The sequence below is a fragment of the Malus sylvestris genome, chromosome 1 (genome assembly GCF_916048215.2).
Source record: "Malus sylvestris chromosome 1, drMalSylv7.2, whole genome shotgun sequence".
NCBI lineage: Eukaryota > Viridiplantae > Streptophyta > Magnoliopsida > Rosales > Rosaceae > Malus > Malus sylvestris.
This window is the reverse complement of record NC_062260.1, coordinates 30064266-30119811: the sequence shown is the minus strand read 5'-3', so window position 1 is coordinate 30119811 and position 55546 is coordinate 30064266. Positions and strand designations below refer to the sequence as shown.

The 55546-nt window shown below is 38.9% G+C and overlaps 7 protein-coding genes across 18 annotated transcripts in view; 3 read left to right on the top strand and 4 right to left on the bottom strand.

Annotated features, from left to right (window-relative positions):
* Nucleotides 1-1568, bottom strand: part of LOC126616995 (maltose excess protein 1-like, chloroplastic) — a 2908-nt gene extending 1340 nt beyond the window's left edge. Inside the window, exons 1-4 of the mRNA XM_050285262.1 lie at nt 1218-1568; nt 641-817; nt 189-479; nt 1-79 (exon numbers count right to left, since the gene is read on the bottom strand). The exon at nt 1-79 is cut by the window's left edge and continues 11 nt beyond it. Coding sequence (XP_050141219.1) covers nt 1-79; nt 189-479; nt 641-817; nt 1218-1514 — 844 coding nt within the window. The 5' untranslated portion in view covers nt 1515-1568. The remainder of the gene's footprint in view (nt 80-188; nt 480-640; nt 818-1217) is intronic.
* Nucleotides 1569-4554: 2986 nt separating this feature from the next.
* Nucleotides 4555-8855, bottom strand: LOC126633521 (RNA polymerase sigma factor sigA-like). Of its 2 annotated transcripts, XR_007627084.1 has the most exons (11): nt 8657-8855; nt 7365-8186; nt 6761-6959; nt 6555-6647; nt 6321-6449; nt 6093-6146; nt 5931-6008; nt 5674-5810; nt 5416-5471; nt 5205-5317; nt 5042-5105 (listed from the first exon to the last, which is right to left on the bottom strand). XR_007627084.1 is itself a non-coding variant. In XM_050304144.1 (10 exons), exons 2-10 carry the CDS (start codon nt 8069-8071, stop codon nt 4997-4999), a joined length of 1545 nt encoding a protein of 514 aa, XP_050160101.1. In that variant the 5' UTR covers nt 8072-8186; nt 8657-8854; the 3' UTR covers nt 4555-4996. The 2 variants fall into 2 exon arrangements, 1 of the variants encoding a protein (XP_050160101.1); XM_050304144.1 differs by lacking the exon at nt 5416-5471 and having other exon boundaries at nt 4555-5105; nt 5748-5810; nt 8657-8854.
* A 13153-nt stretch (nt 8856-22008) lies between these two features.
* Nucleotides 22009-31450, bottom strand: LOC126620705 (dual specificity protein kinase YAK1 homolog). 6 transcript variants are annotated; one of them, XM_050288961.1, is made up of 19 exons: nt 31303-31450; nt 30655-31195; nt 29789-29988; nt 29312-29465; nt 29129-29238; nt 28923-28992; nt 28736-28818; nt 28569-28653; nt 28440-28480; nt 28223-28345; nt 26275-26425; nt 25961-26075; nt 25759-25841; nt 25591-25665; nt 25001-25075; nt 24081-24901; nt 23328-23480; nt 22519-22814; nt 22009-22344 (listed from the first exon to the last, which is right to left on the bottom strand). In XM_050288961.1, the coding sequence occupies exons 2-19, from the start codon at nt 30799-30801 to the stop codon at nt 22268-22270; spliced, it is 2859 nt and encodes a 952-aa protein (XP_050144918.1). In that variant the 5' UTR covers nt 30802-31195; nt 31303-31450; the 3' UTR covers nt 22009-22267. The 6 variants fall into 6 exon arrangements, with proteins under 6 accessions (XP_050144918.1, XP_050144928.1, XP_050144907.1 ...); XM_050288971.1 differs by having other exon boundaries at nt 31285-31424; XM_050288950.1 differs by having other exon boundaries at nt 30655-30858; nt 30989-31410.
* A 6041-nt stretch (nt 31451-37491) lies between these two features.
* LOC126615550 (uncharacterized) lies at nt 37492-38990 on the top strand. The gene is made up of 4 exons (XM_050283384.1): nt 37492-38122; nt 38204-38282; nt 38523-38607; nt 38937-38990. Exons 1-4 carry the CDS (start codon nt 37492-37494, stop codon nt 38988-38990), a joined length of 849 nt encoding a protein of 282 aa, XP_050139341.1.
* A 1800-nt stretch (nt 38991-40790) lies between these two features.
* LOC126621442 (uncharacterized) lies at nt 40791-44523 on the top strand. Its single transcript, XM_050289959.1, has 2 exons — nt 40791-41437; nt 43444-44523. The coding sequence occupies exons 1-2, from the start codon at nt 40944-40946 to the stop codon at nt 44078-44080; spliced, it is 1131 nt and encodes a 376-aa protein (XP_050145916.1). The 5' UTR covers nt 40791-40943; the 3' UTR covers nt 44081-44523.
* A 281-nt stretch (nt 44524-44804) lies between these two features.
* LOC126621458 (uncharacterized) lies at nt 44805-47775 on the bottom strand. 6 transcript variants are annotated; one of them, XM_050289991.1, is made up of 4 exons: nt 47585-47775; nt 46292-46492; nt 46102-46209; nt 44805-45419 (listed from the first exon to the last, which is right to left on the bottom strand). In XM_050289991.1, the coding sequence occupies exons 1-4, from the start codon at nt 47595-47597 to the stop codon at nt 44884-44886; spliced, it is 858 nt and encodes a 285-aa protein (XP_050145948.1). In that variant the 5' UTR covers nt 47598-47775; the 3' UTR covers nt 44805-44883. The 6 variants fall into 6 exon arrangements, with proteins under 6 accessions (XP_050145948.1, XP_050145924.1, XP_050145935.1 ...); XM_050289967.1 differs by having other exon boundaries at nt 44805-45626; nt 47585-47774; XM_050289978.1 differs by having other exon boundaries at nt 46286-46492; nt 47585-47773.
* A 5294-nt stretch (nt 47776-53069) lies between these two features.
* On the top strand, nt 53070-55277 carry LOC126615543 (uncharacterized). Its single transcript, XM_050283372.1, has 2 exons — nt 53070-55002; nt 55150-55277. The coding sequence occupies exons 1-2, from the start codon at nt 53070-53072 to the stop codon at nt 55275-55277; spliced, it is 2061 nt and encodes a 686-aa protein (XP_050139329.1).
* Nucleotides 55278-55546: the final 269 nt, after the last annotated feature.

Genomic DNA, 55546 nt, shown 5'->3' with positions numbered 1-55546 from the left:
CCACCACAGCTACAACAAAAGCCAATGCCCCAGGCAAAATACTGTTGGGTATATATGGAACAAACGTAGACCACATAATCTATAATCATAATTGTTGACAAAAGATATTAAAATTGAGCAATTGTTCGACGCTCTGCTTACCAATATGAAAAATGATGTGAGTTTTAAGAGAGAGAGAGAGAGATCACTTGGGGAAGAACTGATAGCCCACCAACAGTAATAAAGTCCTCCCAGAAGCGCCAGAGTCCAGCATTAAGCCAACCAAAGTAATTCAAGAAATTCAAAACAAGGCCAGTTGCAACAACAATGGAGGTAATGACAAAGTAAGGTAGAGGCATTGCATCTGCCATGGAAAGCTGAGCAAAAACCACATATAAGGAAATTACACCCAGTGTCTGCACCACAATGGCCTCATTCTCCCTCTTCTTTGCAAAATATGAAAGCAGGGAAAGGTTTCCAAGCAAACCAGTAAACATTCCCTGCATTTACAACATTCCTCCCTTGCTTATGCTACTAATGTTGATTATTTTCTAATATAACGAGAAAATATTCATGTTCTAAGCAGTAAGCAGCCTCCTCAATCCTCATGAATAAAGTAATAAGGTGGTGGCACATTGGCGATAGTGTATTGCCAACTTACCATCCATGGGACTGCCAAAAGGGCAGCTTTATTTCCTGCCAGAAGATTTTGGGCATTGAGGTAGATTTGAGGCATTTGCAGTAAGAGAAATGGGATATTTGATGCGCCCGAGAACTTTGCTGTCCACGAATTCCATTGCTCGAAACCAGTTTTGCTGCTCGTGGATTTCACTGATCCCTTTTCCAGAGAATGGGGGAAACAATTTCAATTTTGAGCAATCAGAATGTATGAATATTAATGTTTGAGTATGACCCAAATCAAAGGGCTTTCAATTTTGAGCAATCAGAATGTATGAATACCACAATTTAAATTTTGAGCAATCAGAATGTATGAATATTAATGTTTGGGTTTGACCCAAATCAAAGGGCTCAGAGTCACATAGTATATGATATTTATCAGTTAAGACCAAAATAATAACAATTATTATTGGAGTTTCAAATCTATGAACTTCATGTCGTGTCAGAGAGAATCAAACAGATTTACACACAACGGGTAAATTGTTATCATAAGATATGCTACATATGAGGAGATGAAGAGAGAGAGAGAGAGAGAGAAAATATAGCACAGGTAGTAGTACCTGGTGAAGAGGGTGAGGGACGTCGGAGTCAAGAGCGCTGAGAGTTGAGTGGCGCCGCAAACGCAAAGGAATGGGATGGTAAAAGTTGAACAATAAGCATTGGCCTTGGCCCGCGGAAGAGACGGTGAGAGCGTTGGTGTTGGTGTTGTGTTGGATTGACGAGGACGAGGACGAGGCGGGAAAGGATTTCAGATGATGATGTTGTTGCAGTCGAGGATGAGGAGGCGGACCAGGGATGTAGGAGGAGTACGGCACCACCACTAGGCTTTCGGCCATTGATATTTGATTTGATTTCATTACACTTTCCAACACTCACTCACTGGATCTTGTGGAATTTGGGAAGTTTGGAATTGGATGCTTATTAAGTTGCAGTGTGGGGATTTGTGCGCATCTCCAGACGACACGTGGAAAGTGATATTTGCTTGCTTAACCTCATAAACTCATAACTTTACAATATTGTCAAATCCAATGTCCATGTGATATTTCCATGTGTGTGAGAACGAGCAAGCGCAAAACGCAAGTTTTAAGCAGGCAGGAGCCAGATCCGAGAAACTTTTGCAGATCCAAATTTTTCTGAAATACTTCAAAGAGATGGTTTATCAGTTGATCTTAAGCTATTTTGAGCCTTCAATGTGAAGGGTATCCCACTTAACTTTGTTCGGAGGGACACTTTATGTAACTATTCGTCCCCAAAGTTTACAGTTTTATAAAATTTAAAGTGTGAATTTACAAAAATACCCTTCGAGGTGAAAAACGTTGACTTTTGTTGACCACCCCGTCGTGTCACGTAAGATCTGTTTTCTTGGCATATTCTCATAGTACTCGTCACTACGAATGCGTGGGCACAAACGGAACGTAATTTGGAGTTATTAACGGTCGAAGTTGAGGGTAAAATGATCATTTGACCAGAAATCTGGAAGGCTCCAGATTTTGTTGGAGCATTAATCTGGTGCCACGTGTGTGGCTGTGATGGAAAGAAGATGAGAGAAATGAGGGGGAGCTACCCAATCGGAGAAGAAAAAGGGAGAGTGAACCAATGGGAGAGGAGAGAAATGAGGGAAGGGAGGAACCAACCAACCTGAACCTCCCTTCGACTCGAGCGACCCGACCTGGTGGGAACCATGGAATTCAATGCTTCCTCCGGCCAAATTCCGGCTAATTACACCGCAACACCACCTAAGAAACACTCCACGACCCTCCCTCTACCAATTCCACCCCAAACTCGAAGAAATTAGGCTTGGATTCTTGAATAACCACATAGGTGGGTGTGGTGGTTCCATGGTGGCGATCCATCAATCCTAAAGCTAACTGCGTCAACCACCATCACCAATAGACTTCCCCTTAACCCCAGAAGCAAGGCCCAAGCATTGGATGAGGCGTCAAAGTTCGTTTAGGCATCGAATTGAGAACACCCATTTCAAGGGTTTTCGGAGAATCAATGGTGATTTGAGGTGTTTCCCATCTAAATTCGACTTCGGCCCAGGTATGAAAGTTGTTCCTCTCATTGAGATCTACATTTCTGTAAAATTTAGGAATTTTTGGAGTTGTTGAATTTTCCGGCTAGTTAAGACTGCCAGCCGCCGAGTGCAACGGTGCGTGGCCTTCCGGGTCACCGCCTCATGGTGACTCGTGCGGCAGCGCATAAGGGAAAACCCAAGGTCCTTCCTTAGGTTTTTCGACGTTCCGAATTTGAATTTTCCGTCCGTTTTCCCAAATTATATCGTTTATGTATAGTTTTACTAAATGGTCTCAAATTGTGGTTAGGTGCAATGATGGGAAGTGACTCCATCCTCCCTAGCTCGAGTGGTTCCCGGGCAACAAAATATCTGTGAGTGGACCCCTTCTAAACTTGCATGTTTTTATAAAATATTAGGCTTGCATACATTGCAAATTTCATGAAATGAGCATGTTTTCTATTATGTTTTATGGATTCTATAATCATGTTTTTTGAAGAATTTATGATTTATATAAATTGCTTTTACAAAATATTTAGAAGTTATCGAACTACGTTTTATGAAAGGTTATGAATTATTGGGTTTTTGTATATGAAATTTTATGGATTACGAATACGATTTATTTTACAGATTTATAAATATGTGCTATTTTGGATTGATTGAGATGAGGTTTTGAGCTTTTGAGCTCCGGATTTGATATGAGGTTTTCGAGATATGTTTTTGGTACTTATTTAGTGGGCTATCATACAACACATCTACAAAACATAGGTATGTATATGTCTATGGCCATATGACACAATTAAGGATATCTATGTCTATGTTTATTCTCCAGCGTAACCCGAAGTCATACAGTTTCACCTTCAGGTGATGGAACCTACCATGTTTCTTCACTGGCATAACTCAGTGTCGTATAACTTCACCTTTAAGTGACGGACATGTACTGCCTTCAAGTGAATGAGGAGTTGATGATATACCCCCAGCTTCACTAGCCCGGGGCTAGTGTCGATGTGTGATGTATAAGTTTCTTCTCCGACGTAACCTGGAGTTGTATAGCCTACCATGTTTCTTCACTAGCATAACCCAGCGTCGTACAGTTTCGCCTTCGGGTGATGGGCATGTATTGCCTTCGGGCGACTATGAAACCCCTAAAGAGTACAATATTGATGAGATTTATGGGTTTGCCTTCAGGCAGCAATAGCACCATCATCGAGCATTGTTTTACACGTACATGTTTTATAAATGTTTTTCAATGCATGCTAGAGTTTTCAGGAAACCTATTATGTAGTATTATATGTGTTTTCAAAACAGGGGGTTAGTATGTTCATAAATAAAATGGTTTTCTTATTATTAGTACTATTATTATAAATTTTGGTCCACCCACAGTTTTGGCTTCGCGCCCCCTCAAGATTTAGATTCAAGGTACACGATCCCGGCATCAGGACATTTCTACTTAGGCATCTTCGAGCCTCCTCTGCGTACGTCTTATTCCTCGGTTTGTACATTTCTGTAATAATTCTTTCATATTATTCTTAATTAGTTGTATGTTTTGAACACGGTTTTGCATTAGTAGACTTCCCTCAAATCCCATATTTTAATTTGCATGCATGTTTAAAATGGCTACGTCACCCTCGAGTGTCGACCAACACATGTCTATCTAGATATTTGGGGATAACGGGGTTAGGATGTGTCACTTTACCGCCTCAACTTTGATTTGCGACACTTAACCATCTAAAAGTCTGAATTAAACTTTTGTTTTTGTCGCAAAATACCACCTACCGTCAATACGTTAGAATCATCATTGTCAAATAACAAAACCAAGTGAGGGAGAAATAGGACTGTATAGTTCAATATGTAAATCACAAAACCATATCGAAGCCAGAGAGTTACTTCGCAATTCAGACTTGTCATCAGCATTTGTTTGTACATATGAAGTTGTATCTTGTATGTGAAAGAGCAGCCCTCAATCAAGGCCCCGGGGAAAATTACCCAAGTAAAGAAACATGAATCCTCGTATACCTAACTGGGATAGTAATAGTTTTTTCTCGAAATATAATATAATACGTACATACGACAAAATTCTAGGCTCCAAACATCTGAAGAGCTCTTACCTGGTGAAGTGAGAGAACTTGCTTTCTTAATCATATCTCTCTCTCTCTCTCTCTCTCTCTCTATATATATATATATATATATAAAAGATACACACATACACACACACTGTGTCTCAACCTGAAAACAACTTGGAAGGTAAACTTTGTCTCGTAATTCCTCTTCTGTTCTGTATCTATACATTCATTCATTCTCGACTCTCAAATACATGAGACCAAATTAATGCTTAACTAGCAAGGCCTCCATCTCGTTTTTCCTCGCACCATGTTTCAGTTTCTCAAGAGCAACAAGTCCAACTTGCCTAACTCTTTCTCTGGACAATCCTATACTGCAGAGTTCACATAATCACATGGTCAAATTAACAAGATGCAAAAGACGTCCAAGAGTAAGGTAGTTTGATGGATGTTAGGCCCTTATTTGGACTCACCGTTTGCTAATGTTCTCCCATGTAAGACATTCATTATCCAGACCATAGTAAAGCCTTATGATCTCTCTCTCCCGATCCCCGAGCATCATATTTATGAGCTTGTTTACTTCATCCTGCAATATATACAGAGTAAGAAGTAACTTTTTAGACATAGTATCACTAGTTTTCAAAGGAATGAAGACCAGCTTTAACGATTTTTTTAAGATCGTACCATTTGGTTTTTCTTTAAGGAACTTCTATTATTTTTTTATCTGGATAGAGATGCTTTAAGGAACTTCTATTATATTTTTAACAGGTCGCACTTGGTGCGATGGCAAGTGCCTTCGCCCATGAGCGGTAGGTCTCGGGTTCGAGACTTGGGAGCAGCCTCTTCATAAATGGGGGTAAGGTTAGCCGACATTCGCCTCTCCCAGACCCTGCGTAAAGCGGGAGCCTTGTGCACTGGGTACGACCTTTTTTAGAGATGCTTGAACTATCTCCTTCTGATACAAGTCCCACTTTTTCTAGGTTGTTTTAGATTGTTTCTTGTATTCTTCTTCTTACCTTGAGTGCCAACGCATCCACCCCATTCCACGGGACATTCTCAAGGCGATTATCTGCAATGTACTGTAAAAAGAAAAGTAGTAAGGGAGAAGGTCAATTACAAGACAGAAAACTGGCAAGCAAGGAATGGAAAATTTACTGAACTGGAATGGCAGAAATTGAGGTGGTGTAATCGACACTTACACTATGATGAGTTTCTCCTGGAAGTCCATTCAAAGAGGGGAATGCATCCCTATCAAGTGAAAAAACCTTACCGATTGCCTACAGATCAAGAAACTGCACGGTCAGCATGGAGATAACAACATGAGAATGCAATAAAAACAGAATACCACAAGCACTTGGTACCTCTGTAGCATTCCTAACTTTCTTTCTGGACATATTCAGACTTTCTGCGATTCTCTGATATTGAAATGTAATACAAGAAGCACATATCAACCAAGAGAGCAGAGTGATAAATCAACATTGTCACTGTAAGTAAAAACATTTGAAACTTATGGTTGCTGGCATCAGCATGTTCACAGATTTTTTGTGAGCAAAGCAATTGCTTTCTGAAGATAATAACAAAAGACTTACATCAATTGATGGAGTTATTCCTTTCTCTTCCAGTCTAATTTTTGCATTTCTGATTAAACCTAACCTCTCGTGCAAATGTGTCGGCAGTCTCAAGGTTTTCGAATTTTCAACGAGTGCTCTTGACACACCCTGAGAATATAAGGAAAAAGTAACCAGCGTAAGTTTAGCCGATCCGTCAATTTTGCATGTCGACAGTAAGTTATTTACCATTTCAAGGGGAAATATTGGCATTACCTGACGTATCCACCAGTAAACATAAGTAGAAATTTTGAACCCCTTTGAAGAATCAAATTTCTCAATTCCGCGCAATAGTCCGATTAACCCACCCTACATGAGAGACAGTGAACTTCTCATATGAGATTCCAATAAAATTCTGTCTTACTGTTGTTTGGGTCTATATATTGGGGTCTCATATATGAAGTAAGAAGAGAAAAAATAACCTGGATTAGGTCAGCCATTTCAGCACCCATATTATCATATTTTTGAGCAATGGACATGACCAGACGAACATTGCTCATTGCCAGCTTCTCTCTTGCCAAAGAACATTCGATCAACTTTGACAGTAATTCAGTACGGGAAATCCTCAATGAAGTTGCAAGTTGTTTATCAGAGGGCTCACATCCCAGTCGCTCCTTCAGTCTGGAGATCCAAATGCAAGGATTAGGATTAGCAACAACCAGATAGCAACGAACTTTTTCGTTCAGAAGGAACCAGTCTCCATAAAGGTCAACTTACTCGAAAGAATAATTTAATTAAAACAGTAAGAAAAAGATATACTCCAACCCCACTCAATTACCTCTTACACCCACACTCCTCACCCAGTAAAAAGTAGAACTACCGGCTCATTGTGAAGAAGCCTAACTTGGCAAGTTGAAAAGGGTTTTGTAAACAACATACTTTCTACGTTATATCTAGTTTTTAACCAATAAATCAATGTTTCAGCACTTGTCCTGCAGTCACTCTGAATGTCTTGTCATGGACATTGACCCACTTAATTTAGTACTTATGATTCATAGAATATGGAAAGTTATTAAGTGTTATAACCTTGATTTATGCTCCTCGACAGAGAGGCCAATTTTAATTTTCTTTGACAGGCGTACAACCTCAGTGTGAGTCAGCAAATCCTCACTAAGAACACCCTTCACATAACCCTTTAAACGATTCTGAAGCAGCTCTGGACTCATGACTGGCCTCAACGGCTTATTGGTGCTAGGTTGCGTTAGACAACGATTTGCACTGAAAGCATTCCTCCTAGTACTCATTCTCCTGTGGCGAGCAGATACCCCAGAACAAGTGACTGGTATCCTCTTGTTCGTTGCTGTTTTTATTGTTGAATCCATAAATACCTTTTTCTCGAAAGAAAGATTCCACTGCTTTTCGAGCATAGACTTCTGTAGCAAAAGAAGTGTGTCCACTGAATATTCAAGATCAGAGCTTTCCTCCTCCAAGTCGTTGAAGCTGTGAAACCATTGCTGTGCGGTTGAGGAAGGACCAAAGGCAGCATCTACATGTTCTTTGAGAGCCCTACTGGAGCGGTCGGGTCGATTGGAAGACGGAAATCTAGAACTGGTGTAGTTGGAATTAGACTTTCTGGCAGTGACAAGATTCTTTGTCGAAGAGAAATGGCAATGTAAGAATGCGTGGTCATTGAGATGAAAGAGTTTTTCTGTGATATCTGAATTATAAGAGGAAGAGGAATTCAAGAGCATCTTCCCCGTAGCAAGGCCAACAATAGCAGCTATGGCCATCATATGCCTTTTCCTTGTGTGTAAACAATTACCATAACAGTAACAATTGCTGTCTTATTTTATGAATATGTATGTATCTCTATATATCAAGAGCAGATTGATTAAGTTGTTGTAGGATCTGCCACAAATCAATTAGTAAGACTTGCATTAGTAAACGAAGAACTACTAGTATGACTATGAGTAATATCAAGTACGAAGTTGAAGGCAATGATTGAACAAACAAACAGAAGAATACATGAATCATTCACGTAGATTAGAATAGAAAAGAAAAGGGACAAGCCAAAAGCGACGGATTGGATGAAAGCACAAGAGCGAGAAAGTATGTATGTATATGTGGAACTGAACTAAAATTGCAATTCCCCAATCCAGTCCAATACCCATGATGCTATGATGAGGCCATGGATAGAAAGTTGAAACAGAAAGAAAATAAACAAAATTATTGCAAGCCATGAGTTGAAACTTGCAAGCTATCAACCATGCGATGAACACATGCATATATACATATACATATATCTATGATAATTCTATCAATCTCAAATGGGAAAGAACAGGGATTTGAACCAGAAGAAGAGTGCACAAGTAGCGTACCTGACAGACTGAATCTCTCTCTCTCTCTCAGCTGAAAAACAAGAAGACACTTAATGAGCGAATGGCGACGGTGAACCCAAAGTTGTTGAGCAGCGCAACCAATAAACAACTAAGTATACAAGGCAAACTCTTTCCTTCTTGCCTTCCGCTATAAAAAAATACAAATGAAATCAATGGTTTTTTATTTTTCATTTTTCCGCCTTTATTTTTCTTTCTATAGTGTTTTATATATGTCATAATTAAAATTAGAAAAAGTCGATTTATTGTTAAAAGATATGGTACGGAGGGACGCTATTGGTTGGAACAGATTGAGTGCAGCTTCCGGTGGTCAGCGACCTGCCATTATATTATATTTTTCTCTTCTTTTGTTTTTTTTTTTGTCTGTTCCTGTGAATGAAGGGATTATCAGGCGTTCCTTCCAAGAGCCACAACAAACCAACCTAAATGCATATGTGGAAATATGAGAATGCTAAGGATGCTCTTTTAAGGTAAGATTATTCACCACTTTATATTTTTAGTACATTATTGTATAATGTTGGTATAGAAATTGTGCCAAAAGCGTAGAGAGTTCATCCCACTTTTGAGAGGGACTCCTTAACATTTCTTGTGGAGATATAGATATAGATCACCACCTCACACGTCACCACTTAACTAACTATGATTTATGTTGGACGCACATACATTGATGATAGTGCCCTATAATTATCATTCTAGGGTGCATTTTCCAGACCACCTCAAGTAATGGTAATACTCAGCACCTATTTATTATAATTTAATAAGTTTAATTTTTGAGATTTGTATCTCTCCACTATACAAATCTCGATATTTAAACTTATCCAATGATGATAAATAGAGCAAAAAATATTCCTATAATTTTACATGTTCTGTTACCAGAAATTTCAACTCGAACAAAGGGAAAAAGATTGTCCCGCACCATGAGAGATTACATATGATTACTATCATCAATTAAAAGCTATATTATTACATCAGGAGGTTCCTCGAACCAAGCTACCGGAGCATCAAGGGCTAAACCCAATCTAGTCAACCTATGTACCACCTTGTTCGTCGAGCGTCGGCCAAATGTAACCTTGCACTGAGAAAAATCATTTAAAATTTGTCTAATATTTGTAATAATGTGCCCAAAAGGAGATGAATCGTTTAGGCCTTCATGTTGAAGTGTTGTGCTCACCATCAGAGCATCCCCTTCAACTTCCACGTGTGTAGTCTGTTGGTGTTGTGAAAAAATCAATGCTTCCCTTGCTGCCATAATCTCTACCAACAATGGAGAACCAACTCCCTCAACTCTCATTGCTACTACAACCATGAATTCCCCTTTGTCGTTCCATATCACTACCCTTACTCCTCCAATCTCTAATTGTTCATCCCATGCCGCATCAAAATTACTTTTAATCCACTCATTTTCTGGACACTTCCGTGGCTGCCCAGTGACCACATTGGTGTTCTTCCTCGACCCATGCCATTTATGGAATTCATGTAGCCATGTCTGCAATTTACAGTGCATTTCCAAAAGCTCCAGAGCCTTTCCATTCCACAACATTGCATTACATTATGTCCATATGCACCAAATTAAAACCATTACCAAGTCAAAACTCTCACTTGACATCAAACCTACAATGGCAGCTATCCATTCCATCAAGCTTTTTCGTCTATCCCCTTGGTTTCTAATACCCAACGGACTAGAAAACCACACCACCATTGCACGGGGATAGAACCTCATCACGTGATCAATCATTTCCACATCCCCGTCACAACAAACATGTTGTCGGTATATTTAATTTATTTTTCCTCAAGTTGTCCCTTGTCGGTAATGCATTCATGCAACATCTCCTCACATAGATTTTTACCTTCCCCGGTACATGAGCTCTCCATATCACTTTCCACAAAAATTTGACCTCAGCAACCATTAGATTCATTCCCATTTACTTCCCCATAATACCGTGCCAAATGGTATGCACTCCTCATTGTAAACTTTCCATTTGACTCCATATTCCATATTAAGATATCATCCATATTGAACATGATAAGAGAGATGTGTTTGATTAGTGCTACCTCTTCCTCAACAAATAGGTTATGTATTGTGTTTGTACCATACTTAGGGCCTCTGTATTTAGACATTGTATAAATAATCGGGGGACTCAAATGTAATTATGTAATAAATGGAGGGGCAAATATGTAATAAGTGAGGAGCCCTTATTCTATAAAAGGGTCTCCTCACCCTCATAAACCTCAAGCTCTCATCCTCACAAACAAAGAGCTCTCTCAAACTCTCTCTTTCTCTGAGGGACTCCCCCCCAACCTTGTAACCCATACATACAGTCAGAGAGAAATACAATCAACATCAGTGTGGACGTAGCCCAAACACTGGGTTGAACCACGATACATCTTATGTTCTTTACTTTCTTGCAGATTCACGGTCGGATTTACGTTGTTCCAAGACCCCTCCGATTTTGTACATCAACATTTGGCGCCGTTTGTGGGAATCGATACGAAAAGTTGTGTCGGTTCTTTTTCATTTTTTCACCTCCACTGTGAATCTGCACAACCCAAGAAACCAAAACCCCTCTCTCGGTGGCCAAATTCTCCAAGCAGCCCAGACACCCAAACTCTCCACAATGCTATATTCCCATTTCTTTCCTTTTCATAGACCTCACCGTATAACACAAGGTTAGCTGCTACCACGTCCCCAGCCGTTGGATCTTTCTACCTCCGACGCCAATCACCTACGGTGACCATGCCTCGCTTCAGGATGGCCGTCTGATGCGTCGCCGTTTCCCTCACTCCGCTGTTAACGAAGTTACACACCAACAGTGCCACTCCCCTGCCCCTCCTGCACTGCGTGGCAAACTCCATGGCCTCCGACATGCGTGTTAGGCTCGCCGTGGATGGCGACAGCGACTTCAAGATGATACTCAGCTACCTTAATTAGGCGGCAGATCTGACCCGGCCGTGGACGGCGACAGTGCCACTCTCCCCTCTCTCTCTTTCTCTCTGGTACTTCCAACTCCGGAAACATCATCATCGCCAACTAAGTCATGTTGTAGGAGCTGATAATCGATTTCGGCGACCCTATGCATCGTGCTCTGGACTCCAACAATCTCAGAGACGCCCTCAAGTATTCTGCTCAGATGCTCTCGGAGCTCCGAACCTCCAAGCTATCCCCGCACAAGTACTACGAACTCTATATGCAGGTGTTTGACGAATTGAGGAAATTGGAAATGTTCTTCAAAGAGGAGGCTCGACACGGTGGCTCCATTATCAATCTCTATGAGCTCGTCCAGCACGCAGGCAACATATTACCTAGATTCACACAGGCAACATATTCTACATGTCAGGCACGAGATACAGGACCGGTTGAGGGTCCACATAACTGACGCGCACAAACAGAGGTGGAGATTCCGTACAAACTCCTCCCCAGAGAGCAGCCGCCGTCGCTGAAACAAATCATCGCGCCGTCAGGGAAGACGAAGAACCTCATCCAGCACTCAAAGTACTTCGGTTCCGAGCTCATCTTCAGCTATATCCCTGACCCTTTTGGGTTCGCCATCAAGGGGAGTTCGACGGGCAGGTCATCTTCAATTCAAGCTTCAAATCAAAAGACCCATATGGCGAATTGGAGTTTAAAGACCAGTACTTCGAGTTTTCCACCAGTTTATTGAAAGACGCCGCTCTGTACGGCCCTGGGGGAGAACACGCTACCGCACGAGATCAAGCTCTACCCGAACGATCCCTACACCCTCTTCACCACCGACATCTCGGCGGTCAACCTCAACACTGATTTATATGGCTGTTTTGGCTCTCCCAACGAACATTTGTTAATCAGCAAGCCCATTTCATACAGCGGCGGAGGGAATAATATGCAAGTGGTAAACTACTATAGACACCCACTTACTCGAAGAAAGAAGTTGTGCAGTGCAGGTATAGCCAAGTAATTAAAGAGCATATCATCATCCTCGGTTAATCTTACTGTCACTGCCATTGTCATCGGCCTAGTCATCTTCACCCCTACCATTATCATCTCCAATCCCATATAGGTCCCCCTCGACGCCATCCTTATCCTCACGGTCGGCTTCTTCGTGTCTATGTGCGGGTTTGGCGCCACGGCCATGGAATCAATCATGATGTTAGGAAAAGAAAAAGAAAAAGTAAAGGGAGGAAGAGTCACAACTTATTATATGTGCTCATAAAATGGAGCAAGGCCAGTGAGGGATGAATCAGAGAGGGGTGAGTTTCTATTGGAGCGGGGAGAAAGAGAAAAGAAGAAAGCAAAAGCAAAGCAGAAAAAAAAAAAACAAAGTAAAAGCAGAAAGCAAAAGAAGATAAAAAGAGGCAGACATAATTACGATGGTGATGGCATGCAGAAAAGGGAATTATGAGCGTAACCCATTGAGCAGAGGGTCGGATTTATTTTTGAATGATGTGATTTATTTTCTTATCTTTCAGAGACATTTGTATAACTCCATCAGAGGGTAATCAAAATCAAAAAAAAATGGCAAGCCTAAAATAATGGGCTGGAATGTTATGTGGAAGGCGAATGCCCATATGCCCAAAGAGCCAGGCCCTATGACTTCAAATTTATTCGACACCATGCCGCTATTATCACCAACCAGGTGATCAAAAGTACATCCAGTACTCCAAATTTATTCGGCACCCTGCCACTATTATCACTAACCAGGTGATTAAAGTACGTTCAGTACTCCAAAATTATTCGGCGCCCTGCCACTATTATCACCAACCAGGTGATCAAAAGTACGTCTAGTACTACAAAAAATTATTCGGCAGCCTGCCGCTATTATGACCAACCAAGTGATCAAAAGTACGCCCAGTACTCCAAAATTATTCGGCAGCCTGCCGCTATTATCACCCACTAGGTGATCAAAAGTACGTTCAGTACTCCAAGATTATACATGAGCATCACTCATGTCAATCATACATAAACATTCATGAGCATCACTCATGCCAACCATACATAAACATTCATGACCATCATTCATGTCAACATTCATAAGCATCACTCATATCAACATCCATGAGCATCACTCATGTCAATCAACATAAACATTCATGAGCATCACTCATGTCAATCAGCTTCAAAAGCTTCATTTACAAAGCTCCAACTTCGAGAGCTCCAGCTTCAAAAGCTTCATTTACAAAGCTCCAGCTTCAAAGCTTCACTTTAAAAGCTTCACTTACAAAGCTTCAATGCATGGTATACAAAGACCGCCTCTGAACAACCGCCACTTCGGCCCATACATGGATTCAATTTGAAGTCTCCAGCCAACAGACTCAATTAACTGAAGACTCAAGGGACTACACTATGTACCATATATTGGGCTTCTGCAACTGGGCCTCATGAAAAATACTGGGGGGACTCTAGCCCATCACTTATGTATTGAGGAGCGGGCCCTTATTTTATAAAAGGGACTCCCTCACCATCATTAGAGAGCATCGCCACCAGCTAAGCAATCGCATCGCCGCAAGCATCACTTCTAACCCATCACTTATGTATTGAGTAGCAAGCCCTTATTTTATAAAAGGGACTCCCTCACCATCATTAGAGAGCTTCGCCGCCAGTTGAGCAACCGCATCGCCACGAGCATCACTCATAACCCATCACTTATGTATTGAGGAGCAATCCCTTATTCTATAAAATGGACTCCCTCACCATCATTAGAGAGCATCTCCGCCTACTAAGCAACTGCCTCGCCACGAGCATCAACTCTAGCCCATCATTTATGTATTAAAGAGCGAGCCCTTATTCTATAAAAGAGACTTCATCACCTTCAACACCACAAGCTGAGCCAACCAAGGCAACATAAGCCACAAGCCGAGCAGCCTCGCAACATGTGCTACTTCTAGTTGAGCATCATTTCACATTGAGCACCGCCTCATATCGAGTATTCAATTCTAGATAACATCTAATTATTTTGGCCCACACATGGACTGAATTTCAAGTCTCCAGTCAAAAGACTCTCTTAACTAAAAACTTGGGGGACTACTGTTTGTACCATACTTAAGGCCTCTGTATTTAGATCTCGTATAAATACTCGAGGGGTTCAAATGTAATTATGTAATAAATGGAAGGGCAAATATGTAATAAGTGATGAGCCCTTATTCTATAAAAGGGCATCTTCACCCTCACAAACCTCAAGCTCTCATCCTCACAAACAGAAAGCTCTCTCAAACTCTCTCTTTCTCTGAGGGACTCCCCCTCACCCTTGTAACCCATACATACAGTTAGAGAGAAATACAATCAACATCAGTGTGGACGTAGCCTAAACATTGGGGTGAACCACAATACATCTTGTGTTCTTTACTTTCTTGCAGATTCACGGTCGGATTTACGTTATTCCAAGACCCCTCCTGTTTTGTGCATCAACATATTGCTTCCATGTTTCACGACTGACTTCCATCCTCAGTAGTCAACCTGTTAACTTTCGCATTGTGATCCATTCCCATTGGTATAGGACTAAGGACTTTAAAAAAATTATATCTAGGCAGCCAACTATCTCCGCATATGCAATTTTTTTAACCATTTCCAACCATCCACCGTGCACCCCTACGGATTACAGTACAGGCGGCAGTAATGTTGCGCCAACAAAACAACGAATTCAGTTTAACTTGAGCAAATAAGAAATCGGTTTGAGGGTAATACTTAGCCTTAACGAGCTTTGCTGCTAGTGACAATGATTGTTGTAAAAGCCTACATCCATGCCTTGCTAACAAAGCAAGATTGAAAGCATAAAGATCCTTAAAACCCACCCACCTTCACTTTTTGGCTTACATAGTTTTCTCCAACGAATCCAACGTATTCTCCTTCAACCTTGTTGTGTCTCCCACAAAAATTTTGCTACCATTTGATTCAATTCATCACAAAGAGACTTTGGTAACAAAAAGGTTTGTATAGTATTTAATGGCACCGCTTGAGTAACGCTCTTGATCAAAATTTCTTTTCCTGCACTACTCAAACGACTCATTCACCAACCATTAAGCTTTTTCCATAGTCTATCCTTAATGTAGGCGAACGCTTCTTTCTTCGCCTTCCCCACAAAGATCGGAAGCCCCAAGTAACGATCGTGGTATTACACTCGAGCCATGCCCAAGCAATTCGCTAGTAGTTGTCTATCACAATCAGTAAAGTTTCCACTAAACACCACACAACTCTTCAAGTAGTTAATAGCTTGGTCGGATGTTTCTTCGTATGTTTTTAATAATTGTTTCACTTGGATGCACTCATGTGACATCCAAATCAACCAACAGAAAGGGGGTGATATGCCTTATATGTACATGCCCATCTTCATATAGCACGAGGTCTTTTGGGGACTCACTGGCTTCGGATTCCATTGGAACTCCGAAGTTAAGCGAGTTCGAACGAGAGCATTCTCAAGATGGGTAACCCACTAGGAATTTCTCGTCTGAGTTTCCAGAAACAAAACCGTGAGGGTGTGGTTGGGGCCCAAAGAGGACAATATCGTGCTACGGTGAAACTGAGATTGAGATGTGACATAATGGTATCAGAGCCACTCTTCCGTGTGGTGCAAGTGTGTCGGCGATGATGTTAGGTTCCCCTTAAGTGGGGTGGATTGTAAGAACCCACATCGACCAACGAATAGGGGGTGATGTGCCTTATATGTACATGCCCACCTCCATATAGCACGAGGCATTTTGGGAACTCATTGGCTTCAGATTCTATTGAAACTCTGAAGTTATGCGAGTTCAGGCTAGAGCAATCATAGGATGGGTGACCCACTGAGAAGTTCCCATCTGAGTTCCCAGAAACAAAACCATGAGGGCGTGGCCAGGCCTAAAGCGGATAATATCGTGCTACGGTTAAGTCGAGACTGAGATATGACAGAATGGTATTAAAGCCACTCTGCTCTTCCGTGTGGTGCGAGTTTGTCGGCGAGGACGTCAGGTTCCTCTTAAGTGAGGGGTAGATTGTAAGATCCCACATTGACCAACGGAGAGGGGGTGATGTGCCTTATACGTACATGCCCACCTCTATATAACACGAGGTCTTTTAATAACACGAGGCCTTTTGGGAACTCATTGGCTTCGATTTCCATCATAACTTCGAAGTTAAGTAAGTTCGGGCGAGAGCAATCCTAGGATGGGTGACCCACTGGGAAGTTCTTGTCTGAGTTCCTAAAAACAAAACCGTGAACGCATGGCCGGGCCCAAAGCAGACAATATCGTGCTAAGGTAGAGTCGAGACTGAGATATGACAAAATGGTATCAAAACCACTCTGTCATGTGGTGCGAGTGTGCCAACGAGGACGACAGGCCCCTAAGGGGGGTGGATTGTGACATCGCACATCAACCAACGGATAGGGGGTGATGTGCCTTATATGTATATGCCTACCTCCATATAGCACGAGGCCTTTTGGGGACTCACTGGCTTCGGACTCCATTAGAACTTTGAAGTTAAGCGAGTTTGGGTGAGAGCATTCCCAGGATGAGTGACCTATTGGGAAGTTTTTGTGTGATTTCCCAGAAATAAAACCGTGAGGGCATGGCCGGGGCCTAAAATGGACAATATCGTGCTACGGCGAAGCCGGTCTAAGATATGACAACTCCTGAAGAGTGCCCCTAGCAAATATGAAACTTTCAGTTGCAAATAGTAATTGGTGCACACTTGGTGCCTCTTTATAAACTTTAACCCCTCTAATTCTTCCCATTCTCTCCCATGCATCAAACAGTGATGATAAACCCTCCGTACATAAAACAAACATAAATGGCGAAATGGGATCACCTTGTCGAATTCCTCTTTTTGGATGAACATATCACACGGGCTGCCCATATAATTTAAATGAATACAACATTGTTGTAACACACATCATGATTAGATTGATCCATGCCTCGGCGAAACCCAGTTTTATCATCAATTACTCTAAAAAACTCCACTCGATACGATCGTATGCCTTACTAATATCCAATTTCAATGCCATAATTACATCCCAACCACTGGATTTCTTATGCATGTAATGGGCAATTTCGAATGCAACCATGTTGTTATCTGAGATTAATCTTCCCGGAACAAAAGCACTTTGTGATGGAGAAATAATTTTTGGTAAAAATCTTACCCCATTACAAACGTCATCACCAACAATTGCCCAATGCTTTTGATAGAAACCTAGAGACATTCCATCCGGTCCCGGAACTTTCGGAGGATGCATTTGAAACAAAGCAAACTTTATCTCCTCAATAGAAAATGGAAGGAGGAGTTCCTCATTCATACTCTCTGATACTCGTGGTGCAACATTTTCTAATATTTCGTCACATATTGTAGGTCCATGAGAATCAATAATTTCTAAAAGTAATTCACAATTACCTCCTTCGTTCCTGTTTTATCCTCCCTCCACCCACCTTCCTTATCAAACAATCTATATAAGCAATTAGTCTTTCATCTTCGATTTACTTTTTGATGAAAAAACTGACTATTTTGGTCCCTAAGCTTTAGCCAGTTTTCCTTCGATCGTTGTCTCTAGAACGCTTCCTCCTATGCAAGTAATAAGTGGAGTTTCGTACACAAATCATGTCGTTGTGCAATTGTGGTTTCAGTAAATGGTTGCCCAAATAAGGTATTCAATTGATCCTTCGTTGCTTTGATGCCCCTTGGAAGTGTACTTTATGAGTTCTTAGCCCACTAGAGTAATTGGACTCTTTTTTATTTAACCTTTTATGTAACCTAATACATTGGTGATCCATTGAAAGTTGCTACCCACCCTGCTTTTACCGCCTCCACACACCTTTCTTTCATATTTCACTCATCCTCATATCTAAATAACTTTTTGTGTCGTTCTCGATTTCTTCCCAGCCAATTAACCAAGATATGAACATGGTCCAATGATGTAGGATTTAGATGCACAACACAATATGGGGAATAAGTCAAGCCATTTCTGGTTAGCCACTGCTCGATCCAATCTTAATTTTATACACTCACCGTGTGTCGTTGCCTAGGTAAATTTGTATCCAATGAAACCCAAATCTGTAAGTTGGCAAGTTTCCAATGCATTACGAAATCCCTCCATTTGTCTATCGCTTCTCAAGTCTCCCCCTTCAGGTTTATCTGCATATAATACTTCATTAAAATCCCCCACACAACACCAAGGTAGGGTCGAGTTCGTATACAATCATTCAAGTAATGACCATGATTTATGGCAATCATTCTCTGCCGGAAAACCATATTAGGATGTCAATCTCCATTGCTCTCAATTTTTCAATCCACCTACTTCCAAGTTTATATGGTTAAGAGAATACGTTCACACAGAGATTGGCCTCCTACTTCCACATCACATATAAACCTCCCGAACATCCTTTACTAAGTACTGTAAAAATAAAATCAAACTTTAATTGTGATTTTAATCTCTCCATATACTCCACTGAGCTTTTTGTTTCGCATAGAAAAACCACACTGGGTTCTTTTGAGAGAACTAGTCTCTTCAGTGCATGAATTGCCCGGTAGTTCCCAAGCCCCCGGCAATTCCAGCTTACACAACTCATTAGTTGCGGCCGGGCTAATACTCATCAGCCTCCGCCGTTGTAGAATTCATAAAAGAATACACCACAAACCTTCGCTTGGGTTCATGCCTATTCCAATTATCACCCAATTCTCGTTCACTTCTCTTCCCCAACTCAGGGAGCTTCTGTTGTGCTCTTCTTTGTCTCATTCGAGCAGTGTATGTTATACCCCCACCCTGTCCATTTCTTATCTGTTCATGTGTCTAATTGCCATATATAAAAGGGGCCAAATTAAAAGGGTCGGATCCTAATGACCATTTAGTTATGTCCCATCCCAAAACTTGTTTTCCCCCACTGCCCTTTTCGTGTTACCATCCATTCCTCATGTAGAACAGTAACCTTTTCTAGTTCCATTTCGGATTGCATTTGGTTGAGCTCTTTTCTCGAGCCTCTAGTAACAATCATAATCTCAAGCCCAAGTTGAACTTGGTCTTGGTCCAGCATAACAACGTCTTCAATAGGGAGGTGTAAATGCTCCTTTTGAATTTGCGTTCCAAAAATCATAATGATGTTATGAAGGTCCAAAGATTGCTGTATAACTGTGCTCATTCTTTTCTCGTCATTATTGCGCTGACTCTGACATAAAATAGGTGCAGCTTCATAAGGAATGATTGCCGTGGAATTATTAGTTGCATCCAAAAACAGTGCTAAATCATTAAGGTCAAGTATGAATGGCCTTATTTGTCGGTTATGTGTTTCATCGTCGTGTTGTAACCCCCAACCAGATTCATTCATGGAATTTTCGTCCGTCGTCCAGTCATCTAACCGCTGCCCCACCATTTCCGGAATATGCGCTGCAACTTCATCCTCCTCCTACATTCCATCGACCTCCATAGAATTCAGAACTCTCATGAACCATCCAGGCTCAGGACCCAAACCAAAGCGTTTCTCCGATGGTTTCCTATATTCAGGGGATACAACATCATCTTGGAACCATGCTTAGCTTTATCATCATCATTTTTTCCACAAAATTTCTCACACTGGTCCTCAATAGAATCCATCATCCCACAAAGAAAGCACGTTAGGGGTAGTTTTTCATAACGAACGTCCACCGTCACCATAGAGCCATCAATTTGAACCGTCATACATCGTCGCATGGGCTTAAAAACATTAATACAAACCCTGATTATGAGAATGCACCCATATTGCTCCTCCTTTCAACTTTGGCCAGATAAAATGTACTCCCCCAAGTGGTTGCCTAGAAGTTTACCCATTTGTCTCGTCATGTAACAAATCAGAAGTTCTTTAATCTGAACCCAAAAGTCCTGATAGGATAACAGCACCTTCAATGGCTGTGTTACATTATCTGCCTCTTCCAGTACTAGTAAATATTGCTTATTATATAGCCATGGACCCCCCCCCCCCCCCGGTTGGATCACAGTCCTCCCTTGCTTCGTGTTGAACCCAAACGCAAATATATCGTTCTCCAAATCCATGATAAATACATTCGCTTTGGGTTTCCACAAGTTTCCCATTTGACGCTTGAAAGTTTCCTTGTTGAAGGGCTTTTGTATTAACACCTTCCCCACCAAGAAAACTTTTGAAGATCTCAGTGTCGACGCCTCCTTTGCATCAACTACAAGTATCTGTTGTTCATCTTTCGTGATAACAAATTGCTCGAAAAATTTGGAGACCATGTCTTCCATAGTGCTCAATCCCCTTGTTACCTACATCCAAGTCCACAAACAGCCCTTGAACACCTTCTCGACTAGTTGCGGTACTATCCGCCACACCATCTGTCTTCTGCTTCACCACCTCTAAAGTTAGAGCGGCCTGAGTTTGTCGACCAGAAACATCCAACAAACTGATGCCAACGCTCTCCTAGGGTTCATCCTAGAGAGCCAAACGGCCAACGTATAAGGTTATTTAAAAGGGAAGGGATTTTCTTTCAGTTTTTTTATTTCTATGCTCCTTAATTATATCCTTGATTTACCCAATCAATTTTATTCAATTAAAAGACTAAATAAAGGAATCGTAAATCACTCCCTATTTGATAGCGATTCAAGAGTATATCATCACTGTTTACAAGTATAAAATAATTAGGGGTTAGTATCACAAAATCCTAACACACTAACAGCGTGGTACTTTATGTTTCAAACTCATGAATATTGTCATCCACTAAGTTAGTTGATGAGTTCTTTTTTTCTTTTCTTTTTTTTTTTTTTTTGTCAATTTAGTTCAAATAACCCTTACAAGTCAACCCAATTATGAGTTCTACACTCACTATGTCATCAATTTAAGGATAAGACGAGAAGAGGAAGAAACAATGGCGCCATACAAGACCTGCATACTTACAAGCTAAAGCAAGGCCGAAGATAGCATGCAGTCATTCACCTAAACAATACCGGCAAAAACTCTTTGACAGTTGGTAAGCTTCAAATTAAAAAGCATCCTATTACTATTACTGGCATTGCCGAGCCTCCTATCATAGTCCTATATAATTGGGAAATGGAGGTCAGCTTATGAAACAGGGTTAAGTAACTTGATACCAAGATCAAAAATAAGAAAAAAAAAGACTCGGAACAACAGAAACATTAAACAACTAACAAAGGAAAAGAATTCCAACGCACAAACGCCAATTCAACAACGGAACTATAGTAATTAGTATTCAAAAACACATCTAAATGAACCACTAAATATTTTGTAAATACATTTATGGTGCTGCATTACAAACATCCCAAAATCCCACGGTTAATTCTGAACTCCATTCATCAATTTACACCAACTCTCGAAATTCATTTCAGCAGCTGCAATTAATCTCAATAACTAGGTTAAATTCCTTCAAACACATAAAAGCAATTTCACACACTATCTAAATTAAAATTCCGGCATTTGATATATAGATGAGAAAATTGAAGACATTGACGGAAGCAAAAACTAGACGCATTAAAACAAGACAAGATAATCAATAACCACAAATTATATTTTGCAAGCACAATGAGTGAGCATGATCTGGCTGAGGATTTCATCGCATGAGCCCACTAGCTAAGTGAACCATTGAGTACAAGTTGTACAATGTTCTTGCCAGCTCTCATGGTCTGATTTTTCACAGTAAAAAAACTAATTTCAACATCAAGAAATCCTTCCATAGTCCTTTCTTCCTCGAGATGCAGGTGGAATGCTAGTGATGGGATGACTGGCTCTATGCCCTACAATAGAATGCCACAATTAGTTTAAATGTTCTCAGCTCCCCAAAACCCTCCATTCAATCCCCCCGTCTCCCATAAAGACATTATACAGCTTGGCACATTTTTTACCAGGAAGATGGCAAACAAAGGAAAGTGGAAGGTAGGTATGGCTTATGATGTAAAGTCAGAAAGTACCCCATGACATGCCATTGCTGAATGAGCTATTTCCTGGAGAATGTGGGCCTCCAGAGTTAAAATTGGGAGAAGGGGGCTGCATCTTCATATGATTCCAATCATTACCACGAGAATTGGTGGGTCGTCCATGATTTGATCGCTGATATTGCTGTCCCAAGCGGCTTGGAGAATTTTGTGATATGTGAGGCATGAAATGAGAAGGTTTTGACAAACGCATGTATCCTGCAAGTGGTTCAGTAGTTGGAGGAGGGCTACCCACCTCGGAATGTGGATATGATTGAATTGGTCCATTTTGTCTGAAGAGATGGTAGACAATTGTAATCAAAATCAAGCTAGGACAAAGAAATAAGAATACGATAAGAATGAACTCTATTCCAAAGCACAGGCACGGAAATGTGTCAATTGTAATCTTCACACTATTTTCATAAGGAGAAATGTTTACTATTAGAAACCTCCATATTAATTGCACATAACACAATAAAACTTTTTACATTTTGCAATGGAAACTTTTGAATGTACCATTACACATCCATCCACGTGTTTTAAAGTTTACCGAAGACTGCCTCAGGTTTCTGCAATATATGCTTACACAAAATTTTCAGATGAGGAAAACAAAGTGTGTAAATATCTTGTTGGGGATCCATCCACGTCTTAAAGTTACTACATAATGCATCAGTTATGTGGAACATACTAGTATACTGTATACATACAATTCCCGTCGAGAAAAACAACTAATGTAGATTTCTTGAACTTGCTAACATAATTTCAGAGTAACTAACTCAATAAACTTGATCGATGATATAACTTACCTTTGAAAGGATGGGCCCGTGCTTGAATTTGGCGCATGGTTAAATCTTCCGGACCCAACCAATGTTTCTGCAGAACTAAAATGCATGCCTTGGCTGAACTCAGCAGTAAAGCAGCTTACATCCGAACCATCTTCTTGCAGAAGAAGTTCATCACTGCAATGAGAATGGAAAGACCCCAAAAAAAAAAATACACATCAAATTCTAAACAAATATGAGGTTGATAGATTGATAGATGACTGCAAAAAGTAAACCATCCACTTGAGCCTATATAGATTCCAATGAAGAAGCCCAATAAACTGTTAGCAAATTGGTATTCAACTTTAATATGCTGCTAAATAGTAGATACTACCATCATGGTCAAGTAACGTATGGATAAACCCATTAATGGTTTGCTTCACCATGTGCAAACAATGCAATAATTTTGTACTATATCATTCTTAAAATGCATTAGTTGGAAAAGTGAAAGATTATCATGACTGGACTAAGTATAGGTTAAGAGATCATATAGGTCATAATGAATTACCATGTGCAAACAAAAACCATTACCCAAGCTATGGTCTTTACCAACCAACCATGTTTCATGGGACTAACAGGGCCCCACTTCTTTCAGTTATCTGGTATACTTACTGAGTTATAAAACTACCATCCTATAGGACATATTGACTGCCATCATCTATTAATGAAAGAAAATGTAGCACTCTCATGGTAATCAGCCTAGCTTTGAGTAGCAAATAAAAGAAACAGTCCACTTACCTATAGTTGGGATCCCAATCCCCAGGATCAGGCAATGACTGGATAGCCTCAGCCTTTTCATGAGACACTCCCGTGGTCTTTGTGAATTGTATATGGGAGCCAACTGTGATGGAAGCTGGCATGTTCTGGGCTAAGTACCCAGCAGAAATACCACTGCCTCCTCTTGGCTGCTTCCAGCTTCCAGCATTTGAGCTTAAATGCAGATGTGATGGTGAACTACCTAGCATTTGAGAGTTTCCCTCAGCTTGGCTAGAACTGGTGCCATCAGTAGCTTGCCCTTGCCAATGTGTTGATGAACTTTCTTGAGTTTGAGAACCTCCAGGATATCCCCAACTTTTTCGTCTATTAAACTGGCTAACAGCAGCCATCTTTCCTAAAGGTGATCCATGACAATTGCCCCTTGCTGGAGAAGTTGGACCATAATGTCCAGGAGAGCCAGCAGAAACTTGACCGTAGGAGCTTGGCGGAGTAAATTGCGAAGGACTAGTGCCTAGAGGTAGTGGAGCAAAGCTTCCTGCTGAAGGACTCATACCAAGTCCATTTCCATGTGAATACTGAACAATTCTCCGTCTTGCATCCGGACTACTTCCAAGCATTGATAAATTACCTTGTGCATGCATGTTCATCCCAGAAGGGCCAACTGGGGAATAATAAGCAAATATATTACTAGTATCTCCATAACTTCCATAGCTGCTTCCCAATCCAGTACCATCATTATAGCTACCATGGCTTCCTACACTGCCATAGCTATTAGCATGTGCATATGGCACCACCTGAAAATGTGGGCTGCTATGAATGGAGACCCTATTTCTGCCTGGAATCTGCAAAAGATCAAATATAGTTACAACCGAGATGGTGAGTGAAGAATGGACAGCCAAAAAATAAGAACGATGGCATATTTTGAGGAGCAACCAGCTTACATTCGGAGATAAACCAGCCGCAAACCAATGCCCACCACCAGGATGATGGTCCACCCTTATGTTTTGAGAAACGGGCTAAGGGAAAAGAAGAGGGCAAGAAGGATAAAAACAAAGAAGAGAGAGAAAAGCAGTTAGTAATATCACCTGCAGAAGTTCTAATGCAGCCAATAAGAAAAATAGGTAAAGATTTAAGAGCCAAAATTAATAGGTAAAAAACCAATTGCACAAACAAAGACTAAAAAGAACTCAGGATCTAGGACAAGGTCATCCTCATAGTTCATTATGAGACTCCAAAGCATTTTTGCGGATGTGAAACAACAGCTGAAATGTAAAACCAATTTAAAATCAACTTTTCATAATTACCATGCATTTCATCACCAATCAAGAACTAAAGGAATATGCAGAATCTACCAAACCCAACACATAATCAATGTATCCATTAAAAAGAAAGCCAAGCACAATTATATTGGATATCTAGGTCTGGCTTGACTTGTGTTCCACACAGTTGGATAAAGTCACAGTCAATCCATATAAACTAAGAATGAAGCTTCATGAGAAGAATTAAATAATTCATATGCGAGTCTACATACCATGCGAGGGGTCTCCGAGGGAGGTTTATAAGGGCATGTAAAAGGCTCCCCCGTAACAAAAGGGTGTTTTGAAGCCTGCAGGTACAAGTTTAACTCACAAATCCATTTCCAAGTAACTATTTTTGCACTATATCAGAAATTAAACAGCAGAGAAGATAATTAAACAACCTGAACGGGTGACCAGCGTTTTGCAGGATCAAACTCAACCAGTCCCCTCAAAAAATCAACCAAAGCTAGTCTTATTTGATTTTCTGCACATATTTGATATCATACAACAGCATTAGTAACTTCAATAAAAGAAACTAGTTATTAATTAAGTCAAACTGTTCCAGTGTTGTCAGCTTTGAACATTCAAAAGCATAAAGCAAACCTTTAACCATGTCTTCCTTAGGCAAGTTCTTCCTATACGGATAGCTTGTAACAATTTCTTCAAGGTTCATATGATTAAAATACTCTTTCCCAATTGATGGCCTTTTCAATTCTCTCTGAACAGAAACCAGTTACCATAAGAACTAACCCAAAAATATTAAACGTGATTAAAACTAAACACAAAAAAAGAAGGGGATGGGAGGGGAGTGGGGGTTAGTGCTCCTCACCTGTTTCTCTTTTCTCTAACAATCTATATGATCTTTTTCTCCTACCATCATTTTCATAATCCAAAACCTTTTTATAATTGACACTTACAGCTTCATATTCTGCTTCTGTTAATGCTTGATAAGCACTTTTTCCGTTTGCAGAAAGTTCCCCGTTCTCCATATTGTGCACACTCCGAATGCACTTAAAGAACTTGCTTGTGTTTTTTGCCTCCTTAAGTACATAATCAGGGGGCTGCCCTCTGCAACATGTCAACCGTACATTAGGAAAGTGTGAAAAAAATTGCCGCCAGAATAATGACTATAAATTTAAAATAATAATTCTGAGTGAAACCAATAACTGTGCTAATATCATCTAACAGAGAAAGAGTGATAAAATCCACCATAAGAAACCAGTTACAGATCAAGAAACAGCAAATTGTACCCAGCCATATCTCCAAAAGCTTTAGCTATTGGTAACTTATTAAACAGCGAATTGTCTGCGTACAATATCTCAATTCACCAAATGGTCCCTTCTCCCCTCACCACTTCCTTCCCAGGGGAAATCCCTACCAATAATCTATTGGAGGCTAAAGTTGGGCATAAAGTCCAAAGTGTGACTCTATATCAATTGGTGACTAAAATTTAGGGAAAACATGGCAGTTGGGATTCACGTGCCAAGAAAATATTAACATTGGAAATTCCAGCAATAACGGAGGTCGTGTTTACACTTTCACTAGGCTAATTTTTGTTGTGTGATGGTTGGAAAGAATGAGGAACAATGAATAACAAAGAAAGAATAGGAGAGTACGAGCATTCATAACATTAGACATTGAGACAAAGCTTTAAAGTGAATTCTTGATTCAACACTCAACAGAACTAATTTCTCAAAAGAGAATCAGAATTTTTAATGTGATAAGTAATGTTTAAAAGGCGAAGGCGTAGGCGAGGCATTTCATGGATAGCCCCGCCTAGGCGAAAGCCTAGAGGCGTGAAGCGAAGCCTCGTGGGCCCTAAAAATTTTAATATTTGTATATAATTTAATACTTTGTGAAACAAATATCCTTTGTGATTTAAAAGAGTCATAAACAAGATTAACTCACAAACATACAGAAAAAAGAGGTAACAGTCTCTTTCCTTCGTTAATATGCACTCATTTTACAACTTCAATATGGTCCACATACATCCCCCACCCACTCTCTTTCCCTCGGTACACTCTCCCTTTACTCTCACCTTCATTCTTCTCTCTCTCTCTCTCTCTCTCTCTCTCTCTCTTTAATATCCACTCACTTTTCAACATTAATCTTGTCCACATACATCCCCCACCCACTTTCCCTCTCTCTCTCTCTCTCTCTCTCTCGTTAATATCCACTGATTTTACAACATCAATATGATCCACATACATCCCCCACTCTCTTTCCCTTAGTACATTCTCCCTCACACTTTTTTTTTAGTCGAGTGATTGCGTTAGTAAGTTAGATGTTAGATTAGCCACCGACAGGGTTCGAACCCACGCCGTCATGCAAGGGCACAACACTCTCCCTCACACTCACTTTCCCTCTTCACTTGGTGGTGGCAATGCTGCTCGGTTGTTGGTGCCACACGAAGAAGAGAAGGGAGGGTTTAAGTGTTTCACAGAGAAGAAGAAGAAGAAGAAGAAGAACGCGAGGCTGTTGAGGACTTGAGTGTCGAACAAAGAAGACTGAGAAGTTCTATATAACAACAACAACAAAGCCTTTTCCCACTAAGTTCTATATAAAAAAATTAAAAAATAAATAAATCCCAGAACGCCCTAAGGTTTGCCTCGACCACGTCTGGGCTAGTTTTCGCCTACTCCCACCGCAGAGAGGCGTTTTCACCCCAGCCTCCAAAGGCGCCTAGGCGCACCTAGAGGCACGTTTTTTAAAGCATTCATAATTGTAAAAAACATTCATGAAAAAACAGGTAATGATAATGATAGAAGTAAACAAAGCAGATATCATAAATCATGCATAGCAGAATGGTGCCTTATAAATTAATGAATATAGGTTCCCTTCCTAAAAATACTAGTATGAGCATACCCAAGTATTTCAATCATACGCCTTAGGAGGTCAAATTCTGAAGCTCCTGGGAACAATGGCAACCCCAGAAACAATTCGGCGACTATACATCCAAAGGACCACATATCGATAGAAGTAGTATATCTGTAAAGGATTAAGTACTAGCACAGTACCTTGATATAATGAAATATGAATACAAAAACTGGATCATAATTTAAACCTCTAATGCAAAGGATACTGATACCCAAGGAGAACTTCAGGAGATCTATAGTAACGACTCTGCAGAACAAATGAAAAACATGCATCTATGAGACCTCCTCTGAAAGATATGATTTTAATAAGCCTTGGAAAAAGCAGTAATGCAAACCTGGATATAGGAGTAAACAGTTCGATCTTCCATGCAGGCTGATCCAAAGTCAATAATTTTAATTTCTGCTGGCTTAACACTGTTGCTTTCAAGGGAAAGTACACAATATTAACATGAAAGAAATCTATCACAAAAATAACCCAAACTCATCCTCAAAAGGAAGTCACCTTGTACACAAAAGAATGTTTTCCGGCTTCAGATCACAGTGAATTATCCCAGCATCTTTTAACAGAGCCAACCCATGTAGAATCTATTTTAAAGTACCCCAAAAAAATGACACAAGAAGGGTTAAGTTCTAGCATTGTCAGAGGGGAAAAGAAATCCAAATTCAATTACAAGAAGGAACTATCATACTTGTTTGGAAAACAATTGAACAATGGTCAGGGATAGTCCCCTGAAATGATTTATCTTGATAAGCTCGTACCTGAATAACTTAAAAATGTCAACAGATGTGCGAGGAAAAACTAAAGGCAACAATTACACATGAATAAGAGTTCAAATGGTGCATCAAGTTACATTGAGTTCAACTCACAACTAATTAGGTAGTGTCAATGACTTACAGATTCGTATCAAGCAGTTCAAAGCAAATGCACAAATGACGATGACACACAAAGTAATCATATATACGCACAATGTGATGCTTATCCTCAGGATCATATTTCTTATTTAACTGCAAAACAAATAGCAAAGAAAACAGTAAGAAAACTGAACATGAGAGACATACGGAAAAAGAACAGCCTTACCGTTGTCAAAATGGATACTTCAACCAGGGCTTGTTGATAGTATGCTGGTTGATTTTTGATGATCTTCACAGCTACGAAGCTGTTAGTCTGTGGAACCAAGCATTTAGCAACCTGGCCAAAAGTCCCATGGCCAAGAACATCTTTGACAATGTATCTGAAAAGGTAAGGAGAAAGGACCTAAAAACATAATACTAACTAAGAAGGTCTAAGCTAGTCAGCCACCATGGGAAAGCACAGATTACAACATCTTAATGATTACCATGTTAGCAAAAATATGAATTTCTGGGGTAATTTGTCCTTTTGACAAAATAAACTGGCCTATATTCAAATTAAATATCTAGAGGACAATCTCCAAATTTTTGTCTTCATGTTAATAGTTCTCGATTTTCCGAAAAGCAGTGAAGCAGAAACTAGGAAAAGGTTCCTTTGAGTCAGTCAACATAGCACAAAACAATTAAAGCACGGACAAGAACAAACCTTCGCTGTGTGTCTAGATTGACCAAGACAAAGTTTACAGTCAAAATAAGATCTGAGTTGACATTATCATAGCCATCGTTGAGTACTCCACTTGACGGGGTGGTCAAATATCTCTTTGGATTCAATTCTTCTGAATACTTGAAATGTGGATTGCATATTTGATATGTTTCAACTATGTCCTTGGTTAGCCTTGCCACAAACTGCATAGCAGAACGTTGTATATCAGAATAAAATCTGCTTCAAATCATTTCAAGTCGAGACATATGTACAGAGAATGATATAAATTTGACAAAAATAGATGAAAAAATGCTTTATAAGATCATACCAAAACAATATAGCAACAAAAAAAGTTTCCACATTGATGGTACCACTTCTCAGGAATAAGCATAATTCAGAGGGTCTCCCCAGTTAAGTTATGGTATAACAACATACCATACATTTATGTCACTGACTAACATCAACATCCCTAGGTGGGTGAAGGTACATGTCAACCCAAAGTTAAAGATAGTTCTATGCCTGATAAATCTCTGCGTAGGATTATCTGTTCAACTACGTACTGCAATTTACTTATTGTATTTTACATATCTGAAGAGCTAGTAGTGCATTATTAGAATAGAGCACCTCCTAAGTCTTCTCCCAAAAAAGACAAAGGCAGCAGGCGGCTAGCAGGCTAAGTCTTCTCCCATACCAATGGCCCGCTCAATATATAAATATACTCTACATGTAAGTATGTTTTTGTGTGGTCGGAGCTTGCAGCATACAAACATCTTCAAAGATAGAATAATTGTGTAGAAAAGAGCAAGAATGAAGTGAATGACTCAATGCACCACTTAAAGAGTTGCAAGGAAGAATCGAAAAACACTTACAGGTCTCCTGACAAGGACACGCAGACATTGGGATTTGTTGTTGGCAGCTTCACTCTGCGTAGAATAAGGACTAAATGCGAGCTGGCCGGGACGCCACGAAGAAGCAGCAGAGTCTTTGGATTGAGGACTAGGGCTAAACTCATCCATGGTCCAGAACAAAATGGAAAATCAAGCTCCGACCCAGAAATCACCCATGCCCAGAGTCTCCATTGATGAAGATGATGATGGAGATATCGTATACATATACACACAACAAGTACAGCAACAACAACAAGAACAAACACACTTTTAGCTATTACTGTAGTAAGAATGATGAATCAGCGATTGGACGGACCTGTTGGATGCTCCAATTAAGCCCAATAAGATTAAGACCGCCACCAACCGATTCCAATCCCATCCTTCATTTCTCAATCCCAGAACATTACGAGCCCATCGCCGCCAGAAGATCCATCAAACTATCTGATGATGCCGATTCTTCTGGGTTGCCCAATCAAAGATGATAAATACGAATAGGATTTCTACAAGGACAATCGGACCCTAACTGCATACGTTTTACATGAATAAATTTACTTATCGGGCAATTGTTGCAGATGACCAGGGAAGATTATGACAGACAGAAGATAGACGGACTTGCAATTTGGGGCTTACAGCAAAGAGCATATAGGCATTAGGAATTGTGTTGTGTGAAGAAGCCACCGTCTTTCGTCTTTCGTCTTTCGTCTTCCTTCTTCCGAACGGGAGTTAAGATTTTCTTTTTCTTTTTGTTAAGTAGTATTGTAAATATTACAAAGTCAATAGGTAAAGAGGAAGGGAAAGCTGAGAAATTTAAAAAAAATAACCAAAATGTAAACTCGATAAATATAATTATAACCATTATATTGTAATTAAAATTTAATATGAAAAGTACTAACATACGTCTTCATAATAACCAAAATTTATTTGTTTTTCGAAGAAAATGACGGAACAAAAGACAGCGACTTTGAAGAAGAAGAAGATGACGACGATATTAGTATGTTGGTGGTGAATCATGTTAAGCTTAAAATTTTTAGAGAGGTGTTATTCCCACTTCAATATCTTATCTTCTCACCCATTTTTTTATGAATTTTTTAGTTACAAATTTGTCCATTTGTAAAATGACTAATAAGGACCTTAGTTACCTCATTTTGCGTTACTTTTTTTTTTATATATAAAAGAAAAAAGAAAAGTTTGGGTGTGATATGTTACATCCCAGTCTCGACTCCGTCGTAGTACGACATTGTCCGTTTTGGGCCTTGGCTACGCCCTCATAGTTTTGTTTCTGGGAACTCAGACGAGAACTTCCTAGTGGGTCACCATCCTAGGATTGCTCTGGCCCAACTCGGTTAATTTCGGAGTTCTGATGGAATCCGAAGTCAGTAAGTTCTCAAAAAGTTTCGTGTTACATATAAGGCACATCACCCCTTCTCTGTTGGTCTATGTGGGATGCTATAATTCACCCCCTTAGAGGTCTGACGTCCTCATCGGCACACTTGCACCACACGACAGAGTGACTCTAATACCAATATGTCACGTCCTAATTTTGACTTTGCCATAGCACGATATTATCCGCTTTGGGCCTCAATCACGCACTCACGGTTTTATTTCTGGGAACTCAGACAAGAACTTCCTAGTGGGTCACTACCAATCTTAGGATTGCTCTCGCCCGAACTCCAATGAGTTCCCAAAATGTCTCATGCTATAGGGAGGAGAGTATGTACATATAAGGCACATTCCCTCTCTTCGTTGGTCGATGTAGGATGTTACATAATAACTCTCATACTATGTTTAGAAAATTTGTCTCCCTTAAACCCTAACTCATCCTTCCCATATCCTTTCATTCAGAGAAAGCAAAAAGAATGAACTTAGAAAATGACATTTCAATGGAAGAATTAGATGATTATGTTTCTGTAGAAAAGGTAAAAGATAATTTTATATGGGTCATCTTGATTTGTCGGCTTCGTACAATTGAAGCATAGCTCTATGATTTTTTTTTTTATTTGAATTTGCATTAGGTTAGGATGCAATTTGTTTCACGTTTTCCTAAGAGAATTCCTCAGGGAATATGAATAGGATTTTTTTTTTGTCTTGTTTTGCTTTCGAATTTGTGCTCTTCTTTTAGATCCAATGGACCATTGCTCATACACAAGAAAAATAGCTTATCAATAACAAAAATAAATAATCTGTCACAAATTAACCAATAACTTACAAAACTAGAATGAACCCAGAAAGTAAAAATGTACGACGAAGTAAGAGAATCTCCAACATATGTGGCAAAAATGGAAAATGCATATGAAAAATAAAACAAAGAGGGAAAAGCAAAGAATGAAAACCCATAATTCTTCATTCCCACCCCAATTGGAATTTGGAAAGGAAACAGTTTTCTTTTTTTTTTTTTTTTTGCCGAGTAATATTATTTGTTTATATTCTTTTTTAAGAGAAATTTATCTCCAATTATATATAGGGTTATTTTAGGAATAATAGTGGGTGGGAAAATAACATTTTAATTTTTTAACTTATTATAGTAGGTGTAAATATAATGTGGGTGGGAAAATAAGACAACGACGTGGGTTTAATAGCTCTCAATTTTTATCATGATATCCTAACAAGTTATTATTCCAACATGTCATGGACCCTATTTAATTGGCTCGAATTTATCTCTTTCGGTTGATTTAAAAAAAAAAAAAAATATTGTGTTGGCTCTAGTGAATGGATGATAAAGGAGATCTCAAAAGGTTGCTTTGCTTTGGCATAATGAGTTAACCAGTTTTGATCATGTGGGAATTAGTTTCATGTGTTATCCGTGTAATTACTTGGGCCTTGCTTCGATTCGGGGCAAATCAAAGAAAAATGCTCTGTTCTTTGGATCTTGCCGCAAGATCCAATCCTAGAAACTAAATGCTATTGTCTCAAGGCAATAGCTCTGACTGTTTCTAGTTATCCTATGCATTGTTTTCGGTTTACTACCTCTATGTGCAAGGAACTGAACTCTCTTATGTCAAATTAAGAGACATCAATAATTCTCATCTATGCTCTATTTGTAAAGCACATCTTGAAACGATAGAGCAAGCTCTCTTGCGGATGTGGCCCGAAAGGCAGAGAAGCTTTTCTTGGAGATTGATATCCCGAATCCCCGATAGCTTAAGATTACTGATGAGGTGAAATCCCGATCATGGGTCGCTTCACCTGATTGGTGCTCTCTTTCAAGTGACACTATGAAGATTAATTTTGATGTGGCCTGGTCTTCTACCACCTTGGCAGATGGTTTTGGGGTAATTGTTAGAAATGCTAATAGGATTACAATTAAGGGCTTGGCCAGATCCTTTACGGTTGGGTCTGCCCTTGAAGTAGGGATGGGTTCGGTTTCATTCTGTTTGGTTTTTTGTCAAAATCGAAACCGAACTAAAACTTCAGTTCGGTTCGTTTCGTTTTGATTTTCTTTCAGTTTTTTTTTTGTTTGGGTTTTTTCAGTTTGGTTTCGGTTTTTCTTATTATATAAAACTTGATATTTTTTTAATATGGAATTTAGGAAATAGGCTTGCACTAGTAGAGTAATAATAAGAAAAATGAGAAAGTGAAAAGTTAGTTGGACATATACAAGATCATATAAACCAATCTTATTCTATGAATAACATCAATTACAAAAAAAAAATAAAAAATGATCACCGTATCCATTCTAAAAGCAAACAAATAGAGAAGTTTTTGCAAGTTCCAAAGCATTCCAAAATTTTATTCTATAACCAATGGAATATCATCCCTAATTGAACCAAATATGTTCATTGAAAAAACATTAGGCTTAGTTTCAAACTTGGCAACAAAGTTTCAAAAAAGAAATATCATGGGCATACATTAATAAAGTGTAAAGGGGGATTTGGGTTGGTTCGGTTCGGTTTCCAAACCGAAACCGAACTAATAAAGTTTGGTTTGGTTCGGTTCGATTTGATTTTGCCTTTTTCGATTTGATTTTTTTCTGTTTTTGGGTTTTTGAACCCACCCCTACCTTGAAGTCAGTGGCGGATCCACAGTGGGGTCAATGGGGTCGCACGACCCCTTGGAAGCCATGGAAACAACCTTAAAGACCCTTTGGAGTTGCTGGTGCGACCCCTTGGAGCTACTAGTGCGACCCCTTGGAGCTGCTGGTGCGACCCCTTGGCTGCACACCAAGTGTTCGACGAAAGGTCTGAAAAAACTCTCGGCTAGGCTGGTTGAAGACGAAGACGAATGTGCGCACCTGTTTTTTTTTTTTTAACAACTTGGGCAAAACAACGTTGTTTTGGCCCAGGAAATTTTTTTAAATGACCTGGCCAAAACGACGTCGTTTTGGGCCAAGTCTGAACAAAAAAAAAATGCCCAACGTGTCCTGGGCAGGTCTGAACAAAAAAAAAAAACCCAGCGTGTCCTTTTCAGCCCTATTTCACACAGATCCGAAGCCATTCATTCCAAAACCCCCAAATTTCTTTTGTTTTCTCCTCTTCCAACCCTAAGTTCCAAACTCAATCCCCCCCCCCCAAACCCTTAACTCCATCTCCTCCCTTGCTGCTGCCATTAAGGTGCCTTTGTGATGCCGTCGTCGTCACTGTGGTGGTGGTGCCACCAGCTTTGCTCTTTGTATTTGCTCATTGTTATTGTGAAATTTCACAATTCAAGTAAGTTCTAAACCCTATGTATGATATATTTAATTTAATTGAAACCTAATTCATATTTATTTTGATTATATTGGTGGTTTGTTTATATTGTGAGTATTTATTTTGAATATTTTGTATATGTAGAATATATTTAATTTAATTGAAATTCAATTCAATTCATATTTATTTTGATTATATTGATGGTTTGTTTATATTGTGAGTTTTTATTTTCATTATTTTGTATATGTAGAATGCAAGATGAGATATTTAATTTAATTGAAATCCAATTCATACTTATTTTGATTATGTTGATGGTTTGTTTATATTGTGAGTATTTATTTTGAATATTTTGTATATGTAGAATATATTTAATTTAATTGAAATTCAATTCATATTTATTTTGATTATATTGATGGTTTGTTTATAGGGAACTTTAACGAAAAGCACCCGGTACTATTCACTTTAACGAAAAACCACATTTTTACACTAAAAAGTCAATCCTGGTACTATTCACTTTACCCTTTATTTTGTCCTTATCATTAAAACTCAAAGTTTTCAAGCCATTTTCATTAGTTTTCCTTTGTTTATATTGTGAGTTTTTATTTTCCTTATTTTGTATATGTAGAATGCAAGATGAGATATTTAATTTAATTGAAATCCAATTCATATTTATTTTGATTATGTTGACGGTTTGTTTATATTGTGAGTATTTATTTTCATTATTTTGTATATGTAGAATTATTATGGAACGGTTTTTTAAGAGAAAGTCATTATCGGGTTCGGGTAGTTCGAATAATGTTGATAGTTCAAATACTGTTGGTAGTTCAAGAACTTCAAGTTCAAGACAAAGTCAGTTAGATGATGTTTTGGGTAATCTTGAAGCGGATCCTGGATTGAGAACTCGAATAATAGATTATGATGCTAATATGAGAGATGAGGTCCGAAGATCATACCTACAAAAAGGACCTTGTCAACCTACATGTCATAATTTCCCAATAACTAATATGTCTGGAATTAATCGACGCTCCATTCCCCAATGGTTTGATGAGTTTGATTGGTTGGAGTATAGTGTATCTAAAGATGCGGCATTTTGTTTCTATTGATATCTCTTTAAAACCAATTTTGCACAAGTGGGTAGTGAAGCTTTCACTAGAGATGGATTTAAGACTTAGAAGAAAGGGAGAGAAAGATTTAAGATGCATGTTGGACCGGTTGGGAGTGTTCATAATAAGGCTAGAGAAGCTGCTACAAATTTGATGAATCAAGCTACACATATTGAAACCGCATTAAGCAAACACTCCGACCAAGCTCGTAAGGCTTATCGCACATGCTTAAATGCATCAATCAAGTGCACTAAGTTTTTATTGCGACAAGGTCTTCCTTTTCGTGGCCATGATGAAAGTGTCACTTCAAGCAATACTTGGAGCTATTGCAATTCCTTGCAGATAATAATGATAAAGTTAGAGAAGTTGTGATGGAAAATGCTCCGGGGAGTCTCAAATTACTAGCTCATAGCATTCAAAAAGAAATTGTGAATTCATATGCCCTTGAAACACTTGATGCTATCATGGATGGTCTAAAAGATAGATTCCTTTCAATATTGGTGGATGAAGCACGTGATATGTCGGTGAAAGAGCAAATGACTATGGTGTTGCATTATGTGGATGACAACATGCATGTAATTGAAAGATTTGTGGGTATCCAACATGTTACCAACACTACTTCAAGTTCACTAAAGGATGTTATTAACACATTATTTTCTCGCAATGGTTTGAGCATTTCCAAGCTACGAGGATAAGGTTATGATGGTGCTAGCAATATGAGAGGTGAGTTGAATGACCTTAAAACAAAGATATTGAGAGAACAACCTTATGCATATTATGTTCATTGCTTTGCTCATCAACTTCAACTAGCTCTTGTTGCCGTAGCAAAGAAGAATATAGACATTGTCTCTTTTTTTGCAACGGCTAATAGTGTGGTTAATCATGTTGGAGCATCTTGTAAGCGGCGTGATTTACTTAAAGGGCAACTTCAAGAAGAGCTTGTGAATGCTTTTGAAAATGATTGTCTTATAACGAGGTGAGGCTTAAATCAAGAAACAAGTCTCAAATGTGTCGGTGACATACGATGGAACTCACACTATGGTACCTTGATTAGCATCATTTCCATGTTTTCATTCGTGGTTCATGTGCTTTAAATGGTTATTGATGATAATCCCAATGAAAGTGCGGGTGAAACAAATAAGTTAATAAGAGAAATACGTACTTTTGAGTTTGTGTTTCACTTTTTCTTGATGAAAGTCATATTAGGACTCACAAATGATTTGTCACAAGCATTGCAAAGGAAAGATCAAGAAATTGTGAATGCAATGACTTTAGTGAAATCATGCAAGGAAAAGCTACATTGGATGAGGAATAATGGGTTCGATGCATTGGTTGATGAAATATCTGCTTTTTGTGAAAAACATTATATTGATGTTCCTAACATGGAAGATGCATTTATACTTCCAGGGAGGTCAAGGCGTAATGCTCCAATAAGGACAAATCGTCATCATTATCGTGTGGAGCTCTTTATTTATGTCATTGATGAGCAAATTACAGAGTTAGATGATCGCTTTAATGAGGTAAATACCGAGTTGCTTATTTGTTTGGCATGTTTGAGTCCGAAAGATTCATTTGTAGTTTTTGATAAACCAAAGTTACTTCATCTTGCTCAATTTTATCCTCAAGATTTTTCGGATGAGGATCGTTTGGCACTTGAAGATCAACTTGAGATTTATATTCATTATGTGCGTTCCAGTAGTGATTTCTCTCAATTGGAAGTGATTGGTAATCTTGCAAAAAAAATGGTGGAGACAATGATGCATCAAATATTCAATTATGTATATTTGCTCATTACATTGTCTTTAGTTTTACCAGTTGCAACTACTTCAGTGGAGAGAACATTTTCTGTCATGAATATTGTTAAGGGTCAACTTTGGAACAAAATGTAAGATCAATGGTTGAGTGATAGCTTGCTTGTTTATATTGAGAAATATATTTTTGCTTGTATTGAAAATGAAGCTATAATGCTTCGTTTTCAAAATATGAAACCTTGTCGTGGACAATTATAGCTTGTAATATTGTTTCCGTTATGAATTATGAATGAAAGTACTATGATTTCATTTTCAACATGTTTTTCCATCCTAAATTTTTTTTGAACTTTTACACTACGACCCCTTGTGGTAAGATTCCTGGCTCCGTCACTGCTTGAAGTAGAAGCCAAAATTGCTGTACACGCCCTCAACTTTGAAGTGCAGCAAAACTACGAGCAGGTAGTTTTTGAATCTAACTGAAATGAGGTTATCAACACCAAATTGAAGGACCCCCATGGAGCATATATAGGGGGTGAAATGCCCGACATCCTGAACCGTCCTAATCCCATCCCAAAATTTTGGACCGAAAAATGCCCGAACAGAAATTCCCGAAATCTTCGGTTTCCCGATAGTCTCGGTTCGGGATTTGAGCTCCTCTATGTATGCGATACAAATTCAGGGAGGATGGTTGATTGACCTTGTGAAGTCTCGTTTCTGTGTCACTTATCCTCTTTTATATTCGTCAGAGGTCATTCAGTATAATCTGTGCAATTTTTTTATGAGTGCAGTTGATTAATAGACAACGTAGAAATCAAGCCATGTATTTTGGTGATGTGTTGTGAACGAAAAAGAAAACGATTAATTCGAATAAAAAAATTTGAAACCATAGATTAGCAACCATCTAGCGTCATCAAACTAATATTGGTTTGTAAGAAATTTTCAAACAAGAGCGAAAAATCGATCTTCCTGGTTGTGAACATGTCTCCGAAAAATCATCGTATGGTAAAATGCTATCATCATAACTAGTAAGTAGCATAAAAGATGTCAGGCTCAATCAATATCCGTCAGTAAACTTTAAACTCAAGAAAATCAAAACAACACATCTAAAAATGAATTAATTACATAAGAAAAATGAAAAATACATAAAGATCTATACGCTTTACCAACCTCATCCCCATCAAGTTAGCAACAAGAGCAGCTTCTCCATCTCCACACCTGGTTGCGGCTTTACCAGCTTCATCCCCACCACATCAAGATCCTTATGCTTCTACGGTTGCTCTAGGGAGAAAAAGGGAGAGCCCAGTTAGGTACAAGGCTGCAGGTGTTCTCCAACTTCAATTTTCAGCCACCACCCCTTGCTCTTGCTAGGGGTAGACGGCAACCCGCTACTTCCTCATTTTTTCAGTCTCCTTCCATCCCCCTCCCCTCCTTCTCTTCTTTGTCTTTTTCTTCTCATCCTCCCATCTCACTTCCTCTACTCCATCCCCCATCCATCTCTTCCTTTCCTTTTTCTCTTTCTTTTGTTTTTTTTCCCAGTTCTCTCTGAGTTTATCTCAATTTTTCCTGAGCTAAGTCTCAATTATCCCATAAACTTGTCTTAGATCTCAACTATCCCATAAGCTTGTCTTAGATCTGGGCTTCTTGCCCCTTATCCGACATCTTTTGGCTACTTTTATTGTTTTATGTCTTTTAACTTTTTGTCATTCCTCCTCCTTAGTTGTGATACTACATCCCCATCCCACCATGTACTCAGATAGGAAGGCTCCAATCATGAATGGGATACCAAATCCACTTTCCCCCTTCACTCCCCACCCCCCAAACGGCATACATATGTTGTATCCCCATCGAGGGCAAGTTGGGTATTTTACATACCCCTTAGCCTCACCCTCTAACCGTATGATAGTTTGTTTGTATATATTTGCAGGGGCTCGTGAAAGAGAATTGGATCTAGTGTCTACTTTTTCGGTTCGGAGTTTGGCTTCCTTCGAGAACATGATGGCGGCGGTGATGTGGTCTTTGCTACAAGAGATTAGGATTTTTTATTGCCTGTTGTCTGCTGCCTTTAGGCCTAAGTTTATGTGAGTCTCCTGTTGTATCTTGGGTTATTGCTCTCATTTTGCTTGGGTCTTTTACTTTTCTTGTAGTTGGTTACCCAATCCTTTTTGGACCTTGTACTAGTTTTTATTTTAATGAAAACAAAAAATCATTAAATTTGCTTTATGACTCAGATTACAAAATTTTAGTCTAAAATGCTCCTTGTTATGTGATGAAACATTTGCCTGTGTTTGTTTGTAATTTATTACAATTTGGTTAATTAATTATTGTTTTAAAGTTTATAAGAATTAAAATTTTGAATTAATGGGCACTGGTATGTGAAATTTTCAAATATATATTTTTTTAAATTGTATGATACTAATCAACTAATTAATGATAGATAAATTGTTGTGTTGTACTTGAAAATCAAATTACTTCAAAGGGTAAAATAGAAATTTGTATTTTTCAACGGATGAAATAGAGATAAGATAATATAATTCAACTAACAAGTGAAAGAAATATAACTTTGTTGAAATTAGAACTTGTTAAGGTTGAAGGGTCCAGTGTCATTTGTGTAAATTTGCCTTGACTGTATAAAAGGAGTGGGGTGGGGGTAGAAAGGGCAGAATTGAGGCAGAGAGGCCGAGTGCATCGTCGAAAGAGGACTCAACATTGATCTCTTGAGCTGCTAAAGGTGGACTGACATATTATCAGCCAAAAAGCAGTCCCCGCCGTCGCAGGTGAAGAGATCCAGGCTAGGCATGGAAGAGGAGAAGGCATTGCAGCAGCAGCAGCAGCAGCAGCAGCAGCAGCAGCAGCAGCATCTATTGCTACAGCAGCAACAACAACAACAACAACAGCAACACCAACAGCAGCACCATCAACATAACCAGCAGCAGTTATTGCTTTTACAACAAATGCAAAGGCAACAGCAACAGGCCGCTGCCATTTCCCGTTTCCCTTCCAACATCGACGCCCATTTGCGCCCACTCCGAGCCATAAATCTCCAGCCTAACCCTAACCCTAATTCCGCTCCTAATCTTCAACAAAATCCTGTTGCCAACCCCCAGCAACAGCAGCAGCAGCCCCAACAGCCCCAACAGCCCCAACAGCAGCAGCAGCAGCAGCAGCAACAGCAGAGGGTGATCCGACCCGGGAACCAGGCGGAGCTACAGATGGCATACCAGGACGCCTGGCGGGTCTGCCATCCCGATTTCAAGCGTCCCTTCTCTTCGCTCGAAGACGCCTGCGAGAGGTTAATTTTTTCACTGATTAGGGTTTCCATCTCATTGAAATCATTGGGTTCCTTTACGTTTCGGTATTTGTTATACAAATTCAGGTCCTGATATCTTTATCCCTAATTTGCAAATGGTTTTTTTATTGAAAATTACGACTTAATTCAAACACCTCGATAGACCAACTACATATATTGTTGAGGCAACTGCTAATTTGTTGGGTAATGGAAGAATCCTTGCTCTCATACATCACCCCATCACCTATTCCAGGATATCTGCTAGCAACACATTCTCACGTTGTTATCATTTTTATGTCCGTGTCAGTACCTTGAACTTGATTTTTCCCTTTGTACGTGTGGTTTTTCAGTATCATGTCCCTGAAGTAAACCCTCTCTGTGTTTTCTTTACATATTCCATGCTGGTTTGCAATTAATAGGACATAGTTTTACAGTTTCTGATTTTTTTGATTGACTTCATGTGCTTCACCTTTTATCGACACAAGAGTTACTATTTTTGCATAAAAGATTCGTTTAGATATATTATCTTCAGCACCTTATGATATTGATATCAGCAGAGAGGACATATGGGTGAAAATTCGTTTCTGGTCTTCATTATGGGCTTCAGTTTCAACAGATGTTAAAAACTTTGCCCTTTTCAGTGATTTGGCTTGATTGGAAAGCTGCTGTCAGTTAGCTCCTTCAGTTTTCTTAACTGTTTTCATTTATTTTTTTGTGGGGGGTTCATTTTTGTTTGTTTTTTTTTTTTTTTTTTTTTTGGGAAAAAGGTTCATTTTTGTTTTCTCTGTATGTTTTGAGTTTTTTTTTTTGGTGGAGTTCTTGTCCACTTGGGAAGGGGGTTCATTTTTGTTTTCACTGTTTGTTTTCAGTTTTTTTTTTCTTATTTTTTTTTCTCTCTTGTGGACTTCTTGTCCACTTGTGTAACTTTATTGTCTTAAAATATCGTTCCTTTCTTAAAAAAAAAGGTTTCACTTTCCCCTCCCCACGTCTAACCCACAATCTCTCTGTTCAAAAGAATTTTATTACTAATGGATGAGGAACCAAGATGACTTCCAATGAAGTTATGTAGAAGGTTATTCAACATGCCTAAGCAGCACTAATTGATACTTCAAAATAATTACTTGTTTATCCAGTCTTGTGGACATTTCTGTATGGGTTTTTGGATTATTTAGTATTGTGTCTAAACTGATGTCGCACTCATTTTAATTTCACAACTACTGTACGATAAATTCTTTTTAGCATTGTGTCATTATGTCCTAGAGTAGCACCTATAATTCGTAACAGAGTCATACCTTGGACTCGTTCCCTGGGAGAGAGAAAAAAAAGGAAGGGGGGGGGGGAGGTGTAATCTTGTGGTAGCAGAACAGTATATATTAGGAGATGAATATAAAGACCTGTAATCTTGTGTTTCATATTAACATTACCCTTTATAGCTATTACGCCCTATAGAATAGATGGATTAAGCGAAGTGAGTTATCATTACTTGTTGCCTTGGGCTCTAAGTTCATTTACTATAAACTTTCTTATTACTCTTCATTTGTTAGTCTGCATACTGCTCCACGCAGTTGATGAAATGTCGTCTCGAGTCAAAGAGGTTGGTTGTGGATGTGAGTGCAGTTGGATTATATGCTCTTTTGTCCCTCTAGTTATATTTCCCATCTTTTCTCCTTTTCTCTGGGAAGTTGGGAGTGATCTAAACCATTTAATGTGCTCAGATCTAATAGTATGAAATGTGTTGATGTGTGTCCCCCGAACCTGGCCTATATGTTTTTGACACTTATTAGCAGTTGGCGTAGCTGATATTTATGAATAAGGATAATGACAAAGTTGTAGACCATTTTATCTTTAAGATGGTGGTACCTACTTCTAACTTGAATCATTCCCAAATGATGGTTGAAAGTGGTAAGCTTTATTTCCAGGTGTTTATTTAAATTGCTTGTGCTTGAACTTTTGAGAATCTGTGGCACTTCTGTGGCTTTCTTATATCTATTCTCCTCTTAAATTGGCAGGTTGCTGCCTTATCATGTAGTGGCAGATTATGAGGCAGAGGAGGATGACAGAATCCTCGACTCTGACACCACAGGCACGATTCCATCTCGCTCTCAGCAGTGGGATCACAACATATCTGCTAAAGTTGCAGAGTTTACAGCAACATTTGAGAAACAGGCACTAGCCTTTAACATAATTTCCCGTAAGCGAGCTTTGGGGGAATTTCGGTCCGAAGAGAGACTTATGATTGAGCAGGCTCTTTGCCAAGAAGAAAAAAGGACATGTCTGGAATTGAGAGCAGAGTTTGATTCAAGAGAGAAAGCTGGCCGGGAAGCTAAATTACGAATGGCAGCAATTGCTCAGGCAGAGCAAGCTCGGGTTGAGTCACAAGCACATGCTGAAATGTTAGCTCGGGCCCCAATAAGGCCAAGTGCACTTGGGTCTCAAGGCAATGATGTTTCGATTGGGCTTGACATGAGAGAGCAGGAACATGGGGTTAACCCAGAAGAGATGATAAATGGATGGGGAAATAATGTGCAAAGAGATGAGAAGGAGCCGTGTGAGGATTTTTTAAATGATGAAGAGACTGAGAATGGATCCACAGGCATGCAGGACGGCTGGCGTGAAGTTGGGGAGTTTGATTTGAACACTCGTTAACCAATAGAGGTCTTGGCAAATCATGCTTGATCACGGACAGAGAAGCTGTTAATAAACAGGAAAGCCGGTTCCTTTTACATGGCAAATGAGTTGGCATCGGCTGTCATGGAATTGTTGTGTGTTTCATACGGCATGAGAATTGGAGAAATGCTTGTTTTAAAATTTGAATCACTCATAGGGGAAAAGACCAATGAAGCTACAAGCTGCAGTTACAATGGAAGATGGATAGCTTTTATACCTAATTATATTAGTGGATCGCGCCTTTCCACGCTGTCACAGAAGAGGACATAATGGACATTAGATTAAAAAGGTTCTCCTCTGAGAGAATTGAGCTTTCCTTATTTTGATCATTTCTTGTATTTTGAAATCTGGAATTGCGTAGAATGTCCGTCCTTTGTGAGAATTGAGCTTTCTTTATTTTGATCATTTCTTGTATTTTGAAATCTGGAATTGCGTAATTTTCTTCTCTAGGTCTTAAGTTTGAACTTCACCATTCGTTTGCAGGACCAAGGTTTATAGTCATAACAGGGTTTGGACACGGCAATTGCAACAAAAATAGAAGTAAGGTAGGAAAGGACCACAGCATTTACGGGAAAGGCATCTCTTTACCCTCCCACCACTAGCCAACCTTTTGCCACTCCAGACGCCAAAATCTCATTCATCCAGCGTACATGCACAAAGACAGTCATAAAAAAATTAAGCTAAACTAGGTATGGCAAGGAGAGGGCGGAAAATGATGCTTATGAGTAGGAAACCTCGTGTCACAAAACAAGCAAAAGAATACACAAAAAACGAAAAAATTCCTACAAAATATTGGGAAGTTGAGAATTCAGTCTCTGCTGCAACTCTTTGATTTTCAACGAGAGCTCTGCTTTTTGCTCCTTGTAGCTCTGTAGCAAATATTCCTTTCCTTCCATTACCTCCTTTAATTCTCCTACTTCCCTATTGAGCATCTCAACCCTCTCTTCATCCCCTCTTCCTCTTTCGGTTGCATCGAAGTTGCTTTCTCCATCAGGAAATCCATTCACATAACCATTTCTTTCTTCAGGTTGCCAAATAGTGACATGGGATGATCTGTCATTGGGGCTCGCATGTCCCACACAGTGATCAGCAATTGCCTTCCTAAGCCTTTGGATTTCTCTCTCAGAATCAAAAAAGTCCCCATTTGCTGAATCAAGTTGTGACTGTAGATTGGTTGAATGTGCCAGCTGCGCATTCAGTGAACTCTGCAGCTCTACAATCTGATCCTGCATCTCTAATATCATGTCATCTCTTCTCTTCAGTTGTTGCCTCAGTTTTTGTATTACTTCCCGCTTACTGAAGATGTCGGACCCAGATTCTGAAACACATGGAGAATCTGAGCAGTTTGAATAGTGGAGGAATGGCTTTGGACGTAACTCAAGGCGATCAGGAGAAGATGCCCAGACAATGCCATTCTCCCTGTTAAATTCAGGGGCTGGAACCGTGACTAAAGGCAGGGCTCCATCAGATTCAGCCAGCATCTGGTCATTGTGCAGGCACTTCATCTCCATCATGCCCTCAGTTCCTATTTGAAACCCATTACATATATGAAACAACCACATTATTATAATGGAATGTCAAATAATATATCAAGCTGTTGCACATAAAACAATAAGGTAGAGCTGCAAATAAATTGCAACAAACATCACGCAATTCAAATAACTCAACTAGCATCAATCCAAATACAGATTGCTGTTTGACAACAAATCTTTCCATACAGTTCTTCAGCCTCACTCTTCAGAAAGAGTTCAACTGCTGTTATTCTCAACAAAGCCAAGTTTGATTAAGGCGCAACATTAAAAACTGGACACTGAGTTTCTCATTGTCTTCTTTTTCAATATGATTGTATCTCACGATGTATCATATAACCTTTCACACCCAAAGGAGAACTTTGCAAATGAAGGTAATCAACAACTGGCCAAAACTAATTTTGAATCCTGAATGGAAATTACTTGTTTACACCCTCAGAAATTCCAAGACAAGAATTTAGTACTCCATACCTGACATGCAATTAAAGCAACCGCCATCATTTTGTTGTGTAAAGGAATAAACATTTGAGTGCACACAGCAACCTGCAGACTTCCTTCGGTCAGAGGATTTTCCACTTCCTGAAATTGACAACAATGTTAAAGGGTAGGAGTCACTGTAATGAAAAAGCTATACACATTAAAGTAACATTCGAACCATTACTAGCATTCTCTTGGGGCTTTGTGTCAAGTGCTTGCTTCAGCTTGTAACCAAGACGAATTGACAGTGTACTTAACAAGGCACCACCAGCAATAAGAACCCAATTAGGTCCCTCGCCCTGAAAAGGTTTGGATCTCTGAACTCTAGGAACAGCAGTTGTTTTTGGTTTCATTTTAAAAGCTAGTGGTGTCGGAGGAAAAAATTCTGAATCATCCAAGAATGACCTATGTCAAGAATATACCAAATTTCCATGCTATCCATACGAAAGACATCGTCTTAGGTAAAACTGAATCAGGAAAGAGAAGTTAATCAATCTTGACATGAAATTGCAATCACTGATGCATGAATACTAAGCAAGACAAATGAAACAGAGAAAAGACAGTAAGCTCACAGATTTTCACATGAAAGACTTAGAATTACTAAAATGACTGGATGTAGAAATCAACAAACACGTGGTTAATTTCACTGCCCGTAAGTTCCTCCCAAGGTACATCTTGTGAACACCCTACATACATATATACATACATATATATATATATATATATATTCTGGAGGACGCGATTGTCCAATGCACAAGGATTGCCAATTTAACGAAAGTCAAAGCGCAATTGTCTGAAGCTTAATTGATGTTTTAAGTTTAGGAATTTGGGCATTAAAACTACGGTTTAAGCCTTAAATGGTTTCTAGGCAAAAGATGGCCTCAAGAATTTTCCATTTTTTCCTCCACAATATGGTTAATCAGTTTAAAAATTGGAAACAAAGGAATGTAGATGGTAAAATGGCAGGTAGGAATGTGGGATTGGGAGGAATGCCTTAGAAAAATCAGAAAGTAGCGATGTCATATGTAGTTAATTTGAATTTTGCCAGAAATACATAGAGCGTCTTCCTCGATTGTCAGTTATATAATGAAAACTGAAGATTATACATTACATTCATATGATTACAATCTACCAAATCAAGCAACAGTGCAATTACAAGTTGCCCGCCCAAATGTCAGCTCGGAAGAGAATAGAAAGTTTTTCCCTTGAATAAGAATGCACAAGAAATTTTGCAGTCTGGGTCTGATAATATAATACTAAGCCTCATTCGTTTAAGACGTCAAATTAAAATAATTCCCGAAACTATCAAGGGACGAAAACCTACAACTCCAACTCAAAATTGAAATGAAATCCACCAACATTAACCAAAAATATCGATTAAAATTTCGAATTTACACACACACAGAGACGAGAGACGAGAGAAAGAGACTGCTAGTATCTAATCTATCATTCGGAGCAAAAGAAAAGAAAGGCATACCTCGTTCGCTCATTGGGTTCGTCCATTTACAGTGTAGCCATTAGGGTTTCTGAGAATTTAAGCAACTGACTCAGTCAGTCCGCCCTTTTTGTTTTCGCTTTTTTGCTTTCCCTTTGTAGAAACAAAACAAAACAAAATACAGGTTACATTACAGACTTGTGGGTGAGGAGGGTTTTGAAATGGCGGCTTTTTGGCTTATTTACTTCTAAAATAAAATACTCGGACATAATTTCTTACAATATATATATATTTTTTAATGCATCGCTTTTTATGCCACGTCACCCTTCATCATGAATCTTCGCATACTTGGGCTCCCTTCTCTGGATTTGGTCCTCTCCCATACAATGGTTTGAGATCCTTCTGATCGGACAACATGGATTGTTAGATTTTGATCCAAATGCTACAATTATTATAATTTTTAGAGAAACTTCTTATTTGTAACTGTTAAATCAAAATTTAACAGTTCGTATTATCCAGTCACAAGGATCTCAGTCTTTACCTCGGAGAGGATCCAAATTCCCTTTCTCTTAGTTCTCATTCCCACTTTACTTTTTGACTTTTCCACTTTGTGTTTGTTTGTTATTTATTTTTAATATATATATATATATATATATATATATATATATATGTGTGTGTAGTGGGATATTATTAATAAATTAAATAAAAAAAAATTTAACTGAGATAATTGATGGCAACCCATAGTTATCCATTCATTCTGGGCTCAGAGAGGCTATAGAGAAATTTACCCAAACTCTTGGGTTGACACTTAAAATCTAGGTTTTAAACCAAATCAATCATTCTCCAATGGTTGGGTGTAGAATAAGTTGGGTTAAAACCTAAAATTTGGGCAAATTTAACGCTAAATACTAGACATGGTTAAAATGCTGGTCAACCTTATGCGCATGCACACATCCAGAAAAGTGGAGACCGCAGAAAGGCGATGCACCCAAAGCGCGAGACTCGCAATGGTTGGCTGGAATTGGGGCATGCCCCTGGCAAGAATGTCGACCATCCAAAACGAGCTTAACAGCTCTTTTTCGATCCGACACTTTTAATTATTGGACTTTTGGTTGATCCTATAGTCCAGATTCAAACCTATCTAATTTTTAAATATATAAAACCCAACGGCTAAGATAAAAAATGATCAAAACTAGGGATGGGTTTGGTTTAAATTGGTTCGGTTTTTTGCCAAAACCGAAACCAAACCGAAATTTCGGTTCGGTTCATTTTTTTTTCGGTTTTTTCGTTTCGGTTTTTTCTGGTTCGGTTTCGGTTTTTTGTTTTTTGTTTTTCAAAAAATGAAAAACATTGAAATTTTAAATTTTAACATATCCAACACAATCATAACATAAACATTCTAACTAGAATCAAAGAAAATGAAAATAAACATTTAAAGTTGAACTAAAATCATCAATCAAGTCTTCCAAAGTCCAAACTAACAACCTCACAACACAAAAATCGTACAAATGACTTAGAAAAGTTAAATTGTATGATGTTGTTCAAAGATCAGGGTTGTTTTTGCTTGTAACTGCATGTTGACAACTTGATTAGTAAAAGTACTGCGTGGGTGGATTTATTTAGTGCGTGTTTGATTCTTTTTCATCACAAATTACCCAAATAATCTACCTGAAATAAATGTTTATGAATTTTGTTACATGTTATATGAGAGTAGATTTTGAAAAAAAAAGCTGGGGCAGAAGTAGACAGTGCTATGGAGATGGATGTAGGTACTTCAGGAGGAGGTTTGGTTCCGGAACCTTATATGGGGGAGAAATAATAGGTTAGGGTTTAGAGTTTTTATAGGCATTTTTTTAATATTTTGAGCTTAAAGTTTGGCAACACATTGGGTTTAACACATTTTAACTTACAAATTGGGTTTAGAAAATAATACCCAAAACAAATAATTAAATAAAAAAATTAATTTAATTAATTCGATTCGGTTTCTAGATCACTAAAACCGAACCAAAGTTTTTTCAATTCGGTTCGGTTTTTTTCGTTCGGTTCGGTTTTTTTGGTTTCGGTTCGGTTCGGTTTTCGATTTTTCGAACCCACCCCTAATAACACACCCCGACCCAGAAATCAGGGCGTGCTGGCCGTCACGTGAGTGTGACGTAACCAAATGTGCGATACGGAAGCAAAGGAAATAATAAATACGAAGGAATAAAAACCAACTACTAACAGTAAAAAAAACAACTAGCGTGCTAGAGTGAGTTATATAGTAAAACACAAAATTCAGAGCATAGGTACTATGTGCATTCAAGTAGGACTATAATTAAATTACAACACCCACAGGTGAGTCCTACATGCAGGATGTCTGTCAGAATGCCGAAGAGAACCTCGTGAGCCACCAACTGCTAGCTAGAACCTGGAGGGCGCAAAAACAAAATTGAGTGGGTCAGTAAAACCAAAGCTTTCCAAAATATTTCATTTAAAACATTTCTAACCCCTCACTGTAAAACCTGTATACTTTCCCAGAAAAATAGTATATAAACATATATATATATCATCAAAAGCTCAACTCACAAACCTTCACCATTTTTCAGAAAGAAGATGCCACGCTATGCCAAAATATAATATGAATGTATCAATATAAATCAGGTGAAATAATAAATCAACCGGAGACCCTACAATGGTCCTGTACGGCTGATTCTATAGCTCAATATCCTATCCAGCCGGAATCACCCACTGTGACCTGTACGGCCTTGCCGGAGTCACCAACTGTGACCTGTACGGCACTACACTGCACATAAGTCGGAACTACCTATAGTAGTCTGTACGATTATGATGGTGAAATAATACGCTCTAGTGCTTCTCTCATCAATCATCTGCGCGCGTAATCTAAGGTCACCTACTAGTCGGAACCACCTCTAGTGGTCTGTACGACTAGCATGTCGGAACCCTCTCGGGGTCTGTACGACATGCACCTACTTGGATCCAAGGTGAGCGTGCGGTGCGGTGAATAATATAAGCACTAACACCAAGGGTGCAGATTATGAGTTCTCAATCCAATTCACATTATCGGTGATTCACATGATTAACATAAAACTCACCTTATACTCACCTGTGCGTCCACAGCACAAATTCACACATATATATGCATTAATATCAATTCATAATATTCACAATATGCATGCATGGCAATTGAAAACATACTTTCATATAAATTCAATTTCTGGGAAAATTAATAGTATATAGGTATATACGAAAACAAAAATGCCCACTCACTGGTAAGTCGATGGGTCGTAGCCCCCGTGACGTCCCTGGATGCGCTCGTCCTTGGGATAGGTGTCACTTATATGCGAAACAATTATAAAAACGTTAATTATTGCACATAACCAACAATTCGAAATAACTTCTCATACGGTGCTCAATTTAGGTATATGAATATACCACATTGACCTACTTGACGTCACGGAAGTCGAGAAATTTTTAGATTTTTTTTTTTGATGTGGCACGCGCCCCCACGCGCCAGGGCAGGCATGGGTACACGTGCCCCCCACGCGCGTCTTCCTCATTGGTTCACCGGACTGTGTTTTCCGGTGGCCGGAAAACTGGGGATTTTTCAATCCCCTTGTTCTCCCTCATTTCTCAACCGTTTCCTTCGTATTTTATATCAATTTGAAGCCCTTAACATGTAGAATCACGCTACACTACTTTAAGGCTCTAAAAATCACGAAATCTCACCGGAGAATTTCCAAGAAAACCGGCCAACTTCGAACTCGACGATCCTGACGTCCAAAACCTTCCAACTAGGTACTCCGAGCTTGCTTAGGACCTCACTAAGTTCACTATAAGCTTGGATTGTCCTAAAAATCAACCAACACAAAATTCATGAATAGTGCCAAACTCGGACCTCGAGTTTTCAGCATGAAAACGAAGGATTTCTTACCTGAAAATGGTATTTTTGAGTTCGTAGAGTCCTCACGAGCACAATGGTGCCTTCAAAATCCTCGATCCACGAAGTTTCAGGGTTTTATGGTGTTGGTCCGTACGTTCAAGAGGGAGAGAGAGAGACTGAATAGAGAGGAGAGAGAGAGAAGGCACATGAGGGATGGGAAGTGTCTCGTGGGTGTGTGTGGTCCATCCAAACAAAACCAACTTCAATCCCTAACCACACAAATTTACAAACCAATTTTTATCAAACCTTAAATATATTTCCAAGATTTTAGGAGAGTATATGTTTAAACCAATTTATATGTCCCATACACATACCTTAGTACCCGCTAAGGGTAATCATGTCATTTCACGTCCTCGATAAATAAAATCCCGGGACGGGCTGTGACAATCTCCCTTCCTTATAGAATTTCATCCCCGAAATTCCTACGACCAAACAATCCGCTTAATACCCATAAAATAACCTTGGATACATCTCTCTCATTTGATCTTCTGTTTCCCAAGTAGCTTCTTCTACTGAATGGTTCCTCCACAATACTTTCACCAAGCTCACTGTCTTATTCCTTATAACCTTATCCTTCCAATCCAGTATAGTCACTGGTTCCTCATCATATGTCAAATCCAGATTAATCTCCAAAGGTTGAGGAGGAATTACATGTGAAGGGTCTGAGACATAATGTCGAAGCATCGAGACATGAAACACATTATGTACCTTAGATCAGGGGCGGAGGGACCATAGGACCACAGTAGTCCTAGGCCCATCCTGCTTTTGTTTATAAAAAAAAATTAGTACTACTTATTATTTTAATTATTTTTATCACTTTTTTATGACTCTTTCACTTAAGCCATTCCAATTTTCTAGACAAAATATCCGGCCCTCTTTAAATATTTTAAGCATATTTATGTAATCTAGTCTAACCCTAAAACCTATCTATTCCAACTTCCAACACTTCCATTCCTTTCCCCAATACTAAAAATTAGTATTTTTTTACTCTTTAATTTCTAGCCCTAGCCGACTGCAGCCTGATGCTAGTCTGAAAAACAAATAGTCAGGAACAGTACATGAACTTTAAAGAGGCCCCTGCATGAAGCACCATTGTCTTTCAGTTCTTAGCCATTGATCATGTACTTTTTTTACCCGTAGTACACAACCTTGCTGCTTTTCTCATCTATAGCATGTCACTGTCTTCTATCAATCTATTAGTCTTCAATAATTCAATTTCCATGATCTTCAAAGGTATGAACTTCAAATCTCCAAAGTTGTCATTTTCAATTAATTTATATATGTTGTTATCTACAATTGTAAATTAATTTAACAAATAATATTTTTTTTTGCAGATTAAAGAATTCCATTATTCCATCATTCCATCAAAAAAAGACATTGAAGTTTAGTTAATTGGTCAGCAACCCAAAGTATGTATTTTACTCTCAATTCCTGTTACAATTTTTTGTTTATAAATTATGATTAAATTGATGTCTTGCAATTTCTCTTAACTATTGCCTAATTTGTTTTAGTTTGTAAAATTAGCATATATGTTCATATTTCTTTTAATTTAAAGTTAGTCAATCTATGTTTTTTTACTTTTCAGTTATGGAAAGATATTTCAAAAGAAAAACACAACCTGAGATATTAGAACCGTCTCCAAAGAGTCCAAAGAACAATGAAAGTAGTTCAAAACAAACTTGTGTGGATTCTATGGAAATTAACTCGGAAACTCTCCAATATGATCCTGGATTGCGTAGACCGATTTTGAGTTATCATCCTAATGTTCGAGACCAAGTTCGAAGAGCCTATCTCCAAAATAAACCTTGTCAACCAAAAACCCATGCATTTCCCTACACAAATTTTGGGACAAAGCCTAGAAGGTTCAATCCTGCTTGGTTTACTCAATTTCCTAATTGGTTGGAGTATAGCACATCACATGATGCTGCCTATTGTTTATGTTGTTATCTCTTCAAACCTGATATTGGAGATCAATCTGGGGGGGGGGATACTTTTGTTGGAGTCGGATTCAAGAATTGGAAGTGCAAGAAGAAACTAGAAATTCATGTTGGAGGACCTCATAGTTCTCATAATAATGCTTGGAGAAACTGTGAAGCCTTATTAAACCAAAAGCAACATATTGAAACAGTTATCTCAAAACAAACTGACCAAGATCGAATTGATTATCGAACTCGATTAGGTGCATCCGTTGGTGTTAGTAGAATTCTCTTACAACAGGGTCTTCCATTTCGTGGGCATGATGAATCTGAAAATTCACTCAACCAAGGAAAATTTCTTGAAATTCTACGGTGGCTACATCATTATAATGAGGGTATAAAGGCTGTCACGCTAGAAAATGCTCCTGAAAATTTGAAATTGACATCACCTGATATTCAGAAGGACATCTCAAGTGCTATTTCATATGAAATCATCAATGCAATCACTAGTGATATTAATGATTCTTTATTTTCCATTCTTGTTGATGAATCACGAGACAAGTCTTCAAAGGAGCAAATGGCCATTGTATTGTGCTTTGTGGATAAGGGTCATGTGATAGAGCGCTTTGTAGGTATTGAGCATGTTGCAGATACTAAAGCTTCCTCACTCAAGTTAGCCATTGATGATTTCTTTTCTAGACATGGATTGAGCATATCAAAATTGTGTGGGCAAGGCTATGATGGGGCAAGTAATATGCAAGGTGAGTTCAATGGCCTTAAAGCACTAATTTTAAATGAGAATGAGTCTGCCTTTTATGTTCATTGTTTTGCTCATCAACTTCAATTAGCTCTAGTAGCAGTGGCAAAAAAAAATTCTGAAATTGGAGATCTCTTTACTATGGTTTCTTCTGTGGTGAATATTATGGTGGCATCTTCTAAGCGTCGTGATATTCTTAGAGAGAAACATGCTCATGTAATTTTGAAAGCACTAGAAAATAACGAGCTTTCAAGTGGACAAGGTTTGAATCAAGAAACTACTCTTAAGCGGGCTAGTGACACGCGATGGAGCTCTCACTATAATTGTTTAATCAGCTTGGCTCACATGTTCTCATCAACGATAGAAGTGCTTGAGATTGTAAGAAAAGATGGAACAAGTTCTGAACAAAAATTTGAAGCAAAGGTTCTATTGACTTTTATTCAATCTTTCAACTTTATTTTTGGTCTACACTTGATGAAAAAGGTTTTGGGGATCACAAACGATTTATCACAGGCATTGCAAAAGAAGGATCAAGATATTGTGAATGCAATGAACTTGGTCAATATATGCAAAGGAAGATTGCAAAGGATGCGAGAAAATGGTTGGGAATCCTTATTTGATGAAGTTTCGTCATTTTGTGACAAGAATCGTATTAAAATTCCTAGCATGGATGGTATTTTTACGAGTGGAGAGCGACCAAACCGAAAAGCTCATCCCATCACAAACGTGCACCATTATCGGGTTGATTTATTCACCGATGTCATAGATAAACAACTCACTAAGTTAAATGATCGATTTACTGAGAAGAATACTGAACTACTTCTTTGTGTGGCATGTTTAAGTCCAAGTAATTCTTTCTCTGCCTTTGACAAAGAAAAATTGATGCGTTTTGCCTAATTTTATCCAAGTGATTTTTCAGAGCACGATCTTGAGTTACTCAAGGAATAGCTTGAGAATTATATTTGGGACATGACCTTTAATAATGAGTTTGCAGATTTGAAAGGAATTAGTGATCTTGCACAAAAGATGGTTCGAACCAAGAAAGATCATACTTACCCGTTAGTGTACTTGCTTTTGACACTGGCACTCATCTTACCGGTTGCAACAGCAAGTGTAGAGTGAGTCTTTTCTGCTATGAACATTGTTAAGAACACCTTACGCAATCGAATGAGTGATTTGTGGATGAACGATTGTTTGGTTGCTTATATTGAAAAGGATATTTTTAATAGTATAAAAGACGAGGCTATCATGCAACGGTTTCAAAATATGAAAACTCGTCGAAGACAATTATTTTAATTATTGGGAATATGTAATATTATCAATGCTATGTTATTTTGAATTTTGGTTACTTTTCATATACATACTATGATGCTTTGGTTAACAGTTTTGTA

What these genes read in the sequence shown, in the direction of transcription:
- LOC126633521 (XM_050304144.1), bottom strand. Translation starts at nt 8,071, where the DNA reads ATGATGGCCATAGCTGCTATTGTTGGCCTTGCTACGGGGAAGATGCTC. An exon ending in CAGGAGAAACTCATCATAGT is followed by an intron (nt 5,811 to 5,930) that starts GTAAGTGTCGAT and finishes TTCTTTTTACAG; the next exon opens with TACATTGCAGATAATCGCCT. An exon ending in TGGATGCGTTGGCACTCAAG is followed by an intron (nt 5,318 to 5,747) that starts GTAAGAAGAAGA and finishes TATATATTGCAG; the next exon opens with GATGAAGTAAACAAGCTCAT.
- LOC126620705 (XM_050288961.1), bottom strand. Translation starts at nt 30,801, where the DNA reads ATGGATGAGTTTAGCCCTAGTCCTCAATCCAAAGACTCTGCTGCTTCT. An exon ending in AATCTAGACACACAGCGAAG is followed by an intron (nt 29,466 to 29,788) that starts GTTTGTTCTTGT and finishes TTACCTTTTCAG; the next exon opens with ATACATTGTCAAAGATGTTC. An exon ending in AACATTCTTTTGTGTACAAG is followed by an intron (nt 28,654 to 28,735) that starts GTGACTTCCTTT and finishes TTCCCTTGAAAG; the next exon opens with CAACAGTGTTAAGCCAGCAG.
- LOC126615550 (XM_050283384.1), top strand. Translation starts at nt 37,492, where the DNA reads ATGGTTATTGATGATAATCCCAATGAAAGTGCGGGTGAAACAAATAAG. An exon ending in GGTCAACTTTGGAACAAAAT is followed by an intron (nt 38,283 to 38,522) that starts GTAAGATCAATG and finishes CCTTGTGGTAAG; the next exon opens with ATTCCTGGCTCCGTCACTGC. An exon ending in TGCAGCAAAACTACGAGCAG is followed by an intron (nt 38,608 to 38,936) that starts GTAGTTTTTGAA and finishes TTATGAGTGCAG; the next exon opens with TTGATTAATAGACAACGTAG.
- LOC126621442 (XM_050289959.1), top strand. Translation starts at nt 40,944, where the DNA reads ATGGAAGAGGAGAAGGCATTGCAGCAGCAGCAGCAGCAGCAGCAGCAG. An exon ending in CTCGAAGACGCCTGCGAGAG is followed by an intron (nt 41,438 to 43,443) that starts GTTAATTTTTTC and finishes TTAAATTGGCAG; the next exon opens with GTTGCTGCCTTATCATGTAG.
- LOC126621458 (XM_050289961.1), bottom strand. An exon ending in CCAAGAGAATGCTAGTAATG is followed by an intron (nt 46,210 to 46,285) that starts GTTCGAATGTTA and finishes TGTCAATTTCAG; the next exon opens with GAAGTGGAAAATCCTCTGAC. An exon ending in TTGCTTTAATTGCATGTCAG is followed by an intron (nt 45,627 to 46,101) that starts GTATGGAGTACT and finishes GGTTTCAAATAG; the next exon opens with GAACTGAGGGCATGATGGAG.
- LOC126615543 (XM_050283372.1), top strand. Translation starts at nt 53,070, where the DNA reads ATGGAAAGATATTTCAAAAGAAAAACACAACCTGAGATATTAGAACCG. An exon ending in TGTGGCATGTTTAAGTCCAA is followed by an intron (nt 55,003 to 55,149) that starts GTAATTCTTTCT and finishes ATGAGTTTGCAG; the next exon opens with ATTTGAAAGGAATTAGTGAT.